The sequence below is a fragment of the Capricornis sumatraensis genome, chromosome 2 (genome assembly GCF_032405125.1).
Source record: "Capricornis sumatraensis isolate serow.1 chromosome 2, serow.2, whole genome shotgun sequence".
Taxonomy (NCBI): domain Eukaryota; kingdom Metazoa; phylum Chordata; class Mammalia; order Artiodactyla; family Bovidae; genus Capricornis; species Capricornis sumatraensis.
Window position 1 is genome coordinate 157,713,729 of NC_091070.1, and position 72,089 is coordinate 157,785,817.

At 36.7% G+C, this 72,089-nt stretch overlaps 2 protein-coding genes across 2 annotated transcripts in view; both read right to left on the reverse strand.

Moving 5' to 3' along the window:
* Positions 1 to 6,996: 6,996 nt before the first annotated feature.
* LOC138073066 (calcium-activated chloride channel regulator 1-like) lies at positions 6,997 to 36,030 on the reverse strand. The gene is given in 13 exon segments (XM_068964502.1): positions 6,997 to 7,337; positions 11,496 to 11,735; positions 12,437 to 12,604; positions 13,172 to 13,442; positions 13,572 to 13,796; positions 14,141 to 14,241; positions 16,797 to 16,976; positions 23,601 to 23,823; positions 24,900 to 25,112; positions 31,235 to 31,415; positions 34,676 to 34,784; positions 35,549 to 35,696; positions 35,893 to 36,030. Coding segments are annotated over 13 exon segments (2,538 nt in total).
* Positions 36,031 to 63,883: 27,853 nt separating this feature from the next.
* Positions 63,884 to 72,089, reverse strand: part of LOC138074375 (calcium-activated chloride channel regulator 1-like) — a 24,485-nt gene continuing 16,279 nt past the window's right edge. The window contains exons 9-14 of the mRNA XM_068966500.1: positions 71,702 to 71,802; positions 71,119 to 71,343; positions 70,722 to 70,992; positions 69,958 to 70,128; positions 68,950 to 69,186; positions 63,884 to 64,224 (exon numbers count right to left, since the gene is read on the reverse strand). Coding sequence (XP_068822601.1) covers positions 63,884 to 64,224; positions 68,950 to 69,186; positions 69,958 to 70,128; positions 70,722 to 70,992; positions 71,119 to 71,343; positions 71,702 to 71,802 — 1,346 coding nt within the window. The remainder of the gene's footprint in view (positions 64,225 to 68,949; positions 69,187 to 69,957; positions 70,129 to 70,721; positions 70,993 to 71,118; positions 71,344 to 71,701; positions 71,803 to 72,089) is intronic.

Consider the following 72,089-nt stretch of genomic DNA (forward strand, 5'->3'; position numbering starts at 1 on the left):
ATATGTTTTATCTAATGTCTTAATAATCCCTTTTCAGCCCTCTACTCCTATGTTGCCTCACCCCCTTCCCGCTCCCACTAATAACCACTGATTTGTTCTCTATGTCTGTGAGTTTACTTCTTTTTTGTTTTATTCACCAGTTTGTTGTATTTTTGAGATTCCACATATGAATATCATACAGTATTTGTTTTTGTTTGTCTGACTTATTTCATGTTAACATAATGCCCTCCAAGCCCATCCATGCTGCTGCAAATGGCAAAATTTCATAGTCTTTTATGGCTTTGTTTTATTCCATGGAGTGTATGTATGTATGTACCACCTCTTTCTTCATTCACCCGTTGATGAACACTTAGGTTGCTTTCATACTTTGGCAAATGTAAATAACACTGATGTGAACATCAGGATGCATATATCTTTTAAAATAAGTGTTTTTGTTTTTTTTGAATATATACCCAGGAGTAGAATTGCTATGTCATAACGATGGCTCTGTTTTTAGTTTTTTGGGAAACCTCCATGTTTTTTTCCACAGTGTCTGCTCCAATTTATTTTCCCACCAACAGTGTGTGAGTGTTCTCCTTTCTCCACATCCTTGCCAGCATTTATTTGTGGGTTTTTTTTTTTTTTTGATCATAGCCATGCTGATGAGTTTGGGGTGATGTCTTACTGTGGTTTTGATTTGCATTTTTGTGATTGATTAGCAATGTTGAGCATCTTTCCATGTATTTATTGGCCATCTGCATTTTCTCCTTGGAAAAATGTCTATTCAGTTCTTCTGCCTATTTTTTAATTGAATTGTTTGTTTTTTTTGTGTGTGTTGACTTGTGAGCTCTTTAAATCTGTTGACTATTAACCCCTTATCAGTCATATCATTTGCAAATATCTTCTTCCATTCAGTACATTTTTGTTGTTGTCTTTTTTGTTGTTTTGTCCATGGTTTCCTTTGCTGTGCAAAAGCTTTTGAATTTAATTAGGTCCCATTTGTCTATTTTTGCTTTTGCTTTCTTTTGCTTTAGGAGATGGATCCAAAAAAAATTGCTTCAATTAATGTCTAAGAGTGTTCTGCCTATGCTTTCATCTAAGAGTTTTATACTATCCAATTTTACATTTAGGTCTTTAATCCATTTTGAGTTTATTTTTGGACAGCTACTTGTACAAGAAGAAAATTAGAACATCTCTAACATACATATACAAAACAATATCCTTTGTTTTTGAAAGATAATTTTGCTGGACAGGGAATTCTGGGTTGGTGGTTTCTCTTTCAACACTTTTAAATGTATCACTCTACTCTCTTATTGCTTGCAGGGCTTCTGAAGAGAATTCTTATCCTGTTACTTTATAGGTAAGATGTTGTTTATTTCCAGCTTGTTTCAAGATTTTTTTGTCTTTATTTTCTTCAGTTTGAATATGATATGCCTGTTATTCAGTCGCTCAGTCATGTCTGACTCTTTGTGACCCCATGGACTGCAGCATACCAGGCTTCCCTGTCCTTCACCATCTCCTGGAGCTCAAACTCATGTCCATTCAGTTGGTGATGCCATCCAACTATCTCATTCTCTCTTGCCGCTGCCTTCTCCTGCCTTCAATCTTTCCCAGCATCAGGGTCTTTTCTGATGAGTCTAATGAGGCATAATGATATGCCTAGGTGTAGATTTTTTTGAATTTGTCACTCTTGGTGTTCACTGAGTTTCCTTAATATGTGGTTGATATTTGTCATTAATTTTGGATTGTCAAAATTAATTAAAATTGTCAGCCATTATTCATCATTTCTTTTCTTCTTTCTCTTGCTCCTCCCGTTGAACGTATGTTGCACTTTTTATATTTGTCACATAGTTGTTGGATATTCTATTCAATTTTTCCTCTTTGCTTTTCATTTTGGGTACTTTCTATTGACACATCTTCAAACTTACTGATTCTTTTATTGGCCATGTCCAGTCTATTGATCAGTCCATCAAAGGCATTCTTTATTTCTGTTATGGGGTTTTTGATTTTAGCATTTAATTTTGATTCTTTTTTAGGGTTTGCATGTCTCTGCTTACATCTTCTTGTGTGTTGTATACTTTTTGTATTAGAGCCCTAGGAGATTAATCATAGTTACTTTAAATTCTTGATCTGATGATTCTAAAGTTTCTGCTATATTTAAATCTGGGTCTAATGTTTTGTTTGTTTATTTTTGTTGATTTTAGACTGTGCTTTTTGCCTTTATCATGCCTTGTAATTTTTGGTTGAAAATCACAGATTATGTGTTGGGTGGAAGGAACTGAGGTAAATAGGCCTTTCATCTAAAGGTTTTGTGCTATCTGACTAGTGGGGTGTGCTTACTAAGGGTGTAGCTTTAGGTGTCAGAGACAAAAATTTCCTCTAGTGCCTAGTTTTCTCTTCTAGAATGTTTTGGACTTCCTGCAGCTCTTTACCTAGTTTTTAATTAGTGACTTTCCATAGCTGTTATGTTTGTGAGTAGATGGCACCCCACTCCAGCACTCTTGCCTGGGAAGTCCCATGGACGGAGGAGCCTGGTGGGCTGCAGTCCATGGGGTCGCTGGGAGTCAGACACGACTGAGTGACTTCACTTTCACTTTTCGCTTTCATGCATTGGAGAAGGAGATGGCAACCCACTCCAGTGTTCTTGCCTGGAGAATCCCGGGGATGGGGGAGCCTGGTGGGCTGCTGTCTGTGGGGTCGCACAGAGTCAGACACGACTGAAGCGACTTAGCAGCAGCAGCAGCAGTAACTCTTTCTTTATTGGTTTTGAGATTTCCAATTCTTTTATCTCTAACCTTCTGTTATTATACTGCAGCCTTATGAATGTGATGGTAAGGTGTAGGGAAGGGAAAACACTTTATAGTCTTATAATTAGGTTTCATTCTTGTAGTGTGCTTATTCTCTGAGCTGTGACCTTCACACATGTTTTATAGATTTTCTTCCTTTGATAAGACAGAAACAACGAAATGGCTCTGGAGTTTGGTACTTCTCTTTCTCTATGTGGTAGGGTAGTTGGGGTTGGATTTGGGTATTTTCTTCTCCCTGCATTGTGGTATATGGGAGATTGGTGTTAAATATTTCTCTTCCTGAAAGTTGCTTGCTGCTGCTGCTGCTGCTAAGTCGCTTCAGTCATGTTCGACTCTGTGCGACCCCATAGACGGCAGCCCACTAGGCTCCTCCATCCCTGTGATTCTCCAAGCAAGAACACTGGAGTGGGTTGCCGTTTCCTTCTCCAAAGCATGAAAGTAAAAAGTGAAAGTGAAGTCGGTCAGTCGTGTCTGACTCCATGGACTGCAGCCTACCAGGCTCCTCTGTCCACGGGATTTTCCAGGCAAGAGTACTGGAGTGGGGTGCCATTGCCTTCTCCTTGAAAGTTGCTTATGATCCTGTAAAACCTAAGCTGGATAGTTAGGTAACATTGTTTCCCTTGAGGACAGCTTTTTGTTAAGGAAAACAGAAATGCTCTGGGCAGTTTCAAAATGATTCAGTTTCCTTCTTTCCTTGCAAAAAGTCTGAAGGAATTTTTCTCCAGTTCTCTGTTTGAGAACATGGTGGGGCTCCTGGAGCAAAAATTCAACAAAGTGTAGAGGTTCCTCAAAGGCCCCTTAGAGTTTTAAACTCTTAAACTTAGCCACACTGGTCCTCTGTCAGATCATCATTTATAGTTTGTATTTTTACTGGTATTGGCTTCAGTGAAAAAAAGAAAGTGAAATCACTCAGTTGTGTCCGACTCTTTGCGATCCCATGGACTGTAGTCTGCCAGGCTCCTCCATCCATGGGATTTCCCAGGCAAGAATACTGGAGTGTGTTGCCATTTCCTTCTCCAGGGGATCTTCCTGACCCAGGGATCGAACCTGGATCTCCCACATTTCAGGCAGACTCTTTACTGTCTGAGCCAATCAGGGTCAAGTTTCAACTCCTGGGTTTCTGTTTTAACTGTGATTCTCTGTATTTGTCTGTCTTTCCAGGTTTAAAAATTTATTTATTTTTAATTGAAAGATAATTGCTTTACAATATTGTGTTGGTTTCTGCCGTGTATCAACATGAATCAGTCATAGGTATATTTGTATCCCTTCTCTTTTCAATCTCCCTCCCACCTCCCACCCCATCCCACTCCTCTGGATTCTCACAGAGCACCGGATTTGAGCTCCCTGTGTTATACAGCAAATTTCCACTGGCTATCTAATTTCACACATGGTAATGTGTATGTTTCAATGCTACTGTCTCAATTTGTTCCACCTTCTTCTTCCTCCACTGCGTCCACAAGTCTGTTCTCTATGTCTGCATCTGTATTGCTTCCCTGCAGATAGTTTCATCAGTACCGTCTTTCTGGATTCCATATACATGGAATATTTGTCTTTCTGACTTCACTCTGTATCATAGGCTCTAGGTTCATTCACCTTATTAGAACGGAGTCAAATGAAGTCCTTTTTATAGCTGAATAATATTCCATTGTGTATACGTGTCTTTTCAATTAATGGAATAGCAGATAGTGATTAATTCTTTGATGGACCTAAGAGCAATTGTTGATTTTAGTTATTCAGCTTTTTTCTTGGGAGGATGGTAGTAGACTGCTGCTCTTGATTTTTATAACTGATCTTGTGTCTGGTAACTTAACAGAATTCTATTAGTTTTAATTATTTGTTAATTCTATTGAATTTTCTGCGTCACCTGAAAGTAATTACAGTTTTGTATCTTTCTTCCCAATTGCATCTACTTTTTTTTTTTTTTTAGCTGCATCATAGGAATCTTGCTTTCCTCAGTGACTGTTAAAGGTCTGTAAATAATTTCTCAGTATAGTGGCCAAGTAGATAGAATAAATTATTATTTGACCATTTAGATCTTCACAATCAACAAAATTTTTTTATAATTTATAGACTCTCCAGTGATGTGTTTTCCTTGGAGTTTAGAGTTCTCCCTCTTTTGTGTCTAATTTCTCGTCCGTACTTGAAATTCAGCGTGCGTGTGCATGTGCTCAGTCGCTCATTCCTGTCTGACTCTTTGCAGCCCCATGCCCTGTATCCTCTGTCCCTGGAATTTTCCAGGCAAGAATACTGGATCAGGTTGCCATTTCCTGCTGCAGGGGATCTTCCTGAATGAGGACCACACCTGTGTCTGTTGTGTCTCCTGCGTTGGTAGGTGGATTTTTTACCACTGTGCCACCTGGGAAGCCTGGAGATTTAATGGCCCCTTTAAAAAATTTTTTAATGATCAGGTTGGACATTACCATTCATAGAATCAGGTTAATAAAGTTTTCAAAAGTTTTAATTTTAATGAAGAATAGTGGCTGAATGTATATTATCATATGTGAAATGGATCACTAGTCCGAGTTCAATGTATGAGACAGGATGCTCAGGGCTGGTGCACTGGGATGACCCTGAGGGATGGAATGGGAAAGGAGGTGGGAGGGGGTTTCAGGATGGGGAACAAATATACACCTATGGCTTATTCATGCCAATGTATGGCAAAAACTACAATATTGTAAAGTAATTAGCCTCAAATTAAATTAATTAAAAAAAAAGAATGGTAGTTGAATTATGCTTTTATATGTGTGTTGAAATAATAGAGTTTTCCTTTTAAATCTATCAATGTGATAAGTTACATTGATTTTCTAATATTAAACCATCTTTGGATTCTTAGGATAAATTCAACTTGGTCATATATGTTATTTTTTTTACATATTAATGTGGATTTGGTTTGTCAGTGTAATTTTTTCCTGACTTTTCCAGTGTATCAAATAGCTTCCTCCTTTCAGATATTCAAAGTTTTTGAAATATTCTTGTCTATAAACAAAGGATTTTCCTTTAATAAAACTGTTATTCTCTTTGTCTCTTTCTCCCTCAGGAAAAATATCATACTAGTGCTATAATAAACTATAATAAATAGTTTAATTTACTATTTATTAATAAACTATAGCACTATAATAAACTATATAATAAATAGTTTAATTTACTATTTACTAAAACTATAATAATAAACTAGTGCTATAATAAACTATAATAATAGTTTAATTTACATCTTATTAAATAGTTTATAAATTCTATTGACAGGATACAGTTAATTTTCTGAAATGCTGTGGGGAAATTAACAAGATGGTACCAGTCAGGCTTTCATTAATTTGTTTCACAAATATTTATTAAATGTATATTATGTGTCAAATACTATTCTAGATTCTGAGGATACAGCAGTCAAAACAAATCCCTGCCTTGATAAAGCATCTTGGTGATATCCTTAGGATTTAATAATAGCCTCAGAATATGAATGGGTCTTTAGTGATGTTCCACAATACATACAAAAGTAAATTATTCTTGTCTAATGGTTGTTTCATGCCTAGGATCAAATCTTTGATAGACCACTTTTAATCAATGATAGGAAACAAATTTTACCTCCTTACTGCTTTGGATCATAGCTCATTGAAAAATTATCTTATAGTCTTTTTTTATTATAGTTTTTGTTAATATGAAGTATTCTTTCATAATAAAAATGAAACCTAAATAATTCTATCATAAAATTATTTCTATTGTGGATTCATAAATATTTTTCAAATGGCTTAGAAAAACTTTGATTTTGTTAATATACCAAGTGAATTTATAGCACACTTTGAAAGTGTTTCTTAAAAAGCCAATAAGTAAGGTGTTCCCTAGTGGCCTAGAAGTTAGGATTTGGCACTCTCGCTGGTGTTACCTGGGTTCAGTTCCTATTCGGGGACGTGATATCCTGCAAGATGTATGGCATGGCCAAAAAAAGGAAAAAAAGAGCCAGTAAAAATATGCATTTTATTTTATGGTTAGTTAATAAATGGGTTTTTCTAAGATAGGAAATGGTATATTCATTTTGCTTTAAAGTAAAACTAATTAGAACTAATAAACTCAAGTATTTAGGAAATTTACAACTTTCACACGTTCACATGTATTTCAAAGAGCTTTATAATAGACAATGTGTATACAAATTAAATCCTAAATAAATGTTTGCCAACTATGTATAACATTGAATCTCAGTTCTGATGCAATCCCCAGTTTAAAATATAGATAAGATCATAGCTAATCCAAAAATTGCCAAACTGATTGCAGAAATCTTGGTACCGAGAGCAGGGTCACTGTCTTCTGGCATAGGAATAAACTTGATTGCTTGTGCAATGTTAGAAACCTCTGAGGTGAGATTGGCTTCATTGATGGCTTGGACTGCAATATAGAAGTTGGTGCCATTTTCTATTCTAAAAGGTTCTGGTTTAAATTCAAAATTTTCTACTGAGCCGGCCTCCTTAGGTTTTACACTAGAAGTATTCACTAAAGTTGCATTGTCAAAATCTTCTTGGAGATGCAGGAAACTCTTACTTATTCTTATAATGTAGCTGTTGGCTGGAAAACACATAGATATTTCATGTACGTTAGAATCACTACATGCGTTATTGCTACCACATTGTTTTACGTTTAAGGGTCCATCAGAAATGCACGCTGGGTTTTTTGTCTGGTTATTCCATCTTCTCTATTTTAAGAGCAAATATGTGAACAGTTTTTTATCTAGTTATCTAATCACAAAGAATTTAATTTAAAAATGGATCTCAATTTTTTAAGAAATAGAAATATGAAGAACTGAGTCTACTTTTGATTTAGAACAAGGAACACAATAATGTTTGAGTATAGTAAAGACTTTATGTCCGTGCTATTTTCCATTAAGCTGAGAGAGGGAGTTATAAGATGGATGAGCAAGAGAGCAGATAAGTAGAGTAGGAACCAGCGATATGGACAAAGAGCAAAGGCAGGCAAAGAGTCTGGAATGTGTACTAATTAAACATCTTTACGAGCCAGGCAGACTTTGACTAGTACCTTAGTTCTACTACTTTCTAGCTATAAGAAAGAAAAATTTATTTAATATTTCTTAGTTTTCTTAACTATAAAAAGAGAATCAATCATTCATTTCATCTAGCAAATATATATGAAGTGCTAGTGATGAAAATTATATATGAGAATGCATGAAAAGGGTTTAGCACAATGTCTGGGACTTAATAAATGTTTGAAATATTAGTTATTATTACTGTTACTTTATCAAGAAAGGAAAGAAAGATAATACAAATATTTCATTTCAAAATGCTTTTAGAAATCCATCAGAGCCATAGATAAAGAAATATATTTTAACATTATGAAATGCCATGAACAATAAAACATTGAATGTCTTCTTTTGAAGTGAAGACTTAATTTCATGAAATGTTGAAGATGTTTTAAGTATGTGGTGAATAACTTAAATTTAGGATTTTCTTTTTAATTCAGGACCTGTGCCTTAACATCTGAGTCTTTTAATAAATACATCTTATCGATCTGATCTATTCTGCTACTCTTCACATCCTCTCTGCATTTAATTTTGGTGGGTCTATCTAACTATCCATCCATCCCTTACTTTAATTCAAATATTTCATTGTGAAATTTTGTTTTCTTGACTTTGAGCATATTATTTGGTTCCTTTTCTCCCTGACATGGATCCCTGGAATGTGCCTCCCTCTCCCTATCTATGTAAATTGTACTTATTCTTCAAGGCCCAACGGGAGGTCCAGTTTCTCCTTGAAGTCTTGATCATGTGTTTCATCATTTGATGACTCTCTTCCATGAACTCTTACTGCATGGGAAGGAGCTTTCCAATTTTATGAAGGTTCAGTTTATCTTTTCAATGTGAATTACTTCTGGGCCCCGAAAGACACATGAGAAATGCTCAACATTACCAATCATCAGGAATGCAAATCAAAACTACCTTGCACCTGTCAGAATATGTATTAAAAAAAACAACAAAAAATAAGTGTTGGCCAAACTGTAGAGAAAAGGGAACCCTTTTGCACTGTTGGTGGGAATGTTAATTGCTGCACCACTATGGAAAACAGTACAGAAGTTACTAAAAACATTAAAAGTAGAATGATCATATGATCCAGCAATTCTGCTTCTGGGTATTTTTCTCAAGAAAACAAAAACATTAATTCAAAAAGATATATGCACTTATATGTTCATTGTAGCATTATTTGCAATAGCCAAGATATGGAGCAACCTAAGTGTCCATTGATAGCTGAATGGATATATATATATATAAAATACTAGAGTGGGTGGCCTATGCCTTCTCTAGGGGATCTTCCCAACCAAGGAATTGAACTGGGGTCTCCTGCATTGCAGGTGAATTCTCTACCAGCTGAGCTACTACAGAAACCCTATATATACATACACACAACAGAATGTTAATCAGCCATAAAAAGAATGAGAGCTTGTATTACATGACAACATGGATGGACCTAGAGGGTATTATGCTAAGTGAATTAAGTCAGATAGAAAAGACAAATACCATGTGATTTCATTTGTATGTGGAATCTAAAAAACAAAACAAATGAACAATATAACAAAATAGAAATAGACTCATCAATACAGAGGACAAACAAGTATTTTGCCAAATAGGGGGGTAGTGGGGGTAGTGAGTGAAGTCTGTAAGGGAGATTAAGAGGTACAAACTTCCAGTTACAACATAAATGAGTCATGGTGATGAAATGTATAGGATGGAGAATGTAGTCAGTAATACTGTGGTAACTTTGTATGGTGACAGATGGTAACAAGAGTTAAAGTCGTGATCATTTTGTACTGTACAGATACATCAAATCACTGTGTTATGTATTCAGAACTAAAATAGTGTTGTAGATCAATTGTACTTTAATAAAAATATTACTTTTTGACCAAAAATGTTTATTCAGTTGATGTCCAAAATGACAACATTAGAGGATCATAAAATATTAGAATTATATCTACTTGTTTTAGTAATTCTAGGTCATCTAGTCTGATTTACATATATGACAGATAAGGAAATTGGGTTCCAGTAAATTTAAGTTTTCCATTCAAAATTATATAGGCTATTCATTTATTTTTTGAGATACTGCTACTTCCTCCTTTTGTAATGCCTAAGGGTAAAATGTGATAGAACTACAATATCTTCCTGTTAGTTACAAGAGGGAGATCAGATCCCACCTATTGTAGGCATTTGAGGTAAAACACACTGAAGTTCTTTCTTTATTCAATGTGTGTATGAAATACTTTCTTCCTTCTTTTAGTTCCTGTAAGCAAATGGCAACCCACTCCAGTGTTCTTGCCTGGAGAATCCCAGGGACAGAGGAGCCTGGTAAGCTGCTGTTTTTGGGGTCGCACAGAGTCGGACACGACTGAAGCGACTTAGCAGTAGCAGCAGCAATAGCAGCAAGCAGCATAAGGGACATTTACTATGAATCCAGTCTTAATCTAAAGGCTTAATCTTAACTGAATTCAAGTTAGAACTAAACATATAGTCAGATAATTTCATTTATGGCTTTTTCAGTGAAAGTATGTATATATTTTTCACCATAGTTTTAAGGGTCATAATGTATTTCAGAACCTGTCATGGTAAGAGTCTTAGTACTGAAGTACAAAGAGCTCTTTGTAGGTATTTTATGTTTCCTTTGGCTTCAGAATGATTTTTTTTCATTGTGTAATAATAACTAAAAGAAATATAACTACATAGGAAATGAAAATTAGGAAGCATCATTTCTTTTGAGAGCATATAGTGAGGGGTGTATTATAATCCAAGTGAAGGAGCATTGAAAGTCACTTTTAAGCACTGGCAAGCTCTGAGTTAATTGTGTCTATTGATATGCATATTACTTTCATTTTACCACCTTAAAGGAAAAATAACAAGATTGGCTTTACCCCATGAGAATCTTCTAGTCTAGCACAATTCTGGAATATGATAGTCATTCAATATTTAATTTAGTTAAATTTAAAGCAAAGCTAAAACTGATTTAAGCTTTTTGGAATGAGGGCAGTTTATTATGAGGAACTTTGAATGAATGAGATATTTTGGCCTTGAAATTTAATTCAAACTCCATAGCCAAATCTCTGCTTGTGATCCTCTCTCTGGGACATCTTCACTTAAATTCATTAACTTCTTTCATTCTTCAAGACTTAGGTCAGGGATAGTCTTCCCTGAAAAGTTCTTTAATATACCTTTGCGATCTTAACCTTCAACTATTAATAGAAGTGGCTATCCAATGGTGTATCTCATTATATTCTATAAAATTATCTTTTATTTCCAGGAACTATCTTCTCTATTTAACTGTTGAGAGTAGGGTTTATTTCTTAAGAACCTAATAGTGTTTGAAAATTCAATAAAAGGTCAATGAATGAATGAAATTGTGTAAGTACAGAAATACATAGAAAAAATTTTCTCTGTTAGGAAATCAGTCTTCTCAAAGAATTTCAAAGATAGTTCATGTTGTGAGAGGCAGTTTGGTATAACAGAGTCTGATGAGAGTGAGTTAGACTTCTAATTTATTAAATACAGAAGTAATTTGGGCCAATCCATTATCTCTTGGGGCTTAAGTTTTCACATATGAAAACAGGTAACCGATAGTAGACAATCTCTACATGTTATTTACAAATAGGACATTAGAGAATTTTGAGGAAATGAAAGCCTGTGGGATTTCTTTTAGTAAATAATATTTTAAAATATAATATCACACTTACCTTTTCCTTTATCTAGGACATTGCCAGGGGCTGTCCATGAGAGTTGAATATGATCTTCTTTAAATTTTGCTTCAAGGTCTATAATTTTATTGGGCGGGAGCACAGAAGGGTGATTACCAGGAGGAGGAGCTCCTGATACAGTAAATGACCCTCCAGAGGTTAGTCTGCTAAAGTCTTCTATTTCGGCTTTTGCCAGGTCATCTTTGACTTCAGGTCTGGGTGGGTTCAGTATAATTTTACCTACCAAAAAAGCAATTTTGTAACTTTTCATATTGCCATATCTATTCTTGTAATCTCATTTGCAGCTATAGAGAGGTTAATATTGAGTGATAGTAGCAGCTATTAAAAAAGTAATAACTTTTAGTGAAAAAAAGCTTGTTTTATTGGTGTTATTTTAAAATTGATAAGGAGACATTATGGAATATTAGTACTATTGTTTAACCCATTTTTATTCTTGACTCTAAATTCTTTGAGGACAAGGATGGCCCCTTATTTATCTCTGTAGCTCTAGTATATAGCAAAATCTTGCCACAGTAAAATTTTTTTTCAGTGTAATTGAAATGAACTGAGGGAGATGTAAACTAGGTCCCTCATCATAAATATGGTTTTGAAACATAAAGTTGATTATATAACTCTATACTTAGGTTTTCCATGCTAAGTTGCTTCAGTCATGCCCAACTCTTTGCAACCTCATGGACTGTAGCCAGCCAGGCTTCTCTGTCCAGGGCGATTCTTCAGGCAAGAATACTGGAGTGGGTTGCCATTTCCTCCTCTGGGAGATCTTCCCAACTCAGGGATCGAGCTCATGTCTCTTACCTCTCCTGCATTGGCAGGTGGGTTCTTTACCGCTAGTGCCACCCCCATGGTACCTTTTAATTTGAATGCTTGTCACATATAATTTACCTAGATAAATGACATATTTCTATTTTAATGCCACTTACCATTTTCAATATAGCCTGGTACATACAGGGCTTTGTTGTGTGGTTGTCTTAAACTTAGCCTAGCCATGTTTCTTGCCTGGGCAAGTACTTTTAAACTGTATCTACCATTTCCACGGTAATCAGTAAAATATCTTGAATAGATGCCATCATTCTTGACAGTATCAGCACCTTGATATTGAAGTATAATATTAGATATACCACAAAGTAAAAATGACAACATCAACTGTTTATGAGCCCTAGTGATGGAAGCTATTTTGGGGGATAGTATAGCACAATTTTTTAAGTACATGAATCCAAGAATCAGGCCACTTGGGTTCAAAGTCTGGTTTGGCCACTTGCCAATCTTTGACTTTGGAAAAGTCTAATTCATAGCAAAACTTTCAATTAATATTAGTTATTATTTTTTCATAAGAGAATCCTATCAAAATAAGGAAAATGTAACTAAACTGGAGAAAGCAAATGTAAAACAGTGATACTAATGAAAATAGAAAAAAATTGTACTCTGTTATATGGGAAAAGTAAAATTATTCATAAAATTTAAAGAAGATAAATATGCTTATGTTCATGCCTAGACAACATAACTAAGTGAAAGGTTAAAAAATTTTAAAAGCATTACAATTAAATTTAATTCACTTAAAGTATGTTTCTTTGAATATATAGGAAATCCTGACTTCTAAGACATGTGACTGTAGTAGAATTTTAAGTTTAGTGGAAGTAGATGCAGATTGTTATTACCTGCACCATTGTCCCAGAGCTCCAATGTTACTTGATGTCCATCTTCGGTTTCTATAATGGCTATTACACTGATTCCCAGTACAGGCAAAAACCCTTGACTGACTTGTGCATAAACAATCACTGGGCTAGGGTAATGGGCTGTGTATTGACTCATGTGAGCAGCTGCAGTTACTGGGGGTGTAGTAGGACTTCTTGCTCGAGTAGTCACTGTCACTGTTAGCATTTGAGAACTGGCATGATTATTTAGAAGGCTGTAAGTCCAAGTTCCTGTCTGAAAATTAAAAAAAAAAAATCTATTTTAGAGCTTTTGTAATATCTTCCTACTCCTATATGAGATGTTGTCTTCATTTTTTTCCTTAAAATTGGTTGATAAAGCATGGAGAAAATAAAATATTCTTACCTCTGCAATACCAGGTATTCGAAGACGAGCAGAACCAATATTTAGCTTATCTTCTTTGAAATCTGAGGTTTTATATTTCTTTCCTTTTGGATCCTGGAGAAGAACTTCTGGCTTTTTTATTGTCCATGTGACAACAAAGAAAGTGTCATTTCCAATTGTACTATCCACAGGCACTGTACCATTTACCCATTTCTTTCCTGTAATTGCCAAGGCTTTGCTTTCCAACTGTTAACATAAATATAAACAACAAACACATGAGACTGATTTGTTATTACAGTTAATAAGGTTTCAAAGTTTAGTCAGTTCAGAGAAATTCTAAATATACTATTAAGATTTCAATTATAATAACAAAGAATTATGTTGAATGTTTATATTGATTAAACATAGAAGAATCAAAAGAAAAAGTGGCTATAAGTATTAGAAAAAGCAAATTCAGTAGGATGTTTTTCTTCTGGAACCTGAAATATTTTCAGACAGATGGGTTATTTATTAGAGAAAGAAGTTACTATTTAGGGTAATAAAAATTTGTTACAAGTGTGAAAAGGCAAAGAATTTTTTAAGATACTGACCTGAACAGTCTGCTGAGTGATACTGCCACTTCTAGATGAAATTCTACTGAACGCATTAGTAAGGCCATTTATGTCTTTATTGGCATAAAACCGATGTCCTCCTAAAATGGAATTTTATTTCTTTTATAATACTAATTTTATTTTATTTGAAAAAATTTTACTGAAATATATTTGATTAACAAAATGTTAGTTTCAGGTATGTAGCAAAGTGAATCAGTTATACAAATACATTTATCCATTCTTTTTTTAGATTCTTTTTCCATATAGGACATTACAGAATATTGAGTAGAGTTCTCTATGCTATACAGTAGGTCTTTATTATCTATTTTATATACAGTAGTGTTTATATGTCAATCCTAATCTCCCAATTTATCTCTCCCCAGCTCCTTTTGCCCCTGGTAACTATAAATTTGTTTTCTGCACCCGTGATTCTATTTCTATTTTGTAAATAAGTTCATTTGTACCATTTTTTTAAAAGATTCCACATATAAGTGATATCATAGATTTATCTTTCTCTGACTTACTTCACTCAGTTTGACAATCTCTAGGTCCATCCATGTTGCTGCAAATGGCAATATTTAGTTCTCTTTTATGGAGAAGGCAATAGCACCCCACTCCAGTACTCTTGCCTGGAAAATCCCATGGACAGAGGAGCCTGGAAGGCTGCAGTCCATGGGGTCGCTGAGGGTCGGACACGACTGAGCGACTTCACTTTCACTTTTTACTTTCACGCATTGGAGAAGGAAATGGCAACCCACTCCAGTGTTCTTGCCTGGAGAATCCCAGGGACGGGGGAGCCTGGTGGGCTGCCGTCTATGGGGTCGCACAGAGTCGGACACGACCGAAGCGACTTAGCAGCAGCAGCAGCAGTTCTCTTTTGTGGCTGAGTCATATTCCATATGATTCTAATTTTAAGTGGGAAAATCATATTTGATATTATACTCTTATCAATATACTATAAAATACATTTAAAAATTTCTTTTTAAACTTACAAAAGATGAATTTTCCAGACTTTAGGAACTTTTAGTATATCAGTATCCTAGATGTAATCCTGCAATAACTAAACCTTGCTCAAAATATCTTAGAATAAAGAAAAAAACTAGCCAAATAATATTATTTTAAAATCAATCATTAGATTTAAGTGCTTGCCACATTAGTAAAGCTTATCTAATCACCAAATAATAATATGAAAATTAAAGACAATTTAAAACTAGCTGCTTATTTTCCAGTTATATTAAGATATACCAAAACAATTAGAGAATAACAGTGTAGAATAAAGTAAAATTGATTAAAGAAAGTGAAAGTAAAGTGAAAGTGAAGTTGCTCAGTTGTGTCCAACTCTGTGACCCTGTGGACTGTAGCCCACCAGGCTCCTCCGTCCATGGGATTCTCCAGGCAAGAATACAGGAGTGGGTTGCCATTTCCTTCTCCACAGGATCTTCCTGACCCAGGGATCAAACCCAGGTCTCCCACATTGCAGGCAGACACTTTAACCTCTGAGCCACCAGGGAAGCCCCAAAATTGATTAAGTGCAGATACTAAATGATGCAAGAGTTGATGAAGAGGGAGATAACTTCGGTGTCAGGAGCTGGAAAAGAGTGGATTGCAGAGAACAAGATCTGGTATTCAGTTCTCTAACTATGCTGTGCTGTGCTTAGTTGCTAGTTGTGTCCGACTCTCTAGTTGTGTCCAACTCTTTGAGACCCACGGACTATAGCCTACCAGACTGTCTGTCCTTGGGGATTCTCCGGGCAAGAATACTAGAGTGGGTTGCCAGCTCCTCCTCCCTGGATCTTCCCAACCCAGGGATTGAATCTGGGTCTCCCACATTGTAAGTGGATTCTTAACCATCTGAATCACCAGGGAAGCCCAAGAATAGTGGAGTGGGTAGCCTATCCCTTCTCCAAGGGATCTTCCTGACCCAGGAATCAAACCCAAGTCTCCTGCATTACAGTGGATTGCGGATTCTTTTCCAGCTGAGCTGGTAAAGAATAAGACTTCCTTATGGCTCAGATGGTAAAGCGTTTGTCTACAATGCGGGAGACATGGGTTCGATTCCTAGGTCTGGAAGATTCCCTGGAGAAGGAAATGGCAACCCACTCCAGTACTCTTGCCTAGAAAATCCCATGGACAGAGGAGCCTGGTGTCCATGGGGTCGCAAAGAGTTGGACACGACGAGCAACTTCATTCACTTTACCAGCTGAGCCCCCAGGGGAGCCCTGTCTTACTATATTGCCTTGGGCAAATAATTTGTATTCTCTAGATTTTACATTTATTCCTCAATAAAATAGTGCTAGCTGAATCTCTACTGTAATATTGATCAGGTAAGATACTGAGTAAGAATTTTGGAACTGCAGTTGAGTAAGTCCAGTAACCATGAGAGCAAAGGTTCATCTTGGTGGTAAACGTGATGAGAAATGAATGAAGAGAACACATATGGACTAATGTTAGAAGAAGCTAGTATAGGTAGAAACAGAGAGAAGTGAAATGGGGTGAGGAAAGATATTCATTTGAAGGATGAAGAAAAGGAAAGGACAAAGATGAATCTTCGAGGACAGGAAAGTTTTGAGCAGTTTATAGTTTAAGGGGAAAGAGTCCCTGGAATGAGAGAAACTGAAAAGGTATTTTCTATTCAAACTCTATTCCAAAGGTTTACCTGTAATATCTGACAGTGTCTCCAGTTCTTTGGCAGCAGAAGGTCCCAGAGCAATGGTGTGAATGATCACACCACTTTGTTTTACCTCCTCAATGCCTAAGTGTATTTCATTATCTTCCCCATCAGTTAGTAGTATGATTTCAGAACCAGAAGTGCTCTGGTTACTCTGAATAATTGCCTAATGTTGAAAAACCAGACTATTGTTAGTAATTAGAGAATACCTTATCTAAATACATATAAACTAAGAATAAACCTTTTCTTTATCTTGGAAAAGTCTTCAGGCCTATACATCAGAGTAGGCAAAAGGAAACTTCGTGTTGTCATTCCAGGTTGAGCTAGCTTGGAAATGAGTGTAATGTACAATGGTCTTATAGGTTTCCAAAGGCAGAATGTTAACAGTGCTTTCACATATACTCAAGCTATCCAAGACAGAAAGAATATAACACTTAGAACACTAACACACAATAAATATTCAGTGAATGCTAACTATTATTATTATCTCAGGAGATACTTGGGGTGGAGCCCGATGACCCAGGCAGTTTTGGTAATTTGCAGACTAGACAACATTTGTAAAGCCATGACTGAGGGAGGTATGCAAAGTTAAATGATGTGACTTGTGTCTTTTTACGCATTTTAGTTGATAATTAAAGAATCTTAGGATTTCCTGGAAAAAACATTGACCTGTCATGAAGAAGGAGTCCATGAATTTATCAAATACTGTAATTTTGGGAGCATGGTATTTTCCTGATTTTTTACCAAGAGTAGTGGCTGACACAATTTACTCAGAGAAACTGAGAGTAAATTCTAGCTCTTCCATTTGATGAATTGAATAGCTAGTGTTTAGTCTCTGTAGTATATGTATATATAAAATATATATGACTATAAAATATTTATAATAAAGTTCTATAAAGAGTTCAGTGTAATGATTACTTTTTTGAACTTTGGAGTAAGAAAGGCCAGGTTTTGATCATGGTTTTGCCAATTACTGATTATATGATCTTGAGAAAGATATTTAATTACTCTGTACCTCAGTTTCTTTATGTGCAAAATAGGCATAATAATAGTGCCTGATTAAAAATTAATGGTAGCAATAAAGTAAGGTTATGAATGAAAAGCATTTAACATAGGCACTAATGTAGTATATGCTCAATAAATTTCAGATATTATTGTTATGATTCTCTAAAGTAAAAGCTTATATGATTTCATTACATGAGTAATTAAGAGATTTTTATTTGTTTGAATGTAATTTGATATAATCTCTTCAGCAATAGTCTGTGGTCAAAATGTCATGACACATATCAAAACATTAAGAAAAACTTATGAACTAATATGTGCAAATATTATAACACATTCCCAAGATATAATGCAGTCATATTTTAGAATTGAATAAACATATATAAGAATTATCATTTTTAATAGCAATCCTTCCTTGAGCACTTGCTTATCATTTTTATTGAATTACAGTTGATTTACAATGTTTTATTAGTTTCAAGTGTACAACATAGTAATTTACTATTCTATGAATTATACTGTAAAGTCATTACAAAATAATGGCTATATTTCTCTCTGCTGTACAACATATCCTGTTGTGTATTTATTTTATATGTAGTAATTTATATTTCTTAATACATACCCTTATCTTGCACCTTCCCCTATTCTCTCCCCATTGGTTACCACTAGATTGTTCTCTATATCTGTGAGCCTGTTTTGCTACATACATAATATTTGTATAATTTTTTTAGGTCCTGCATATAACTGATAATGGAATTTTTGTCTTTCTCTGCCTGACTTATTTTATTAAGCATGGTACCCTCTAGGTCCATCCACATTGTTGCAAATGGCAGAATCTCATTCTTCTTTTTATTGCTGAGTAATAGTCCACTGTATATATTTATATATACATACATACACACTAAATCTTCTTTATTCATTCCTCTCTTGATGGACACTTGGTTTGCTGCTATATCTAGGCTATTGTAAATGATGCTGCTATGAACATTAGGGGAGCACTTATTTATCTGACATATTTCTCAATTAAATGAGATAAGTACTATTGCTTTTTTTCCTTCAAAGGAAAAGAAGTACAAGAAGGCAAAGTAGTTGTCTGAAGAGGCTTTACAAAGAGCTGAGGAAAGAAGAGAAGTGAAAAGCAAAGGAGAAAGGAAAAGATACACTCAACTGAATGCAGAGTTCCAGAGAATAGCAAGGAGAGCCAAGAAGGCCTTCTTAAATTAACAATGTAAAGAAATAGAGGAAAACAATAGAATGGAAAAGACTAGAGATATCTTCAAGAAAATGGAGATATCAAGGGAACATTTCATGCAAGGATGGACACAGTAAAGAACAGAGTGCTAAGGCACTAACCAAAGCATAAGAGATTAAGAAGAGGTGGCTAGAATACACAGAGGAACTATACAAAAAGGATATTAATGGCACTGATAACCCTGATAGTGTGGTAACTCACCTAGAGATGGACATCCTGGAGTGTGAAGTCAAGTGGGCTTAGGAAGCATTACTATGAACAAAGCTAGTGGAGGTGATAGAAGTACAACTGAACTATTTCAAATCCTAAAAGATGATGCTGTTAAAATGTTGCACTCAGTACTTCAGCAAATTTGGAAAACTCAGCTGTAGCCACAGGACTGGAAAAGGTCAGTTTTCATTCCAATCCCAAAGAAAGGCAATGCCAAAGTATGTTTAGACTACTGAGTAATTGTGCTCATTTCACATACTAGTAAAGTTATGCCAAAATCCTTCAAGCTGGCTTCATTGGTATGTGAACTGAGAACTTTCAGATGTACAAACTGAATTTAGAAAAGGCAGAGGAATCAGAAGTCAAATTGGCAACATCTAGTGGATCATGAAAAAAACAAAAGAATTTTTAAAAATCTGCTTCATTGACTATGCTAATAGTCAGTGATTGACTGTGTGGATCACAACAACTGTAGAAAATTCTGAAAGAGATGGGAATACTAGACCACCTTACCTGCCTCCTGAGAAACCTGTATGTAGGTCAGGAAGCAACAGTTAGAACCTTACATGGAACAACTGACTGGTTTCAAATTGGGAAAGGAGTGTGACAAGGCTGCTTATTTAACTTATATACAGAGTACATTATGCTAAATGGTGGGCTGAATTAATCACAAGCTGGAATCAAGATTGCTGGGAGAAATATCAACAACCTCTGATAAGCAGGTGATACCACTCAAAATGGCAGAAAATGAAGAGGAACTAAAGAGCCTCTTGATGAGGGTGGAAGAAGAGAGGGGAAAAACTGGCTCAAAACTCAGCATTCAAAAAACTAAGGTCGTAGCATCTGATCCCATCACTTCATGGCAAATAGAAGGGGAAAAAGTGGAAACAGTGACAGATTTTATTTTCTTGAGCTCCAAAACCACTGCAGTGACTGCAGCCTTGAAATTAAAAAAAAAAAAGCTTACTCCTTAGCAAGAGACACAGATGTAAAGAACAAACTTTTGGACTATGTGGGAGAAGACAAGGGTGGGATGTTTTGAGAGAATAGCATTGAAACATGTATATTGCCATATGTAAAGCAGATGACTAGTGGAAGTTCAATTCATGAAGCAGGGCACTCAAAGCCAGTGCTCTGGGACAACCCAGAAGGATGGGATGGGGAGGGAGGTGGGAGGAGTGTTCAGCATGGGGGGAACTTGTGCACCTGTGGCTGATTCATATCGATGTAGGCAAAAACCACCACAATATTGTAAAGTAATTATCCTCCAATTTAAATAAATAAATTAATTAATAAAAAGATGCTTGCTTCTTGAAAGCTATGAAAAACCTAAACAGCATATTTAAAAGCAAAGACATCACTTTGCTGACAAAAGTCAGTCTAATCAAAGTTATAGTTTTTCCACTAGTCATGTACAGTTGTGAGAGCTGGACCATAAAAAAGGTTAAATGCTGAAGAATTGATGTTTCTGAATTGTGGTGCTGGAGAAGACTCCTGAGTGTCCCTTGGACTGCAAGGAGATCAAATTAGTCAATTCTTAAGGGAATCAACCCTGAATATTCATTGTAAGGACTGATGCTGAAGCGGAAGCTCCAGTACTTTGGCCCCCTAGTGTGAAGAGGCAACTCATTGGAAAAGACTTTGATGCTGGGAAAAATTGAAGGCAAAGAAGAAGGAGGTGGCAGAAGTTGAGATGGTTAGATAGCATCACTGACTCATGGACATGAATTTGAGCAAACTTTGGGAGATAATAGAGGACAGAGGAGCCTGGTGTGCTGCAGTCCATGTGGTCACAAAGAACTGGATACAACTTAGCGACTGAACAAGAACAACAAGTATTACTTCTCATATTCCATTAATTGAGGAAACTGAGATTTTTTTGAGTTGAGTAGCTCACCCAAGGTCATTTAGCTAGGGAATAACAGAATCACAGTCCCAGGTTTGTCTGGATTTGGAGCTTGTGTATTTTCTTAAACCTGTATGCTTTACAGAAAATAAACATCATGAGGAAAGCTAGGAGTTTGCATTAACTAGTGGCCCAGATGAGAGGAATAATCTTCATTTTTTAGCTGAGGCAGTGAGAGGATCAGAGAAGGGAAACCGTTTTCTGTTTTTTTTGACTGAAGGAATATAAATAGACTTAAACAGAGGCTATCTTAGATTGGAAGAGATTCAGATGAGTACTGGAGGCAGTTTAATATAGTGCTCAAAAGTTGTTCACAACTTCTGATTTCACAATTTTTATTTCAATAAACTTCTACCTATGTATTTTGAGTTTCATACTAAAGCAACTACCTCTATTTTTGTGATTTTCAATGTCAATTTAATTGGATGAACTGGGGTTTTCTTTATCCATAATATAAAAATATTAGTAATCTCCCTTTTCTAAAATACCTTTAACAGCATTATTTTATCCTCATAGAAATTTGGACTATGGAGTGATAAAGAAATGAGGACTTTCTCAATAAAATCATGATGATTATGTTTGCACAGAATTTTTCTTCCCTTTAACCACTCCTCAGTGCAACGCAGTACCTCAGGAGTATGAACAATAGGCGATAGAATGTCTTTAAAAATTATTTAAATGAGAGTTCAAGATGGCCGAATAGAAGGACGTGTGCTCATCTCCTCCTATGAGAACACCAAAATCTCAACTAGTTGTTGAACAGTCATCAACAGGAAGATGCTGGAATCCACCAAAAAAAGATACCCAACATCCCCCCTTGGCATAAGCCCTGTTGGAGGTCACCATTAACCCTAGAGCCTGTAGACCCCAAGGCTGGGTCGCCTCAGGCCAAACAACTAACAGAGGGGGAGCACAACCCTACGCATCAGCAGATAATTGGGTTGAAATTTATTGAGCAAGGCCCTCCCCACCAGTGCAAGACTCAGTTTTCCCCACTGCCAGTCCCTCCCATCAGGAAGCTTACACAAGCCTCTTAGCCTCCTCCATCAGAAAGCAAGACAAAAGAAGCAAGAAGAACCACAATCCCACAGCTAGAACAAAAGCCACATTACAGAAAGTTAATCAAGATAACAAAGCAGAAGGTTATATCCCAGATGAGGGGACTAGAAAAAACCCCAGAAAAACACTGAATGTTGTGGAGATAGGCGAATTCCCAGAAAAATAATTCAGAATAATGACAGTGAAGATGATCCAGGATCTCGGGAACAATGGTGCACATGCAAAAAATGTTTACCAAAGACCTAGAAGAACTAAAGAACAAACAGAGATGAATAATACATTAGAAGGAGTCACTAGTAGAATAACTGAGGCAGAAGAACGGATAAATGACCTGGAGGACAGGATGGTGGAAATCACTCCCATAGAACAGAATATAGAGAAAAGAATGAAAAAAAAAAAAAGATAGCCTAAGAGACCCCTGGGACAGCATTAAACGCACCAACATTCACATTTTAGGGGTCTCAGAAGTAGAAGAGAGAGAGGAAGGACCTGAGAAAATATTTGAAGAGATTATAACTGAAACTTCCCTAACATGGGAATGGAAATAGTCAACCAAGTCCAGAAACCACAGGGAGTCCCAGGCAGGATAAACCCAAGGAGGAACACACTGAGACACATAGTAATCAAACTGACAAAAATTAAAGGCAAAGTAGAATATTTAAAACAACAAGGAAAAATGACCAGTAACATACAAGAGTACTCCCATCAGGTTATCAGCTGATTTCTCAACAGTAACTGTATAAACCAGAAGGGAATGACATGATATATTTAAAGTGATGAAAGAATCTACATCCAAGAATATTGTACATAACAAGACTCTCATTCAGATTTGATGGAGAATCAAAAGCTTTCCAGATAAGCAAAAGCTGAGAATATTCAGTGCCACCAAACCAGCTGTACAACGAATGCTAAAGGAACTTGTAGGCAGGAAACAAGACAAGGAAAAGACCTACAAAAAATAAACCCAAAACAATTAAGAAAATGGTAATAGGACCATACATAACCATAATTACCTTAAATGTAAATGGATTAAATGCACCAACTAAAAGATATAGACTGGCTGGGCAGATAAAAACATGTGCATGTAGGTACTTCCACTTACCACATCACTCTGCTTGACCCCCCAAACAGTATGTAATTATTTTACATTGTTAGGTTAATCATGTCGCGATTATGGCCTGCAGTTGTAATTATCTTTTATTTTTTGTCTGGCTATTGATTGTGAAAACAGATAAACATCTTTTATTATTGAAAAAAATTACTTAAATGAGAGACCTCTATGCTCACGACCCTTGTAAGAGAGCTGGACAATGTTAAAAGTAATAATAAATGCAATGATACTTATAAAAGTATTTTTATTTTATCTGAAATCCTGCTTTGAGCCCCCTACAAATTGAAGTTCCACCATCAGCTTCTTGAGGCAGATTTGCAGTGATATTTTTGTAAACATTATCATCAGTTATTTTTGTTAGATGATTTCGGATTTCAGCAACACTGTCAAATGTAACCATCCCAACCAAGGATCCCTTTTCAATAATTTGAATCAAGAATAATTCTGCTGCTTGATTCATTCGAAAGAGACGATCTTCCTGTAAGAAAAGAAAGTGAAAATGAAGTCTCTCAGTCGTGTCCGACTCTTTGCGACCCCGGTAGACTGTAGCCTACCAGGCTCTTCCCTCCATGGGATTCTCCAGGCAAGAATACTGGAGTGGGTTGCCATTTCCTTCTCCAGGGGACCTTTCTGACCCAGGGATCGAACCTGGGTCTCCTGCATTGTGGGCAGATGCTTCAACCTCTGAGCCACCAGCGAAGCCCCTATTTGTTTTAATATCCCTAACAAATTCTTATAATTTAAACTAAGGGGATTTAATAATTCCAGTAATCACTGAATCAATTATTGTGGCATGTCTGAACAATCCCCGAGTTTCCTCCAATCTTGACAGACTGGTGAAAAGAAAGTTCATGGCCAGAGAGCATGGTAATAATTGATTACTGTATAGCATTTAACTTCATTATATTAAAAAGAAATATTAAAGAAAAACTTAAAAAGTCAGTCATGTCATACTTGGAAAAGCCTTGAAGATGTATTCTATCTTCTTTAACAATAAGGAAATAATTTAAAATGCACACAAAAATGTTTGTTGCAGTGTAATTTTTGAGAAGTTGAAAATCATCAAAATGTCCATTAATCGGGGGTTATTTAACTAAATTATAGTTTGTGCATATGATACAATCATTAAAATATGTTTCATGGAATCATTTTTTCCCCTGGGGAGTGTTTAAGGTATAGTATGTAAAAAATCATATTATGAAATATTGTGTAAGATAATCACATTTTTGAGGAGGAAATACAAATGCATAAACAGAAAAAAAGAATTATAATATGCTCAGTGGTGGAATCATAAGTGATTTTCATTTTTTCTTTTTGTTCAGTTATATTATTTCTTGTTTGTTAGAACTAAAAGTTAAAAGAATAAATGTCATCCATAATCCAATAACCTTAATATAACAATTACTTTAGTATATTATCTTCTAGTGCTTGTCCATACAAAGTCATCGATTAAAAATAAATTTTAGTTAGCTTAGTAAAACTAAACCTAAGATTAAATTATACTTCTGTTAGCTTAAATATCTAATTTAAAAGAGCTAAAAATAAAAATCTTACTGAAGACATGCTTCCAGATTTATCAAGTACCAAACAAACTACTCGCTGTTTGGACCTGAGCAATGAAAATGTAGGACGAGTCGGTGGGTTCATTTCTGTTATGGGAGATGTATTATGAAAGTCAGCAGAGTTCATGATTACATCCCATGTGCTTTTGCCATTGCACATTTTGTTTTGTAGGTTTGGAGCTTCCGTATTGTGTGTTTCAGTCACCTGGAAAAAAATCAATTGAAAGACAATTATACAGTAACTGATGCATTACCTCCCTTTCCAAATATACAGCTGGCTGTGTTATACATCCTTCACAGATTTTATCTCTGGATAATTAATAATCATTTCATAATCTAACATTCTCACATCTGTTTTGCATACTTTAGTGGAGAAAAAGCAAAGTAAAATCATATGCATTGGAAAATTATTTGGTAATTTTTTTAGGTATGGGTGTCTGACTCTTTGTGACCCCCATGGACTGTAGCCTGCCAGAGTCCTCTGCCCATGGAATTCTCCAGGCAAGAATACTCTAGTGGGTAGCCATTCCCTTCTCCAGGGAATCTTTCTGACTTAGAGATCAAACCCAGGTCTTCTGCACTGCAGGCAGATTCTTCACCATCTGAGTTTCCAGGGAAGTCCTTGGGGGATGATGGTGGCTAACATCATCTTAACTGCTTAAGTTAACTTCTTACTTTCCCATCTAGACCTTGGGGAATTAAAGCTTTGAAATAAGTTTAATGGAAAAAGGGGTAGGAGTTGTAGTAATTTCTAGCTGACCCCTAAAAGTAGGCTAAAGAAAACAGCCTTCTTTAATTGCCTAAGTATTTGCTATCTCTTTATAATTTATTGGAAAACTTGAAAACAAATATATAACATGTTACATTGTTACTCAAAATGTTATTGGCTCTGTGAACTCAGACATAAATAAAATAATACTCCTGAAAAAGTAATGACAATGTGGGAAGAAAAGAAATGTGATGCCTCCTTAGGAAGCATCACTATGAACAAAGCTAGTGGAGGTGATAGAATTGCAGTTGAGCTATTTCAAATCCTAAAAGATGATGCTGTGAAAGTGCTGCAAGCAATATGCCAGCAAATTTGGGAAACTCAGCAGTGGCCACAGGACTTGAAAAGGTCAGTTTTCATTCCAATCCCAAAGAAAGACAATGCCAAAGAATGCTCAAACTGGCGCACAGTTGCACTCATCTCACATGCTAGTAAAGGAATGCTCAAAATTCTCCAAGCCAGGTTTCAACAATATGTGAACCGTGAACTTCCAGATGTTCAAGCTGATTTTAGAAAAGGCAGAGGAACCAGAGATCAAATTGCCAACATCTGCAGAATCATCGAAAAAAGCAAGAGAGTTCCAGAAAATCATCTATTTCTGCTTTATTGACTATGTCAAAGCCTTTGACTGTGTGGATCACAATAAACTGTGGAAAATTCTGAAAGAGATGGGAATACCAGGCCACCTGACCTGCCTCCTGAGAAATTCGTATGTAGTTCAAGAAACAATAGTCAGAACCAGACATAGAACAGTGGACTCATTCAAATTTGGGAAAGGAGTATATCAAAGCTGTATATTGTCACCCTGCTTATTTAACTTATATGAGAAACGCTGGGCTGGAAGAAGCACAAGCTGAAATCAAGATTGCCGGGAGAAATATCAATAACCTGAGATATGCAGATGACACCACCCTTATGGCAGAAAGTAAGAAAGAACTAAAGAGCCTCTTGACGAAAATGAAAGAGGAGAGTGAAAAAGCTGGCTTAAAACTCAACATTGAAACAACTAAGATCATGGCATCTGTTCCCATCAGTTCATGGCAAATAGATGGGGAAACAGTGGAAACAGTGATAGACTTTATTTTGGGGGCTCCAAAATCACTGCAGATGGTGACTGCAGCTATGAAATTAAAAGACGCTAACTCCTTGGGCCAACCTAGACAGCATATTAAAAAGCAGAGACATTACTTTGCTGACAAAGGTCTGTCTAGTCAAAGCTATGGTTTTTCCAGTAGTCATGTATGGATGTGATAGTTGGACTATCAGAAAGCTGAGTGCTGAAGAATTGATGCTTTTGAACTGTGGTGTTGGAGAAGACTCTTTAGAATCTCTTGGACTGCAAAGAGATCCAACCTATCCATCCTATAGGAAATCAGTCCTGAATATTCATTGGAAGGACTGATGCTGAAGCTGAAACTTCAATACTTTGGCTGCCTGATGCAAAGAACTGACTCATTTGAAAAGACCCTGTTGCTGGGAAAGATTGAAGGTGGGAGGAGAAGGGGATGACAGAGGATGAGATGGTTGGATGGCATCACTGACTCGATGCACATGAGTTTGAGTAGACTCTGGGAGTTGGTGATGGACAGGAAGTCCTGGCGTGCTGCGGTTCATGGGGTTGCAAAGAGTCGGACACAACTGAGCCACTGAACTGAACTGAACTGGTGAGTCACATCCAGTAATTCTGCCAAATGATGTTCCATAACTATAGAACCTATTAAAATCCTCCAAGTTTTGAAAATTTAGCGAGTTGGAGAAACACTGGATAAACTAGTATAGCATTAGGAGAGAATTCATCTTACAGTAAAGCCTCAGCTTTTAAGTGTCATTTTGTTTTTTTGAATGTCCTCCTTATATAAATCTCTGGCTATAAGTTCAGGTTTAGAACTAAATCATTAAACCTGCATAACTTTTATTCAAGTTGTAAGAGTTTCTTTTCCTTCTCTTATGTTTCTGACCTATATTTCTCAGAAGGGGATATATTGGATGGAAGAAAAGTATAGTTTTCAGTCAAAGCAGTAATTTATAATCATCTTGATGGTATGAAATGCATGTGAAACATGACTCCTTTTACTACTGTCACTGCCTTTATTCGTGACCTTAAGGTCTCTTGTCTGCCTGTTTTCTTTTTTTTTTTTTGTCTGCCTGTTTTCATGTCCTTCCAACTGGTCTGCCTACCTCCACCATCTCACTCCCTTATGTTTTTCACAGCCAGTAGAATTGTCCTGAAGGAATTAGCTGGTTACATTACAAGCCTGAGGCTGAAAAAATAACAACCTAAACACCTTAGGTTTGTAGGTTCCAATTTTGTGTTTCAGTCTCATTCCATGATTCTTCCTTACCGTGTATATTTTGCTTATAGAACCCTGAACTTTCTCCTGTTCTTTAGAGTATGCCAGAAACTTTTATAAGGTTCTCTCTAATCCAAATGGATAAAGGGAACAGGAAGTCTGTGCAAATTATAAAAAGGTGCCCCTTTCTCAAGTTCTTTTTATTTCTATCCAGTAGTCATGTATGGATGTGAGAGTTGGACCATAAAGAAGGCTGAGTGCCAAAGAATTGATGCTTTTGAACTGTGGTGTTGAACACTCTTGAGAGTTACTTGGACAGCAAGGAGATCAAAATGGTCAATCCTAAAGGAAACCAACCCTGAATATTCATTGGAAGGACTGATGCTGATGCTGATGATGAAGCTCTAGTACTTTGGCCACCTGATGTGAAGAACTGACTCACTGAAAAAGACCCTGATGCTGGGAAAGATTGAAGGCAGGAGTAGAAGGGGGCAACAGCAGATGAGATGTTTGGATGGCATCACTGAGTCAATGAACATGAGTTTGAGCAAAATCTGGGAGGTGGTGAAGGACAGGGAAGCCTGGCATGCTGCAGTTCATGGGGTTTCAAAGAGTTGGGCACATCTTAGTGACTGAACAACAAAAATAAGTTGAAAATTGTTCTAATATTAAAATTTTAGTGACCATGCTGCAGATAATTTGGGCAGTGCTCAACTTGTACAGTCATCTGTGGCATCCGTGTTTTTTCCATCTTTGTTTTTGTAAACCTATTTCTTTGCCTAGAATACACTTCCTCTTCCTGCTTTAGCAAGTTCATACTAATTTTTTTTCCAAATCCCAACTCAAAGCTCATTTCTTTAGAATCTGTTTTCTGACCTCTAGTTGGAGACATTTTCTATACTCCCACAATACTTGGTTTCTGTTTCTTCCTACTTTGTATTATTTTTCTTATATCTACCAGCCTCACTAAATTGAGTTCCTCAAAAACAATTCTTTTTATTTGTATATTTTTTCTGCTCTTAATACAGTGCTGGACATGAAGTGGGACTAATGAAGTTTAAAGGAAGAAAATCATGGACTTGAATATTCATTATTTCAGAGCACATTTATTTCTCCTGGGTCTGAGCTTATGCCTTGGGGAACAGTCATACAATGTATTTAGTCTATGTGATAATAATTAGAAGGTATGTATTTAGTCTATGTTATAATAATTAGAAGGTAGTGTTATGCATAAGATATTATAGTTAAAGTACAGTATTTATCTCTGAACCATATCTTATATAAGTTGCCCTCCATATTTCAGCTACATGATTTTCCTTCTTCACTATTATTTATTTTCTGATAGGCAGCATCAGTTATCTCTTAATAGGCAAATGCTTTCAGAATTTATAGTTTGGTACAGACAGTATATGTTCCAATTATCTTGTGTCACATGATCTAATATCTATTTGGATGCTGAATTCTTTGGCTACCTTTGTGGATCTACTTGCAGCAGGTTAAAGTGAAATTTCTAGACTCATGCTTCAAATATTCCCAGGAGGGAGCTTTATTAGGCTGGAAAACAATTTTTACTTAAAAATCTCACTGGATTCATTTAGGAGTTTTAGAAGAAATTATCAAGTCTGTATTTTTACTCAAGTCTTTCATGATTAATGCCCTAGACTTCAAAGCAATTTTAGAGCTTATTGGAAATAATAGGCTTTTACAAACCTCTACCCATAAAGTCTGTGTTACTAGTAATTTGGTATATGAAAATTTGCTTCTATTAATTGTTAGTTTACTATCTAGAGATAGTATTCTTTATTTTGATTTGATGTTTTTGAAAACTTTCAAATGTTTCATATTTAAAAGTCTATTTTTAATGTTTGGAAACTTTCATTGAGTAACTATAATATGCTTACATTAATTAAGCTGAATTTTTCCAGGGAAAGAGACAATTTCCTATTATTCAAATATTTTATAAAGCTGGGCATACACACCGAGGAAACCAGAATTGAAAGAGACACATGTACCCCAATGTTCATCGCAGCACAGTTTATAATAGCCAGGACATGGAAACAACCTAGATGTCCATCAGCAGATGAATGGATAAGAAAGCTTTGGTACATGTACACAATGGAGTATTACTCAGCCGTTAAAAAGAATTCATTTGAATCAGTTCTGATGAGATGGATGAAACTGGAGCCGATTATACAGAGTGAAGTAAGCCAGAAAGAAAAACACCAATACAGTATACTAACACATATATATGGAATTTAGAAAGATAGCAATGACGACCCTGTATGCAAGACAGGAAAAAAGACACAGTGGTGTATAACGGACTTTTGGACTCAGAGGGAGAGGGAGAGGGTGGGATGATTTGGGAGAATGGCATTCTATCATGTATACTATCATGTAAGAATTGAATCGCCAGTCTATATCTGACGCAGGATACAGCATGCTTGGGGCTGGTGCATGGGGATGACCCACAGAGATGTTATGGGGAGGGAGGTGGGAGGGGGGTTCATGTTTGGGAACACATGTAAGAATTAAAGATTTTAAAATTAAAAAAATAAAATTAAATAAAAAATTAAAAATTTTAAGTTTACTTTGTACTCACCTTGTGCTAAGCACTGTAGTCATACTTTATTTATATTAGCTCTTATAAAACTAACAACAGTAATACTGTAAAGTATTTTTTAATTCCCATTTAAAAAACTAGAGAATTAAATTTCAGATTAAGCAGTTTTTTGTTGTTCTGTAGAGACAGAGCCATTTATGTTTTTACAATATCATTTTGCCAAGCATAGTGTGCTTTAGTGTGAAGGTAATGGAAAGCAGAGACTGTCAGTACTTTCTGAAGCTACAGAATGATTTGCTTTGGAAAAGTAGTATGAATAACACTTAGAAGAAATAATTAAAGTAAGGTTGTAGTTCTAGACACTACAGAAGTCAAAGGAGGGAAGGGATGCTATAAGAAATTCTGTGATACCAATGAGGAGGGTACAGTTTTACCTCTGAAGAAAAAAGACAGTTTAGTAATAAAGTGAAAGTGAATCTCTCAGTTGTGTCTGACTCTTTGTGACCCCATGGACTGAGTATGGGATAATTTCCAGATATATTCTGACAGGACTGGTGACCCAGGACTGGATAAAATGACTGTTAGTTAACTGTCTTAGTAATTTTCGTTACTTCTATTGGTATATATAATTTCACAGTAGAAAATTCATCTTCTTTAATTAATTTTTTCCAAAGGCTTCCTTTGTGAGACTAGAAAAAGGTACTTACAGAATGGAGACTTTGCATAAACATGATGGACTCTTTTGCAGTCTTGGATTTTTCTGGGATGAATGTACATTTTGCTTCGTACAGCCCTGTCTGTGAGTCACGTCTGCATGGCCTTGTTATACAGCTGCCTCCCTGGCACTTCTTGAAAACCACATTAGTACCAGTAATATGAGTTGAACATCTATGGTGAAAGAATTGGATTACATTTATATATGAAGGTCAGAGAAACTATGAATAGATATTAACATCCTAAAATCATTCCCTCAGTGATAATTGCTGTGGACCATTTACCAAACTCCATTTTGACAAAAGTAGGCACAGTGTCCTACCCCTATTCACCATCAACTTCAACAAGAACAATGATGTTAATTCATATGTATTAATATTCACTGTTCATTAAAGTGATCAACATATCTATTAGCTCCTTGTAACTTTGAGCTAAAGATGATAATTCCTCACAGGCATGTTGTGAACATTAATTGCGTTAAAAGATACAGAGGAGTGGCTTCCCAGTGGGGAGGGGAGAGTCAACATTATGTTTAAAACCCTCTTAGATTTCCTACTCATGGTACACATATACATATATACTTGCACACGTGTGTGTGTGTATATATATATATATATATAAAGAGCCTCTTGATGAAAGTGAAAGAAGAGAGTGAAAAAGTTGGCTTAAAGCTCAACATTCAGAAAACTAAGATCATGGCATCCAGTCCCATCACTTCATGGCAAGTAGATGGAGAAACAATGGAAATAGTGAGAGACTTTATTTCTTTGGGCTCCAAAATCACTGCAGATGCTGACTGCAGCCATGAAATTAAAAGACACTTATTCCTTGGAAGAAAAGCTATGACCAACCTAGAGAGCATATTAAAAAGCAGAGATATTACTTTGCTGACAAAAGTCCATCTAATCAAAACTATGGTTTTTCCAGTAGTCATGTATGGATATGAGAGTTGGACTACGAAGAAAGCTGAGCGCTGAAGAGTTGATGCTTTTTGAACTTTGGTTTTGGAGAAGACTCTTGAGAGTCCCTTGGACTTCAAGGAGATCAAACCAGTCAATCCTAAAGGAAATCAGTCCTGAATATTCATTGGAAGGACTGATGCTGAAGCTGAAACTCCTATACTTTGGCCACCTGATGTGAAGAACTGACTCATTTGAAAAGACCCGGATGCTGGGCAAGATTGAAGGTGGGAGGAGAAGGGGGCGACAGAGGATGAGTTGGTTGGATGGCATCACTGACTTGATGGACATGAGTTTGAGTAAGCTCTGGGAGTTGGTGATGGACAGGGAAGCCTGGCGTGCTGCAGTCCATGGGGTTGCGAAGAGTCGGACACAACTGATCTGAACTGATATTGCTGTATATGCTTTGCTGTGCTTAGTCATTCAGTCGTGTCTGACTGACTCTTTGCGACCCTGTTGCCTGTAGCTCGCCAGGCTCTTCTGTCCATGAGATTCACCAGGCAAGACTACTGGACTGGGTTGCCATGCCCTCCTTCAAGGGGTCTTGCCGACCCAGGAATTGAACCCAGTCTCCCTCATTGCAGGTGGATTCTTTACCATCTGAGGCACCAGGTAAGCCCAGGAATACTGGAGTGGGTAGCCTATCAGAAGGACCCCCTTCTCCAGGGGGTCTTTCTGATCCAGGAATCGAACCAGAGTCTCATGCATTGCAGGCAGTTACTTTACCAGCTGAGCTACCAGAGAAGCCCATAGTGCTATATAGATGTATACATATATACATAGATGTATATATCATACATAAAAAACCATGTGTGGTTTTTGTGTTTACGTTTTGCATTTTATTGAGCTAGACTGAAAGAGGAAATGAAAATAAACCCTGTATAGAAATGCTTGTGTGTTCACACCTTTTGGTCTTTATAAGTAAGAGAATTGTCAAATACCTGGCAGAGATTGAGGTGGAGTAGGGTATGGGTAGAAGATTCTAAAGAGTTCTTATTTATCTGAAGGATTTATCCCATTCTTTGTTAATATTAAACTTCATTCCATTAATCCATTTAAATGAATTTATTTGTATTTCAAGGATTAAAAGAAATGATTAGTCATATTTTCCCAGAAGGTTAGCTCTAAAGTAAATGTGAAAATTAAACTTACACTGCCTCTGACAAAGTGCCTGGCTCACAGTAGGAACTCAGTGTTATTTTCAATACTTGTTTTTATATATATCTTTATGACTGATAAGGAAACAGATTTGTTTTCATTAACTCTTAAAAAGTAGTTGTTTGATAGATTCTTTGTTTAGTTTTTACTTTATGCCATGAACAAGGCTAGGAGATTAAAAAAAAATCAGTCCTCAAGGATCTTAAAGTCTAGTGGAGAAAATAAAATGACACAGAAAATTATTGCCCACTGTGAGAGAAGCACCCTCAAGGATTAAATGGCAACCCACTCCAGTATTCTTGCCTAGAAAATTCCATGGACCGAGGAGCCTGGTGGACTGCAGTCCATGGGGTCACAAAGAGACACAAATGAATGCCTGAGCGCACATAGACACACGCACCCGCACACACACGCGCGCGCCAGTGAGAGCAGCCCGTGCATGTTGCCTTGGGAACAGCCTCAAGGATATCTAACCCCAAACGGAGGGAGAGGAAAGACACTTGGGGGAAGCATTTAAACTGAAACTTGAAGGATTGACAAGCATTATCTGAATACGGGAGGTGGTGCTGGGAGGGATTGCTGCATGAGAAGAGGAGAGAGTGTTTCCTGGGTTGAAACCCAAGTCTCTGTGAAAGATTCTAGCAGCTTAGTAGTCATAAAGCGATCAATGAAAAGGCATTTTTCTGCCACACCTCTTTTCTCTAACATGTTTTTTTTTATTCTAAAGCAGTTATAATTACACTGATTTCTGTTGTTCTTTAATACTCATTATTCCATGTATTTGATAGTTTTAATTTAAATAGCTCATCTATTCATAAATAAGAGCTACTTCTACCTATTCTTTAAAAAATCAAAATTTTCACTTATTTTTATGAAAAGGACTTCTTTTCTTTAAGCTCAAGATTAAATGAAAAATAAAATATACTTAACATGAGACTCTAACAGTTTAATTGATTTCAGTGAAACAGATTCACCTTAAAAAGCTTTGAACCACATGGAATAAAAGATTGGGTAGGAACTTGAGCTCTAATTCTCAGATATCTTAAAGTTTAGATTACAACTTTTTTCTTCCTCTTTCCTCTGGCAACATATTTTTAATACAACCCCATGAATATTGAAATTATTCCCAAATTTTGATTGATCGTGCTTCCAAAATGTAATACTCAGAAATTGTTAGATATATAATGGGGCAGGTTGAATATTGCAATTAACTGTGTGAGCACTCGACCACAAAGATAGTCTTTGTTTGCCTATTATAGAAAATTAAAAATTATAAGTGAAAACATTTGAAAACATATTTATTCAATAGAATGATACCTTCTTGCTTCAATAGTGTTCCTTCTGGAGATATAGAATGGCTGGTCCCCGTTATTCTCATCAAATATTCCCCATCGGAGGTGGGCCCACTCACGGACAAATACTCTGCCTATGAGAGAATATTGCAGTTTTAAAATTTATATTTACAACAGAAGTATCCCTGGTTTTTGAAAATTCATTATGCACCACTTCATTTTTATGAAAGACCCACCTTAGTACCTGTTTTCACTAACAGAAAGAAATTTGAATAGGATTTTGCTTTTATGAAAAAAGGCGAAAAGCAAAGATAGCATTAGGCATTTGTTTTGCAGCCAACTGTTTTACAGACAGCACACACCCAGAGCAGGAAGAGTGGCACCACCAAGCTCCTTCCTTAGCAACTGTGCTTGGTATCAAGCCTCATAGATTTGAAAAGTGTCTGTGAGCATCTGTGATTTATCTCAACATATTTTGTGTATCTGTTAACAAGATGTGTCCTAAGGTAATTGCTTCTTGTATATCATTCTGACTTATGAAATTTTCATAGGAATACTTCTTTTGAATAATGAGGGAAACTTGTATATAAATACAGTTTTCTTATATTTTAAGTCTCCCTTCCCCACATCATCAATCTGAGTCAAGGAAATCTAGAAATTGACAACTTTCATTAGAGCAAAGAAGTTAAATCAGTTAGTATCAGTAAATGGCTAACTTTATTATTAAATACACATACCAAAAGAAATGTAGTTAGGTTGAACATAACTAGTTACTTTCCAAACAAAAATATTAATTAATACTTATTTTTTCCTTTAAAAATTTAAAAAATACCATCAATCACAGTTATATTTGTTTCCAGTGGAAATAAAAACAGAAGTATGAAGTAGATATCCTTACCTCGGGACCCATAGATAGGCAAATTATTAGTCAGCAAGAAGTCTGGAGTAAAATGTATATATTGTCCTTTTTCTCCACATCTTCCATATTGAAGTGTATAGGGATCATCTCCATATTTTAGGTAAGGATTAGCAACTATGACATCTGCCTAAAAGGCAGAATAAACAAACCAAAACAGATCTCATGAGCAATAGAAACAAGGAAATTTTCATCTAAATTTAGAACATTAATATTACTAAATTAAATACTAAAGTAGTCATTAGTAATTACTCAAAATTATGAGCATTAATTTCTAAAAGTCACAGTAAGAATAAACAATTTAGGAGCTAGATAAAATACCCTACCTGGTCATATGATTCTTGTTTTGGCATTAAGTACTCAGATTTTGACTTCCACGTCATTGGAATTAAAATGCTTACATTCCTGAAATAAACTCTTCATTTGGTGGCATGAAACAGGTAAGTAGAAGCTTCATTTACCATTTCCTGACAAAATTAAAAGTACCTTGTAGTAGCAGTTTCACAATGAAATAAATGTGAAAGTGTGCAAACAAGCAAGAAGAAGCTGATCTAAGCCCATCTCCCCAAATATTTTGTCAGACTAACGGAAAAGTAGGTTACATTTTACCATGTCTATCTAGTTTGTAAACTCTCATTTTTATATACCTAGAAATCAGTTCTTTAATTTTTACCTGTCCAGATCTGCATTCAACATGATCTGGAGCAGGGAGTGAGGATGCTAGGTGAGATATAAAGGTGATTAAGACTGGGAGTCTGTTAGCAAGTTGCTTCTTGAATTGGACAGAGGTGCTTAAAACTGGGTTGGGAGTTTAAAGTTTGGTTGATTTTATGCTGTTGTTAATTGAAAAAACCATTTGCTAGATTTATTTTGAGTTATCGTCTCATATGGAATGTGTTCATAAAAAGCAAAGTTTTACCAGGCAATAATTTTCTAAGAATATGTAAGTCATTGGCTTCAAGTTCTAGTTTTGCTACTTAATGTATGACTGTGCAAATCACTTAACTTCTCTCAATTTATACAGCAAGGGTAATTAATAATCTATATTGTGTGGGCTTTCCAGGTAGTGCTGGTGATAACCTGTGTGCCAATGCAGGAGACATAAGGGACGTGGGTTTGATCCCTGGGTTGGGAACATCCCCTTGGAGGAGGTCATGGCAACTCACTCCAGTGTTCTTGCCTAGAGAATCCCGTGGACAGAAGAGCCTGGTGGGCTACAGTCCATGGGGTCACAAAAAGTCAGATATGACTGAAATGAGTGAGCATGCATGCATGCATTGTTGACCCCCTTAATGGGATATTGAGATACAAAGAAAATAGTATATATTAAGAGTACTATATATAGAGTATTGTACTGATTAACCCAAAGAAAATTAGGAAATAAGTCAACTTCAAAAATATAATATTTTCTTTATGATCAGATACCTAAGAATTTCAAAATTTTCAGAGCTAAACAAATGTGAAGACTGAAAAAATTGAAAAAAATGTATAAGATAATGAACCTCAAGGGCTTTAAATAAGGTTAGTTTTTTAAACATTATAAAAGTAACTTCATAAAGTTTCAAAATTATTCTCTAGAAGCTTGAAGATCTTTCTCTTAGCTTAATGAGTTGAAAATATTAGTAGTTTGGCCTTTTAATAATTCATTAAGGGGGTGGATAAAGCTATCAATATATGATACATAATACTTTGTTTAAAAAACAAAGCAAAGATGAATAAAGGAACTAGAGCAGAAGTGGCAGTGAATTATCAAAATCCTAATTCACTGCCACTCCTACTCTAATTCTTTTATTTATTTTTGTTTCATTTTCTAAACGAGACTTTTTCATCTGTTATTTCCTGGTGCTTTGCGTTTCAGTTCCTCATGCTTTCACAGAGCACTTTTCTGTAAACAGAACCCAGGACTGTAAAATACCTATTTGATGATGATGGAAGTCATATAAGCACACTGGTTGGAAACAGCTATGTGTCAAGAGGGAAGTGGGTTTCCCCCCCTACTTTCTGTGAAGACTACTTGGGTATTTCTGTTTTCAAATAGCACTGAATGCTTTAAATCCTTGTATAACTTGGACAGTTAATATGCTTCAATTACATTTCTTTTTTGGATTGAACACAAATCCGCCAATATTCTGTTAGCTTGAAATGGTTGTGTATATAGCATTGTGAGCTGGCTTTAGAGTCAGATGAATCTAAACCTGACCCTTGCCTTGGTCATTTAACAGTCATGTGATTCTTTTTAAAAAGTGAGGTAAAGGAACTTCCCTGGTGGTCCAGTGGTTAAGATCCACCTTCAATGCAAGGACACAAGTTAGATCCCTTGTCAGGTAACTAAGATCCCACATGCCACAGAACAACTAAGCCTGCACTCTGCAACTACTGAAGCTCGTGTGCTCTGCAGCCTGTGCCACAGCTGGAGAGTCTGTGTGCAGCAAGAAAAGATCCTGCATGCCACAACTGAGACCTGATGCAGCCAATTAAATAAACAGTTAAAAAAAATGAGGTGTAGTTGGTGCAAAGTATTTGGGCTTTCCTTGTGGCTCAGCTAGTAAAGAATCTGCCCGCAATACAGGAGACCTGGATTTGATCCCTGGGTTGGGAAGATCCCCTGGAGAAGGGAAGGGCTACCCACTCCAGTATTTGGGCCTGGAGAATTCCATGGACTGCATAGTCCATGGAGTCGCAAAGAGTCGGACACGACTAAGCCACTTTCACTTACTTGCTCACTTACTGGTATAAAATGTAAGTTTCAGGTGCACAACAAAATGATTCACAGTTTTTAAAGATTATATTATACTTATAAAATATTGGCTAGATTCCCTGTGTTGTACAATATACCCTTGTAGCTTATTTTATACATTTTGTAGTTTGTAACTCTTAGTCCCCTACCATTATCTTGCCTGGCCCTTCTTCCTTCTTTCCACCAGTGACCACTGGTTCTGTATATCAGTGAGTCTGTTTCTTTTTTGTTGTATTTGCTAGTTTGTTGTATTCTTTATGTTTTACTTATAAATGAAACCATACAGCATTTGGCTTATTTCACTTAGCATAACGCCCTGTTGGTCTGTCCGTGCTGTCACAAATGGCAAGATTTCATTTTTTTTTTTTAACAGCTGAGTAATAGTCCATTATATGTATACCACATCTTTATCTATTCATCTGTTCGTGGGCCTTTAAATTGCTCCTGTATCTTGGCTATTGTAAATGATGCAATAATGAACATAGGGATGCATATATCTTTTCTATTTCATGATTTTCCTTTCTTTGAATAAATACCCAGGACTGGAATTATTAGATCATGTGGTAGTTCTATTTTTTTTTTAAACTTTTGAGGAATCTCTACACTGTTTTGCATAGTGGCTAATCAGTGTTCTTCCTGCTCTTTAAAGAGTAAAGAAATGAGTAAAACACAGGCACTGCCTTTAAAGAACCTGCAAATTTGAGATTTGAGCTCAGGTCATCCACTTTCAGAATCTATGTTTTTTAAGTATATGTAACATACATAACTTCTCAAAGGATGAATCAGTGAGTATCAGCCTAGAAAATTATTTTGAAAGCAGTTTCTTTTTGTTTCTATTGCAGACTAGTGCTTGACAGTATGAGTGTAAAAAGAATGGGGACCACTATGATTATTTGCTATAAATCAATAGAACTTTTATCTTTTTTTCAATTTTAGGTTGAATAATGGAATTTTCAAAAGACTTTTGCCATGAAAACTTAGAATTAAGTACAAGTCTTTCAGAATTTATTCACTTTTTGATTAAGGACAAAAACCTTTCAATAAGCAATTCTTAAACTGTATTTGAAATGGAAATGGTCAACAGAGGTAAAAAATCATATTGTCATAAAAATTTCAAAAACTTAATCTCTAAGTTTCTTTTGATGATCTTTATTAAAACTTATTTCTTTATTCTTTCCCTGTTGCCTCTTCTCCTGAAAGATATTTGTCTGGATGCCTCACAGAAATGTTGAGATAATAGCAAACTATTTTTTATATATACTACCTTTCAAAGAATTACATAAAATGAATTAAAAGCAAATGCTATTCTTTGTAGTATGATATATGAAGAAAGAAATGTTAAGAGTTCTCCTATGGGTATGTTGCACCGATTCAGAGGTGTTTGAACCGCACCCACTCATGCTACTGTCCGATCGTTCTTAGATGTCACAGTTAATTCCTGTAGAGATTATACTAGATTTTACCGACTGTTACATAAACTTTAAACTGATGAATACAGTGAATTGTTAGCTTAGTCTCCTTGTAGATGCTGCCTTAAAATTTTATTGGCCCTTCGTTTTTCTTTGCTTGTTTTATACCATCACTTCTGGAATGTTTTTTTATTTGCTACCAACATTCATGCTCTGCGTTCATGACTATTCTCTTCATTATTTTATTTTACAAATCTGTTCATTTTTTCAACAAACGTAATGGACACTTGCCATGTATCAGGCACTCTGCTAGTGTATTAAGCTATAATCATTATCTTCTTCAAGGTGCTTCCAATCTACTTGGCATCCTTGACACTAGTACTTATCTTGATTGATTTTCTCTTGTTCTTCCTACATTGTTGAATATTATTTCAATTTAGAGACTCTGATCATTATGCAATTTACTACTGTGATTTTTGAACTTAACACTATCTCAGCCAAGTGTTAACTACTGCATTGCTGTAGAATACTCTATAAGTTTCTTCAGTGTCCACTTACCCTCTCCTCCTTGCTGATAGAATTTCAATTTTTTCCAGGTGTTTTCAACTTTAATGTGACTTGAATGAAGGCTATCCCTATCTCAAGCTCAAGGATAATTCTAGGTTGATCTGAGCCATGGTCTTCAAAGTGTGGTTTGCAGACCTCTAAAGGTCTCCAAGACTCTTTCAGAAGATCTAAAAGGCCAAAAACTATTTTGATGATTATACTAAGATGTTACAGTATTTGTGTTTTTTAAATTTAAATTTGTTGACAATTGATGACGATGATGCAAAAGTTGCAGAAGACAATACTGCTAAGACCTTAGCACAAATAAGGGAAACCACTTGGACAAAAGGTATAAGCTGAACTAGCCATATTTGTCATAAGTGCCATGTTTTACTTGAAAGAATTATTGACAAAATATGGTTATTTAGACATAGATATTTGGCAAATATTTTCCCAAAAATGTCATGTAAGTGAAGACAACTAACTATTTGTTGACAATGATAAAATTTGAGCTTTTAAAAATTAGAATTTGGAAATATTGTAAACTTGATAAAGACTTTTCTCATAAGGTTGGTAGTAGGTGGTATCAATTGATGTGAGTTTTTGCTATTGTGTAATGAAATGTGTCAACATTTAGAAGATTTGCATAACTCAGTGAATCAGTATTTTCCAAATCATCAATGCATGGTATTAAAAAATTACACAAGTGTAAATATCCATTCAAAATATAATATTCATAAAGAACTATTTAACAGAATATCAATTTACTTGATTTGTGATATTTTCTAAATCAGTAGATGTTTGAAAACTATTTCTAAAATTTCAATAAAATCAATATTACTTAATTTAAATACCAATTAATGAATATTTGATTTTAGTAGTATCTTTTCATTAAAATACTCAAGAAACCCTGTTAATAAACAGTAAACTATTTCTTAGAAGCTATAATTGGCTTGCATTTTAATCATTCATCCCTTAATACCCAGGAAAGAATTTTTTGTTGATGTTACGTTTGCTAAACAAACTTATGGGTAATGTGAGAAATAGTTTAAAAAATTTGAAAGAAGAGGTAAACCAAGGAAGGGATACAGTATTAGATTAACTCTTCTTAGTTATCTATCAGGAATCAATATTTGCTACTTCTCTGAAATAACTCATTTTGGTAGTTTGATATATGTTCACATACACACATAGATATATACACTAAAACATTATTGGCATAATGGGTTAGGAAGACAATTTATAGTATAGCAAAATAAACATTTTGAAAATTAAACATTTTGTAGTTTATTATGATTAAACTTCTTTGGAGAAAGAAATTAAGTAAAGTAGCAACTTGGGAGTGTTTTTTGAAGTAGTCTATAGACAGCCAGGAGACCAGAGTTTGAGGTTTGTATATGCTACTAATTTGCTTTGTACAAACTGTGTCAACTTGTATAACCTCTAGCTCCTCATTTATAACATAAATTTATATCTACCTTTAAGAATTCCCATGGTAATTAAATGAGAATGTAAGTACTGTTTGTATATACAAAGGAAAGTGAAAGTGAAAATTGCTCAGTTGTGTCCGACTCTTTGCGACCCCATGGGCTATACAGTCCATGGAATTCTCCAGGCTCGAATATTGGACTGGGTAGCCTTTCCCTTCTCCAGGGGATCTTCCCAACCCAGGGATCAAACCCAGGTCTCCCGCATTTAGGCAGATTCTTTACCAGCTGAGCTACAAGGGAAGCCTGTATATACAAAATACTATTTGAATGGAAAGCATTATTATTTAGAATATTAAATAGGGTGTTCAGTACCACAAGTCTATCCTGTACAATAAAGCTAAGAAGTCAGGCGTGGACCTTGGTGTATGAAGGGAACTCACCACTGGGAAGTCATATGACTTGAGTTATTTTTGAAATGTTACTGATACATTTATGCTGGAAGTAACACATTTTCTGTTATCTACTCCAGTAATACACACGCTAAACAGATCTTTTACCTAAAGCTAAGGTCCAAAGTCTCCAACCATAAAACATAATGTTCTTTGTGTAATACTAATTGTTCTGTATAGAGATAAACTCTGCAGGAGAAGTCTTTCTTGTGGTGGGCTTTAACTAGCTGAGCTAACTGGCTGGTCTCATGATCATGAGGTAGTTCTCTTGCCATTTTTTCTCCTCTGATAGTTTGGAAGTTATATGCTGTATTTCTATTTGTTTACTGTTTCCCCTAAAAATTTTAATATGAATATTTGTCTTAACAAAGTTCAAAGTTAATCAAATTATCTTTTCTTTTCAGATTAAACAAGGACCTTAGTAAACTTGAATTCCAATCCTTCTTTCTCATTTATATTATCCTTCTCATATGTCTTAATTCCACATATTTATTTATTAATTTAGTTTAAATGTATTTATTTAGGCTGTCTTTATTGCTGTGCAGGGACTTTCTCTGACTGTGGGGAGCACAGACTACTCTAGTCGCCGTCCTCAGACTTCTCACTGTGGTGGCTTCTCTTGTTGTTGAGCACAGGGTCCAGGGCATGTGAGCTTTGGTAGTTGCTGCTCATGGGCTCCAGAGCTCAAGCTCAGTAGCTGTGGCACACGGGCTTAGTTGTATTGCTTTGAGTACAAAAATTTAAAGTATTTCTTCCAATCCATGAGTATGGAATATTTTTCCGTTTATTTGTGTCTTCTTCAATTTCATCAATGTCTTATAGTTTTCAGTCTTCTGCTGTTTTATAGTAAGTCTTGAAATCAGACAATGCGAGTCCCCAACTTTGTTCTTCCTTTTCAGAGGAAAATTTTTTGTTATTCTAGTTTCTTTCAATTTCCAAGTTTTAGAATTTTCTTCTCACTTACTACCAAAAAACCTAGTGAGATCTTGTTAAACTTATAGATAAGTTTTGAGAAAATTATCATCTTAACAATATTGAGTCTTCTGGTACATAAATATTATTTATTGCTCAGTTTTATTTAGGTCATCTAACTTCTGGCAGAAAGTGAAGAGGAGCTAAAAGCCCTCTTGATGAAAGTGAAAGAGGAGAGCTAAAAAGTTGGCTCAAAGCTCAACATTCAGAAAACGAAGATCATGGCATCTGGTCCCATCACTTCATGGGAAATAGATGGGGAAACAGTGGAAACAGTGTCAGGCTTTATTTTTTTGGGCTCCAAAATCACTGCAGATGGTGACTGCAGCCATGAAATTAAAAGACACTTACTCCTTGGAAGAAAAGTTATGACCAACCTAGATAGTATATCCAAGAGCAGAGACATTACTTTGCCAACTAAGGCCTGTCTAGTCAAGGCTACGGTTTTTCCTGTGGTCATGTATGGATGTGAGAGTTGGACTGTGAAGAAGGCTGAGCGCAGAAGAATTGACGCTTTTGAAGTGTAGTGTTGGAGAAGACTCTTGAGAGTCCCTTGGACTGCAAGGAGATCCAACCAGTCCATTCTGAAGGAGATCAACCCTGGGATTCTTTGGAAGAAATGATGCTAAAGCTGAAGCTCCAGTACTTTGGCCACCTCATGCGAAGAGTTGACTCATTGGAAAAGACTGTGATGCTGGGAGGGATTGGGGGCAGGAGGAAAAGGGGACGACCGGGGATGAGATGGCTGGATGGCATCACGGACTCGATGGATGTGAGTCTGAGTGAACTCCGGGAGATGGTGATGGACAGGGAGGCCTGGCGTGCTGCGATTCATGGGGTTGCAGAGTCGGACACGACTGAGCAACTGAACTGAACTGAACTGAACTTCTCTCAGTATATCTTGTAGTTTTCAGTATACAAGTTTTTTGTTTTGTTTTTTTTACGATTATTGTCATATTATCTCTATACAGTGTCATGTCCAACGCTTTGTGACCCTTGGACTATAGCCAGCGAGGTTCCTCTGTCCATGGGATTCTCCAGTCAAGAATACTGGAGTGGGTGACCATTACTTCCTCCAGAGTATTATTATAAATGGCACTTAAAATTTTTTCAGATGTTTTGCTAGTGTATAGAAGTAAACAAGGAGAGACAAGAAGGCCTTCTTCAATGAACAATGCAAAGAAATAGAGGAAACCAACAGAAAGGGAAACACGAGATCTCTTCAAGAAAATTAGAGTTATCAAAGGAATATTTCAGGCAAAGATGTGCACAGTAAAGGACAGAAATAGTAAAGACCTAATAGGAGCAGAATAGATCAAGAAGAGATGGAAAGAATACACAGAAGAACTGTACAAAACAGATCTTAATGACCCAGATTACCATGATGGTGTGATCACTCACTTAGAGCCAGACATTCTGGAGTGTGAAGTCAAGTGGGCCTTAGGAAGCACTGCTGCCAATAAAGCTAGTGGAGAGGATGGAATTCCAGCAGAGCTATTTAAAATCCTAAAAGATGATGCTATTAAACTGCTGCATTCAATATGTCAGCAAATGTGGAAAACCCAGCAATGGCTGCAGGACTGGAAAAGGTCAGTCTTCATCCCAGTTCTCAAGAAGGGCAGTACTAAAAAATGCATTCATCTCCCATGATAGTAAGGTTATACTCAAAATTCTCCAAGCTAGGCTTCAGCAGTACATGAACCAAGAGCTTCCAGATGTTCAAGTTGGTTTTAGAAAATGAGAGGAACCAAAGATCAAATTGCCAGCCTTCACTGGATCACAGAGAAAGCAAAGGCATTCCAGAAAAAACTATCTACTTCTGCTTCATTGACTATGCTAAAGCCTTTGAGAGTGTGGATCACAACAAACTGTGGAAAACTCTTAAAAAGATGGGAACACCAGACCATCTTAACCTGTCTCTTGAGAAACCTGTGTGTGGGTCAAACAGCATCAGTTAGAACCTTATGTGGAACAACTGACTGGTTCAAAATTGAGAAAGGGGTATGACAAGGCTGTTTATTGTCACCCTGTTTATTTAACTTATATGCAGAGCACATCATGTGAAATGCCAGGCTGGATGAATTACAAGTTAGAATCAAGATCTGGGAGAAATATCAACAACCTCAGATATGCAGATGATACCATGCTAATGACAGAAAGCCAAGGGGAACTGAAGAGACTCTTGATGAGGCTGAAAGAAGAGAGTGAAAAAGCTGGCTTAAAACTCGGTATTAACAAAACTAAGATCATGACATCTGGTCCCATTACTTCATAGCAAATAGAAGGGGAAAAGGTGAAAGTAGTGACAGATTTCTTCTTCTTAGGCTCTAAAATCACTGCAGATGGTGATTGCAGCCATGGAATTAGAAGATGATTGCTCTTGGCAGAAAAACTATGACAAACCTAGGCAGTGTATTAAAAAGCAAAGACATCACTTTGACAACAAAGGGCCATATAGTCAAGGCTATGATCTTTACAGTAGCCCTCTATGAATGTGAGAGTTGGACCACAAAGAAGGCAGAATGCTGAAGAATTGATGCTTTCGAACTGTGGTGCTGGAGAAGACTCTTGAGAGTCTCCTGGACAGCAAAAATATCAAGCCAGTCAATCCTAAAGGAAAGCAGTCCTGAATACTCATGGGAAGGACTGATGCTGAAACTGAAGCTCCAATACTGTGACCACCTGATACAAAGAGCCAACTTGTTGGAAAAGACCCTGATGCTGGGAAAGACTGAAGGCAAAAGGAGAACGGGGTGGCAGAGGATAAGATGGTTAGATAGCATCACTGACTTAATGGGCAGGAATTTGGGCAAACTCTGGGAGGGACAGGGAAACCTGGCGTGTCAGTCCATGGTGTCTCAAAGAGTTTGATATGACTTGGCAACTGAACACACACAGAAGTAATGGATTTTTTAAAATAAATTGTTGTTGTATAATGCAACCTTGATAAAATCACATATTAGTTTTATAGCTTTTGCAGAAGAGGTTGGATTTTCCGCATTGATGATCATATCATTTGCAAACAAGGAGAGTTTTACTTATTTTCTAATCTTGATGAGTTTTATTTGTTTTCTCCTGTTATTATGCTAGACTCTCCAGAGGAACGTTGATTACAAGAGGGAAGGTTGACTTGAACTGCCAAATCAACATTACTATAAGTGTAAACCCATAGTGTTTCTATCAACCTTCTAGATGATTTTAATATTTAACTATGGAGTTATATTCGGAGAAGGCAATGGCACCCCACTCCAGTACTCTTGCCTGGAAAATCCCATGGATGGAGGAACCTGGTAGGCTGCAGTCCATGGGATCGCAAAGAGTCGGACACGACTGAGCGACTTCACTTTCACGCTTTGGAGAAGGAAATGGCAACCCACTCCAGTATTCTTGCCTGGAGAATCCCAGGGATGGAGGAACCTGGTGGGCTGCCGTATATGGAGTCGCACAGAGTCGGACACGACTGAAGCGACTTAGCAGCAGCATGGAGTTATATTAACAGACACCAAAATTTCATTGTTGTTGAGATCTTCAACTCATCTGCTTTCACTGTCTCCTCATTCACTTGATTTCAGTTCCTTGAACAAGCCAAGTTTATTACTGTATTAGCAATTGTAATAAGGTTAGGTGTAGGGGACCCCAGGATGAGCAGGAATCACACTTTGTTTCTTGCTTTTGTTTCTCTTATCATGTTAGTATCCATCTTTCAGACGGACTTTCTCTACAAGCCAGGAATTTCGGCTGCTGACAATTCAGACTCATATCTTTTCAACATCACCACCTGAGAAAAAAGAGCTTCTTGTCACGCACCTCAGCTTAAACAAGCAAGACAAGGGGCTCTGGTTATATTGGTTCAGGCTTTGTGCTCACCCTCTGAACCAATCTGTGTGGCCAGGGTGTCAAGTGTTCGTGACTGGCATATCCAGTGTTAGGGATATACCATGACAAGGGAGGAATGCTCCTAACTGATATGTTTAGGCTACATATTAGGGTAGTCAATGAGGTGAGGGGGGTCCATGGTGTTCCATAAGGAAAATTGAGCGATAACATCATGGCCAAGTGTTAAATCACTGGGAGGTCAGGCATTTCCTTGGTTGGTATCTTATACAGTTCTCAAGAGGTTCTTTTGTGAAATTTTAATACTTCTTGTTTTGAGGATAGGAACTAGAATAAGTGCAAAAGAAGAATACTGCTCAACACTCAGTCATGTCCATCCATGCCAGGTTTATCTTGTCAGCTTAATGCACCTTCCTTGGTTTAGTGTACTGACACTGCTGAACCTCTGCTCACAGTCTCTCCTTCAGCATCTATAATAGGTTTCCCCTACTTCTTGGAGGGCTAAGAACTTTGCTGTCACACAAGGAATATTTGAAATGTTAGATACCTGAGGATATGCACACAATACGCACTCAATAAATATTTGCCATATTTAATTGAACCTGAAGAAATGAATTTACTGATGGCAAGTAGATAATGTAGGAAGGGAAGAGGCACTCCAAGGTAAGCCACAGGAGAACTTTGCACAGGCGGTAAGCTTGAACACAGTGATCTAAAAATCATTTCAAGTAAATAGCTGCTTTACACCTGCATGAACCTATGACAGCAACAAGGTGAAGAGTTTATTAGCATTTCCTCTTCCCTGGGTCACATTCTGTTGTCAGCAATGTTGATGCTACCCTCTACTTGAGCTATAGTAAACAACCATTTACCACTCACATTTTAGGAATGTGAATGTTGTGACAACAAAACAGTCATTGACAGATATTATTCACTTGCTGAGTGAAGAAGGATAAAAACTACAGAGAAACAATAGAACCCAAATGACAGATGAGACTGAGGGATGGTCAGGACCTCATTGACATACCTGTGATCATGCTGTAGACAGGCTTCCCTAAATAATTTCTCAAAGCAAATGAATGCAAGCACATATGACCTCTGTATTCCCAGTGCCTAGTGCTGAGTTGGCAGACTTAAAAGCTGGTTGTAAGTTTCCCTGGTGCCTCAGATGGTAAAGAAACTGTTGCAGTGTGGGAGACCTGGGTTCTGTTCCTGGATTGGGAAGATCCCCTGGAGAAGGGAATAGCTACCCACTCCAGTATTCTTTCCTGGGGAATTTCATAGACAGAGGAGCCTGGTGGGCCACAGCCCATGGGATTGCAGAGTCAGACGTGACTGAGAGACTAACACATATTTTTGGTTATGAAGCCTTTCTTACCATCTAATTGTAATTAAATGACTAATTTGTCTTTCCTCCAGCACAAGATTATAAATTCTGTGAGGGCATGGATCACATTTCTCTTGTTTACCTTCGTTGCTCAGGATCCACTGCCCATAAGTAGATACTTAGCAAATATGTTGATGTGAAAATGAAATGATAGGAAATCAGGAGCTAATGGAAGAATGACTGAGCTTCTACCATGTGCCAGGCATTTTGATAGGTGCTTATACATTGCTATACGTACTTCATTTTCATTTCCCATGACTACTCTGAGAGATATAAATTAATATCATAATTTTACAGTTAAGAAAACTGGGAAGGACAGCTTATAGGGTTGATTAGCTATTGTTTGCTAGGTTCTATGCTAGACAATTTACATATATTATCTGTATTTAGATCTTCAAAATACCCTGGGGTGTTTTTCTCCATACCTTACAAGTTTACATAAAAAGAAAAAAACTGGCATGTGATTAGTAAAAATGATGATTACAAATTGAATACACATAAGTAAATCTTCACTGAATGAATTATGGATCATTAGTTCTTGTTAATTAATTTATTGATTCATGGATGTTTAAATAGTCCCTAAAACTCCTATGAAAAGCAGCATTGCCAGTAGCACTTATAGTAAACAAAAATAACTTCAAGATCATTTTTTTTGAAAAATCAAAATTTGTATTTGAAAATCTCTTCTAAAATTGACCTCAGTTTCCACTTACAGCTTGTATCACATATAAGTTATCTCTGAGATAATTTTTAAATAATCCAAGAAAATTCTTCATAAGAACTTTAAGTAATATACTCAAGTATTTTAAAAGGTTCATTTTTATATGTATCTTGCTGAAACTAATTTTACTTCCTTTTTAAATGAAAAATACAAGAATAATTGATTTTTAAACCTTATTCCTTATTTTACTAAATTGAATCCTGCCTCTTGTATTCCATGTTTTTCTGTAAATAAAGCTAGACTTTAAAAGACTAATTTTAATAGCATTGCAGGCAGACTCTTTACTCTTTGAGCCACCAGTCTCAAGAATCAATCCCAGATTCAGAGCAGAATTTTAAAATATTGGTCAGTTCAATTCAGTTCAGTTCAGTCACTCAGTTATGTCCGACTCTTTGTGACCCCACGGACTGCAGCATGCCAGGCCTCCCTGTCCATCACCAACTCCTGGAGTTTACTAAGACTCATGTCCATCTAGTCGGTGATGCTATCCAACCATCTCATTCTCTGTCGTCCCCTTCTCCTCCTGCCTTCAACCTTTCCCAGCATCAGGGTCTTTTCAAATGAGTCAATCCTTTGCATTAGGTGGCCAAAGTATTGGAGTTTCAGCTTCAGCATCAGTCCTTCCAATGAAAATTCAGGACTGATTTCCTTTAGGATAGACTGGTTGGATCTCGTTACAGTCCAAGGGACTCTCAAGAGTCTTCTCCAACACCACAGTTCAAAAGCATCAATTCTTCAGCGTTCAGCTTTCTTCACAGTCCGACTCTCACATCCATACATGACTACTGGAAAAACCATAGCTTTGACTAGACAGACCTTGTTGGCCAAGAAATATCTGTGCTTTTTAATATGCTACCTAGGTTGGTCATAACTTCTCTTCCAAGGAGAAAGCCTCTTTTAATTTCATGGCTACAATCACCATCTGCAGTGATTTTGGAGCCCAGAAAAATAAATTCTGACACTGTTTCCACTGTTTCCCCATCTATTTCCCATGAAGTGATGGGACCAGATGCCCTTTTCTTAGACAGCATATTAAAAAGCAGAGACATCACTTTGTCAATAAAGGTCCATCTAGTCAAGGCTATGGTTTTTCCAGTGGTCTAGTATGGATGTGGGAGTTGGACTATAAAGAAAGCTGAGTACAGAAGAATTGATGCTTTTGAACTGTGGTGTTGGAGAAGACTCTTGAGAGTCCCTTGGACTACAAGGAGATCCAACCAGTCCATCCTAAAGGAGATCAGTCCTGGGTGTTCATTGGAAGGACTGATGTTGAAGCTGAAACTCCAGTACTTTGGCCACCTGATGTGAACAGCTGACTCATTTGAAAAGACCCTGATGCTGGGAAGGATTGAGGGCAGGAGGAGAAAGGGACAACAGAGGATAAGATGGTTGGATGGCATTACCGACTCAATGGACATAGGTTTGGGAGGACTCTGAGAGTTGGTGATGGACAGGGAGGCCTGGTGTGCTGCGATTCATGGGGTCGCAAAGAGTCAGACACTACTGAGCGCCTGAACTGAACTGAATTATTCCTTTAATTTTCATTTTTATAACCTACTATTACCTTGCCAAGAAAAGACCCTATTTTAAAAGCAAACTTCACATATATTTTTTATACTTTTTGTGATTTTGTTTTGTTTTTTTAATATTGTATTTTTGAGAATCTAACCTCTACTCTAGATTTTTAATCTTTGCTTTTTGGTATTTGTTATCAATATTGTACCTTTAAGAATCCAATCTTCAGTACCCATTTTTACTTAGGAGTGTGATTACTGGCTTGATTACTCTCTCCCCCTTTTGACTCTCCTTTTTCTCCCCCAGATCACCTCTATCTCCTCTCTCCCCTTTTCTTCTGTACCCAACTCTGAATCTCTGTGTGTGTTGCAGGCTGTGGAGAACACTTAGGGAACTTATTACTGCCTAGATCTGTCTCTCTCCTTTTGATTCCCCCTTTTCTCCTCCACCTCTATCTCCTTCCTCCCTCTTTTCTTCTCCATGTAACTCTGTAAACCTCTCTGGGTGTCCCTCACTGTGGAGAATCTTTTTACCATTAACCTAGATGTTTTATCATTGGTGCTGTATGGATGGTAAACTACTGTAAGAATAAGACTGAAAACCAGAGGCAGGAGGCTTAAGCCCAAAACCTGAGAACACCAGAGAACTCCTGACTTCAGGGAACATTAATCGATAAGAGACCATCCAAAAGCCTCCATACCTACACTGGAATTAAGTATCACCCAAGAGCCAACGAGTTCTAGAGCAAGATATACCATGTCCATCTCCAGCAATGCAGGAACATAGCCCTGAGGTTCAATATTCAGGCTGCCCAAAGTCACACCAAACCCATAGACATTTCAAAACTCACTACTGGACACATCATTACACTCTAGAGAGAAGAAATTCAGCTCCACCCACCAGAACACTGACACAAGCTTCCCTACCCAGGAAACCTTGACAAGCCACTCATCCAATCCCACACACAGGGAGGAACCTCCACAATAAAGAGGAACCACAAACTGCCAGAATACAGAAAGGCCCCCCCAAACACAGTAATCTAAACAAGATGAAAAGGCAGAGAAATACTCAGTGGGTAAAGGAACATGATAAATGTCCACCAAACCAAACAAAAGAGGTGGAGATATTGAGTCTTCCTGAAAAAGGATTCAGAATAGTAATAGTAAAAATGATCCAAAATCTTGAAAACAAAATGGAGTTACAGAGAATTAGCCTGGAGACAATGATTGAGAAAATGCAAGAAATGTTTAACAAGGACCGAGAAGAAATAAAAAAGTCAATTAATAATGAATAATGCAATAATTGAGATCAAAAACACTGGAGGGAATCATCAGTAGAATAACAGAGGCAGAAGATAGGATAAGTGAGGTAGAAGATAGAATGGTAAAAATAAATGAAGCCAAGAGGAAAAAAGAAAAAAAAAATTAAAAGAAATGAGGACAACCTCAGGGACCTCTGTGAAAATGTTAAATGCCCCAATATTCGAATCATAGGAGTCCCAGAGGAAGACAAAAAGAAAGGCCATGAGAAAATACTTAGGAGATAATAGTTGAAAACTTCCCCAAAATGGGGAAGGAAATAGTCACCCAAGTCCAAGAAACCCAGAGAGTCCCAAACAGGATAAACCCAAGGCAAAACACCTCAAGACACATATTAATCAAATTAACAAAGATCGAACACAAAGAATAAATATTAAAAGCAGCAAGAGAAAAACAACAGATAACACACAAGGAGATTCCCATAAGGATAACAGCTGATCTTTCAATACAAACTCTTCAGGCCAGAAGGGAATGGCAGGACATACTTAAAGTGATGAAAGAGAAAAAACTACAACCTAGATTACTGTACCCAGCAAGGATCTCATTCAGATATGAAGGAGAAATCAAAAGCTTTACAGTCAAGCAAAAGCTGAGAGAATTCAGCCCCACCAAACCAGCTCTTCAGCAAACGCTAAAGGATCTTCTCTAGAAAGGAAACACAGAAAGGGTGTATAAACTCGAAACCAAAACAACAAAGTAAATGGCAATAATATCATACTTATCAATAATTACCTTAAATGTAAATGGGTTGAATGCCCCAATCAAAAGACAAGGACTGGCTGAATGGATACAAAAACAAGACCCCTATATATGCTGCTAGAAGAGACCCACCTCAAAACAAGGGACACATACAGACTGAAAGTGAAGGGCTGGAAGAAGATATTTCATGGAAATGGAGACAAAAAGAAAGCAGGAGTAGCAATATTCATATCAGATAAAATAGACTTTAAAGGCCATGAAAAGAGACGAAGAAGGACACTGCATAATGATCAAAGGATCAATCCAAGAAGAAAACATAACAATTATAAATATATATGCACCCAACACAGGAGCACCATAATATGTAAGGAAAATACTAACAAGTATGAAAGGGGAAATTAACAATAACACAATAATAGTGGGAACTTTAATATCCCACTCACACCTATGGATAGATCAACTAAACACAAAGTTAAGGAAACATAAACTTTAAATTATACAATGGACCAGTTCAGTTCAGTCACTCAGTCGTGTCTGACTCTTTTTTTTTTTTTTTTTCGTGTCTGATTCTTTGCGACCCCATGAACTACAGCACGCCAGGCCTCCCTCTCCATCACCAACTCCTGGACTTTACCCAAACTCATGTCCATTGAGTCAGCGATGCTATCTAACCATCTCATCCTCTGTCATCCCCTTCTCCTCCTGCCTTCAATCTTTCTTAACATCAGGGTCCTTTCAAATGAGTCAGCTCTTTGGACAGGTGGCCAAAGTATTGGAGTTTCAGCTTCAACATCAGTCCTTCCAATGAACACCCAGGACTAATTTCCTTTAAGATGGAAGGATCTTAAAGGTTGGATCTTTAAGAGATCTGGTTGGATCTCCTTGCAGTCCAAGGGACTTTCAAGAGTCTTCTCCAACACCACAGTTCAAAAGCATCAATTCTTCACTCAGCTTTCTTTCTAGTCCAATTCTCACATCCATACATGACTACTGGAAAAACCATAGCCTTGACTAGATGGACCTTCAATGACAAAGTAATGTCTTTGCTTTTTAATATGCTAAGTTGGTCATAACTTTCCTTCAAAGGAGTAAGAGTCTTTTAATTTCATAGCTGCAATCACCATCTGCAGTAATTTTGGAGCCAAGAAAAATAAAGTCAGCACTGTTTCCACTGTTTTCCCATCTATTTGCCATGAATTGATGGGACTGGATGCCATGATCTTAGTTTTCTGAATATTGAGCTTTAAGCCAATTTTTTCACTCTCCTCTTTCACTTTCATCAAGAGGCTCTTTAGTTCTTCACTTTCTGCCATAAGGGTGGTATCATCTGCCTTTCTGAGGTTATTGATATTTTTCCCAACAATCTTGCTTGTGCCTCATCCAGCCCGGCGTTTCTCATGATGTACTCTGCATATAAGTTAAATAAGCAGGGTGACAATATACTGCCTTGACGTACTCCTTTTCCTATTTGGAACGAGTCTGTTGTTCCATGTCCAGTTCCACCTGTTCCTTACTGACCTGCATACAGGTTTCTCAGGAGGCAGGTCAGGTGGTCTGGTATTCCCATCTCTTTCAGAATTTTCCACAGTTTATTGTGATCCACACAGTCAAAGGCTTTGGCATAGTCAATAAAGCAGAAATAGCTGTTTTTCTGGAACTCTCTTGCTTTTTCCATGATCCAGCAGGTGTCGGCAATTTGATCTCTGGTTCCTCTGCCTTTTCTAAAACCAGCTTGAACATCTGGAATTTCATGGTTCATGTATTGCTGAATGTTACAATGGACCAGTTAGACCTAATTGATATTTTCACCCCCAAACAATTAATTTCTGCTTTTTCTCAAGTGTACACAGAACTTTCTCCAGGATAGATCCCATCCTGGGCCATAAATCTAGCCTTGGTAGATTCAAAAAAATTGAAATCATTCCAAGCATCTTTTCTGACCACAATGCAGAGAGATTAGATGTCAACTACAGGACAAAAGCTGGTTTTAGAAATGGATCATTATAGTCAACAAAAGAGTCCAAAATGCAGTACTTGGATGCAATCTTAAAAACGACAACATGATCTCTGTTCGTTTCCAAGGCAAACCATTCAATATCACGGTAATCCAAGTCTATACCCCAACCAGTAACGTAGAAGAAACTGAAGTTGAACAGTTCTATGAATACCTACAAGACGTTCTAGAACTAACACCCCCAAAAGATGTCCTTTTCATTATAGGGGACTGGATGGAAAAGTAAGAAGTCATAAAAGACCTGGTTAACAGGCAAATTTGACTTGGAGTACAGAATGAAGCAGGGCAAAGGCTAATAGAGTTCTGTCAAGAGAGCACGCTGGTAATAGCAAACACCCTCTTCCAACAACACAAGACTCTACACATGGACATCACCAGATGGTCAACACTGAAATCAGATAGATTATATCCTTTGCAGCCAAAGATGGAGAAACTCTGTACAGTCAGCAAAAACAGGACTGGGAGCTGACTGTGGCTCAGATCATGATCTCCTTAGTGACAAATTCAGACTAAAATTGAAGAAAGTGGAGAAAACCACTAGACCATTCAGGTATGACATAAATCCCTTATGAGTATATAGTGGAAGTACAAAATAGATTTAAGGGATTAGATCTGATAGAGTGCCTGATGAACTATGGATGGAGGTTCGTGACATTGTACAGGAGACAGGAATCAAGAAAGTCCTGAAGGAAAAGAAATTCTAAAAAGCAAAATGGCTATCAGAGGAGGCCTTACAGATAGCTGTGAAAAGAAGAGAAGTGAAAAGCAAAGGAGAAAAGGAAAGATATAAGCATCTGAATGTAGAGTTCCAAAGAATAGCAAGGAGAGATAAGAAAGCTTTCCTCGGTGAATAATGCAAAGAAAGAGAGGAAAACAATAAAATGGGAAAGACTAGAGATCTCTTCAAGAAGAATAGAGATACCAAGGAAATATTTCATACAAAGATGGGCTCAATAAAGGACAGAAATTGTAGGGACCTAACAGAAGCAGAAGATATTAAGAAGAGGTGGCAAGAATACACAGAAGAACTGTACAAAAAAGATCTTCACCATCCAGATAATCACGATGGTGTGATCACTCACCTAGAGCCAGACATCCTGGAATGTGAAGTCAAATGGTCCTTAGGAAGCATCACTATGAATAGAGCTAATGGAGGTGATGGAATTCCAGTTGAGCTATTTCAATTCCTGAAAGATGATGCTGTGTAAGTGCTGCACTCAATATGCCAGCAAATTTAGAAAACTCAGCAGTGGCCACAGGACTGGAAAAGGTCAGTTTTCATTCCAATCCCAAAGAAAGGCAATGCCAAAGTATGCTCAAACTACCACACAATTGCACTCATCTCACACGCTAGTAAAGTAATGCTTGAAATTCTCCAAGCCAGGCTTCAGCAATACGTCAACCATGAACTTCCAGATGTTCAAGTTGGTTTTAGAAAAGGCAGAGGAACTAGATATCAAATTGCCAACATTGGATGGATCATTGATTCATTGTGCCTGATTCCAGCACAAGCTGGAATCAAGATTGCTGGGAGAAATGACAATAACTTCAGATATGCAGATGATACCACCCTATGGGAGAAAGTGAAGAATAGCTAAAGAGCCTCTTGATGAAAATGGAAAAGGAGAGTGAAAACATTGACTTAAAACTCAATGTTCAGAAAACTAAGATCATGGCATCTGGTCCCATTACTTCATGTCAAATAGATGGGGAAACAGTGGAAAGAGTGGCTGCCTTTATTTTTCTGGGCTCCAAAATCACTGCAGATGGTGATTGCAGCCATGAAATTAAAAGACGCTTACTCCTTGGAAGGAAAATTATGACCAACCTAGACAGCATATTGAAAAGCAGAGACAGTACTTTCTCAACAAAGGTCCGTCTAGTCAAGGCTATGGTTTTTGCAGTGGTCTAGTATGGATGTGAGAGTTGGACTATAAAAAAAAGCTGAGTGCAGAAGAATTGATGCTTTTGGACTGTGGTGTTGGAGAAGACTCTTGAGAGTCCCTTGGACTGAGGGAAATCAAACCAGTCCATCCTAAAGGAAATCAGTCCTGAATTTTCATTGTAAGGACCATTGTTGAAGCTGAAACTCCAATACTTTGGCCACCTGATGCAAAGAGGTGACTCATTTGAAAAGACCTTGATGCTGGGAAAGATTGTGGGCAGGAGGAGAAGGGGACAACAGAGGATGAAATGGTTGGATGGCATCACCGACTCAATGGACATGGGTTTGGGTGGACTCCGGGAGTTGGTGATGGACCGGGAGGCTTGGTGTGGGTAGTTCATTGGGTGCAAAGACTTAGACACGACTGAGTGAATGAACTGAACGTGAAATGACTATTAAAAATTCCATCATATGTTGGCTAAATAATACGCTTCTGAATAACCAACAAATCACAGAAGAAATCAGAAAAGAAACCAAAATGCATCAGTTCAGCTCACTTCAGTCGCTCAGTCGTGTCTGACTCTTTGCGACTCCATGAATCACAGCACGCCAGGCTTCCCTGTCCATCACCAACTCCCAGAGTTCACCCAAACTTATGTGCATTGAGTCAGTGATGCCATCCAGGCATCTCATCCTCTGTCATCCCCTTCTCCTCTTGCCCCCAATCCCTCCCAGCATCAGGGTCTTTTCCAATGAGTCAACTCTTCTCATGAGGTGGCCAAAGTATTGGAGTTTCAGCCTCAGCATCAGTCCTTCCAATGAACACCCAGGACCAGTCTCCTTTTGAATGGACAGATTGGATCTCCTTGCAGTCCAAGGGACTCACAAAAGTCTTCTCCAGCATCACGGTTCAAAAGCATCAATTCTTTGGTGCTCAGCCTTCTTCACAGTCCAACTCTCACATCCACACATGACCACTGGAAAAACCATAGCCTTGACTAGATGGACCTTTGTTAGCAAAGTAATATCTCTGCTTTTTAATATGCTATCTAGGTTGGTCATAATCTTCCTTCCAAGGAGTAAGCGTCTTTTAATTTCATGGCTGCAATCACCATCTACAGTGATTTTGGAGCCCCACAAAATAAAGTCTGACAGTGCTTCCACTGTTTCCCCATCTATTTGCCATGAAGTGATGGGACCAGATGCCATAATCTTAGTTTTCTGAATGTTGAGCTTTAAGCCAAACTTTTCACTCTCTTTTTTCACTTTCATCAAGAGGCTTTTTAGTTCCTCTTCACTTTCTGCCATAAGGGTGGTGTCATCTGCATACCTGAGGTTATTGATATCTCTCCAGGCAATCTTGATTCCAGCTTGTGCTTCTTCCAGCTCATCTTTTCTCATGATGTGCTCTGCATATAAATTAAACAAGCAGAGTGATAATATAAACCTTGATGTACTCCTTTTCCTATTTGGAACCAGTCTGTTTTTCCATGTCCAGTTCTAACTGTTGCTTCCTGACTTGCATATAGGTTTCTCAAGAGGCAGGTCAGATGGTCTGTTATTCCCATCTCTTTCAGAATTTTCCGACACTGAAATCAGATTGATTATATTATATTGACTGATGAAACTGGAGCCTATTATACAGAGTGAAGTAAGAAAGAAAAATGCCAATACAGTATACTAACACATATATATGGAATTTAGAAAGATGGTAACGATAACCCAATATGTGGGACAGTGAAAGAGACACAGATGTATAGAATGGTCTTTTGGACTTTGTAGGAGAAAGAGAGGGTGGGATCATCTGTGAGAATAGCATTGAAACTTGTAAATTATCATACATGAAATAGATCACCAGTCCAGGTTTGATGCATGATACAGGGTGCTCAGGGCTGGTGCACTGGGATGATCCAGAGGAATGGGATGGGGAGGGAGGAGGGAGGGGGATTCAAGATGGGGAACACATGTAAACCCATGGCTGATTCATGTCAATGTACAGCAAAACCCACTACAATATTGTAAAGTAATTAGCCTCCAATTAAAATAAATAAATTTTTAAAAGGTGAGAAAAATTAAACTAATTGTTGCTTATTATTATATAGTTATTTCTATTTTATTACTTATTACTTATTGTTTTATTTTTTATTTATTGTTCGTCTAAGACAGGGTCCTCACAATTCCACATAAGGACATTCTTTGCTCTTCCACAATTGTCACCATTGCCTACTTCCATGTTTCAATTTGCTTTGAAGGCAACATGGAGAAGATTGAGCTACATTTCCCAGAAACCACAAGACTTTGGTTTGAGTTGGTCAAATAAATACATGTTAAAATTTGGAAGGCAGCAGTAAAACAACAGCCATAACTGTCTGAAGGGAGAGGTGACAGGAGACAGTAAGAAGGAAAACAAATGGAAATGGACGGGCACCCTTACTCTTCCCTACTCCATGTCCAACTCTTCTTCCTGAGTGCTGGCTTTGCTCACCTATCATGATCCCTGACCCGCAACAAGACACTTAGTGAAGAACTCACACAGGTGAATTCCAGGGATAAATTCAACTTGGTCAGAGTATGTTATTATTTTTTACATATTCCTCTGGTTTTGGTATGTTACTGTATTATGATTTTTTCCCGACTTTTCCAAATGTATCGTATAGCTTCCTCCTTTCAGACATTCAAAGAGTTTTTGAAATATCCTGTCTGTAAACAAAGGATTTTCCTCTAATATAACTGATGTTCTCTCTGTCTCTTTCTCCTTCAGAAATGAAAGTCACACTAGTGCTATATTAAAGCTTAATTTACATTTTATTAAGTAGTTTATAGATTCTATTGACACGATAGTTTCCTGAAATGCTGTGTTGATTGAGATCACTATTATTAAGTGGTTAGCTTTCATTGTATCAAATTCTTACAATATCATGTGTGCATAATAGCTTATGGATTTTTTTGATGTAATTTGTCAAATTTGAATACCTTTGATGTTATGGAAATGTTTATTAATTTGTTTCACAAACATTTATTACATATCTATAATCTATCAACTACTATTCTAGATGCTGAGGATGTAGCAGTCAAAACAAATCCCTGCCTTGATGGAGCATCTTGCTCATATCCTTCAGATATAAGTATGGTCTCAAAATATAAATGGGTCTTTAGTGACGTTCTACAATCCATACAGAAGAAAATTATTCTCGTTGTCTAGTAGTCATTCTATGCCTAGAGTCAAGGCTTTGATAGATGACTTTTAATCAATGATAAAAAACAAATTTGACCTCTTTACTGCTTGGACCATATTTCATTGAAAAATTATTACTATAAGTCTTTTTTGATTACAGTTTGTATTAATATGAAGTATTCATTTATAATAAGAATGAAATGTAAATAATTCTACCATAAAATTATTTCTGTTTTGGGCTCATAAATATTTTTCAAATGGCTTGAATAAACTTTGATTTTGTTAATATACTGAATGAATTTGTAGCACACTTTGAAAATACTTCTTAAAAAGTTCCTCCAATAACTAGGGAGTTCCCTAGCGGCCTAATAGTTAGGGTTTGGCACTTTCACCGGCATGGCCTGGCTTCAGTTCCTGTTGGGGAACTAAGATCCTGCTAGCCATATGCCATGGCAAAAAAAAAAAAAAAAAAAAAGCCAGCAAGTAGAAATAAGCATTTTATTTTATGATGGGTTAATAAATGGATTTTTAAAATATAAGGAATGGTATGTTCATTTTGCCTTAATAATTAGAACTAATAAACTGAAGAACTTAGGAAATTTATGACTTTCATACATTCACTTGTACATTTCAAAGAGTTATATATTACACAATGAGTATAGCAAATGTCCCTTTATGGATCATTGCCTTGTTGGGGTGAAGGGGCTTGTATAACTCAATGATGAAGCATTCTGACAAAATGTAGTGCACTGAAGGTGGGGATGGCAAACCACTCGAGTATTCTTGCTATGAGAACCCATGAGCAGTATGAAAAGGATATAACACCAAAGAAGAGCCCCCTAGGTTGGAGTGAGTGAATGAGTGAGTGAAAGTCGCTCAGTTGTGTCTGACTCTTTGCGACCCCATGGACTGTCCGTGGAATTCTCCAGGCCACAATACTGGAGTGGATAGCCTTTCCCTTCTCCAGGGGATCTTCCCAATCTAGGGATCAAACCCAGGTCTCCCACATTGCAGGCAGATTCTTAGCCTGCTGAGCCACAAGAGAAGACCAAAAATACTGGAGTGAGTAGCTTATTCCTTCTTCAGAGGATCTTCCCAACCCAGGAATCGAACTGGGCTCTCCTGCATTGCAGATGGATTCTTTGCCAACTGAGCTATCAGGGTTGGAAGAACATATACTACTGGGGAAGAACACAGTGCAATTATGAATAGCTGCAGAAAGAATGAAGTAGCTGAGTCAAGCAGAAACAATATTCAGCTGTGGAGGTGTCTGGTAGTGAAAGAAAAGTCTGATGCTGTGAAGAACAGTATTGCATAGGAACCTGGAATATTAGGTCCATGAATCAAGGTAAGTTGGATGTAGTCAAACAGGAGATGGCAAGAGTGAGCACTGACATATTAGGAATCAGCGAACTACAATGGATGGAAATGGGTGAATTTAATTCAGATGACTGTTATATCTACTACTATGGGAAAGAATCCCTTAGAAGAAATGGAGTGGACCTCATAGTCAACAAAAGAGTATGAAATGCAGTACTTGGATGCAATCTCAAAAATAATAGAATGATTTCAGTTTGTTTCCAGGGCAGACCATTCAGTGTCATAGTAATCCAAGTCTGTGCCCCAGCCACTGATGCAGAAGCAGCTGAAATTGATTGGTTCTGTGAAGACCTACAACACCTTCTAGAACTAACAACAAAAAGATGTCCTTTTCATCATCAGGAATTGTAATGCAAAAGTAGGAAGTCAAGAAATACCTGGAGGAATAGGCAAGTTTGTCCTTGAGTACAAAATGAAGCTGGGCAAAGGCTAATAGAGTTTTGTCAAGAGAACACACTGGGCATAGCAACACATAGTAACACATAGCACACACACCCTCTTCCAACAACACGAGAGATGACTCTATACATGGACATCACTAGATGACCCATACCAAAATCAGATTAATTATATTCTTTGCAGCTGAAGATAGAGAAGCTCTATACAGTCAGCAAAAACAAGACCATGAGCTGTCTGTGGCTCAGATCATGAGCTCCTTACTGCAAAATTCAGGCTTAAATTGAAGAAAGTAGGGAAAACCACTATGCCATTCATGTATGACCTAAATCAAATCCCTTATACAAGTGGAGGTGATGAATAGAATCAAGGGATTAGATCTGATAGAGTACCTGAAAAATTATGGAGGGAGGTTCATTGTAACATTGTACAGGAGGTAGTGACCAAAATCATCCTCAAGAAAAAGATATGGAAGAAGGCAAAGTGGTTGTCTGAGGAGGCCTTAAAAATAGCTGAGGAAAGAACAGAAGCAGAAGGCAAAGGAGAAAGGGAAAGATATACCCAGCTGAATGCAGAGTTCAAGAGAATAGTGAGAGTTAAGAAGCCCTTCTTCAATGAACAATGCAAATAAATAGAGAAAAACTATAGAATAGGAAAGACTAGAGATCTCTTCAAGAAATTTGGAGAATACCAAGGGAACATTTCATGTAAGAATGGGCACGATAAAGGACAGAAACAGTAAGGACCTAACAGAGGCAGAAGAGATTAAGAAGAGGTGACAGGAATACACAGAAGACCCATACAAAAAAGATCTGAATGACCTGGATGACCATGATAGTGTGGTCACTCACCTAGAGCCAGACACCTTGGAGTGTGACGTCAAGTGGTCCTTAGCAAGCATTACTACGAACTAAGCTAGTGGAGGTGATGCAATTCCAGCTGAGCTATTTAAAATCCTAAGAGATGATGCTGTTAAAGTCCTGCACTCAGTATGCCAGCAAATTTGGAAAACTCGGCAGTGGTCACAGGACTGAACAAGAGCAGTTTTCATTCCAACCCCCAAGAAGGGCAATGCCAAAGGATGTTCAAACTACTGTACAATTGTGCTCATTTTATATGCTAATAAGATTATGCTCAAAATCCTTCAAGCTAGGCTTCAGCAGGGTATGAACCGTGAACTTCCAGATGTTCAAGCTAGATTTAGAAAAGGCAGAGGAACAAGAGATCAGATTGCCCACATTGCTGGAACATAGAGAAAGCAAGGGAATTCCAGAAAAGTATCTATTTTTGCTTCATTGACTATGCTAAAGGCTTTGACTGTGTGGATCGCAACAAACTGTGGCATATTCTTAAAGAGATGGGAATTCCAGAGTACGTTACCTGTGTCCTGAGAAACCTGTATATTGGTCAAGAAGCAACAGTTAGAACTGAACATGGAACAACTGACTGTTTCAAAATTGGAAAAGAAGTACAACAAGGCTGTATACCATCACTCTGCTTATTTAACTTCTTTGCAGAGTACATCATGTGAAATGCCAGGCTGTATGACACAAGCTGGAATCAAGATTTTGGGGAGACATATCAACAACCTCAGATATGTAGATGATACCACTCTGATGGCAGAAAATGAAGAGGAACTCAAGAGCCCCTTGATGCAGGTGAAGGAGGAAGGTGAGCTTGAAACTGGCTTGAAACGAAACTCAACATTCAAAAAACTAAGATCATGGCATCTGGTTCCATCACTTTGTGACAAATAGATGGGAAAGTGAAACAGTGGCAGATTTTCTTTCTTGGACTCCAAAATCACTGCCTTTTGTGACTGCAGTCATGAAATTAACAGAACCTTTCTCCCTGGAAGGAAAGCTATGATAAACCTAGACAGTGTATTGAAAAGCAGAGACATCACTTTGCCAGTAAAGATCCATTTAGTCAAAGCTATGGTTTTTCCAGTAGTCATGCACAGATGTGAGCATTGGGCTATAAAGAAGGCTGAATACCAAAGTACTGATTCTTTCAAACTGTGGTGCTGGAGAAGACACTAGAGTGTCCCTTGGACTCTAAGATCAAACCAGTCAATCCTAAAGAAAAATCAACCCTGGATATTCATTTGAAGAACTGTTGCTGAAAACTCCAATATTTTGGCCACCTGATGCCAAGAGCTGATTCATTGAAAAAGATCCCAATGCTGGGAAAGATTGAAGGTAAAAGGAGAAGAGGACAGCAGAGGATGAGACAGTTAGATAGCATTACTGACTCAAATGAACATGAATTTGAGCAAGCTCTGGGAGTTGGTGATGGACAGGGAAACCTGGCATGCTGCAGTCCTGGGGTCGCAAAGAGTTGGACACAATGTAGCAACTGAACAACAAGAAAATAGCAAATTAAATCCTAAATAAATGTGTACCAACTATGTATAACATTGGTTATCAGTGCTGACACAATTCCTAGTTTAAAATGTAGAGAAAATCATTGGTAATCCAAAAATTGCCAAACTGATTGCAGAAATCTTAGTACCCAGAGCATGGACACTGTCTTCTGGTAGAGGAATAAACTTGATTGCTTGTACAATGTGAGAAACCTCTGAGATGAGATTGGCTTCATTGATGGCTTGGACTGCAATATAGAATTTGGTGCCATTTTCTACTCTAAAATGTTCTGGCTTAAATTCAAAATTTTCTTTTGAGCCGGCCTCCTTAGGTATTAGATTAGAAGTATTCACTAAAGTCACATTGTCAAAATCTTCTTGGAGATCCATGAAACTCTTACTTATTCTTATAACGTAGCTGTTGGCTGGAAAATAAATAGATATTTCATGTATGTTAGGATCACTAGAATGCCTTATTGCTATCACATCAGTTTATATTTAGGGGTCCATCAGGAATGCACACTGGTTTTTTTTTGTCTGGTTATTCCATTTTCTTTAAGAACACATATATGAACAGTTTTATATCTAGTTATCTAATCACAAAGAATTTAATTCAGAATTGTATATTACTAAAAATGGAATTTAGATTTAAAAATAGAAATATGAAGAACTGAGTCTACTTTTGATTTAGAACAAGGAACACAATAATGTTTGAGTATAGTAATGACATTCAGTAACATTCAATACCCTTTGTCCGTATTATTTTTCATTAAGCTGAGAAAGGGAGTACTAGGATGTATGAGTAGGAAAGCAGATAAGTAGAGTGGGAGCCAGGGATAAAGACAAAGAGCAAAGGAAGGCAGAGAATTTAGAATGTGTACTAAAAATTAAACATGTTTAGGAGCTAGGCAGACTTTAATTTGCACCTTAGTTCTACTTTCTAGCTGTAACAAAGAAAAATCTAATTAATCTTTCCTACCTTAGTTTTCTTATTTGTAAAAAAGAGAATCAGTCATTCAATTCAACAAATATTTATGGAATTTTGTATATGAACATTATATAATATAATGTATAATAATACACGAAAAGTGTTTAGCACAATGTCTGGAACTTAATAAATGTTTGAAATATTAGCTATTATTATCATTATTTTATCAAGAAAGGAAAGAAAGATGCTGACAAATGTTTCATTCAAAATGCTTTAGAAATCTACAGCAGCCATAGATAAAGAAATATATTTTAACATGAAATGCCCTGAACAATAAAACATAAAATATCTTTTTTTTGCAGTGATGACTTTATTTTTTCATGAAATACTGAATATGTTCTAAGTATGTGGTGAGTAGCTTAAATTTATTGTTTTCTTTTAAATTCAGGCCCTATGCCTAACATTTGGGTCTTCTAATAAATAGGTCCTGTCAATCTGATCTAGTGCACTCCTCTTCACATCCTCTCTGCATTTAATTTCTGTGGATCTATCCATCTAACTATCCATCCATCCCTTAGTTTAATTTAAATATTTCATTGTGATACTTTGCTTTCTTGACTTTGATCATATTATTTGATTCCTTTTCTCCCTGACATGAATCCCTGGAATGCCTCCCTCTCCCCATCTATGCAAATTGTACTTATTCTTCAAGGCCCACCCAACAGGAAGTCCAGTTTCTCAATGAAGTCTTGGTCATGTATTTCATCCCTTGGTAACTCTCTTCCCTGAACTCTATTGCATGGAATTTAGTTTTCCAGTTTTATAGAGGTTCTGTTTATCTTTCCAAATTGAATGTACTATTCTTTAGGACAAAAATATGTTTTATACTCCTTTTTTATGAACTAGAGTATCTGGTACTGTGTTTGGCATGTATTTGACCTCCTTAATTACTTTTAGGCCCCAACAGACGTGAAAAGGTGCTCAGTGTTAGCAATCATCAGGGAAATGCAGATTAAAACTACCTCACACCTATCAGAACATACATTATCAAAAAGACAACAAAAAATAAGTGTGGTGAGAATGTGGAGAAAAAGGGAACCCTCTCATCCTATTGGTGGGAATGTAAATTGGTGCAGCCACTATAGAAAACAGTATGGATGTTATTAAAATAAAAAATAGAGCAACTATACAATTCAGCAATTCTGCTTCTGAATATTTTTCTGAATCAAACAAAAACACTAATTCAGAAAGATATATGCACTTCTATGTTCATTGCAGCATTATTCACAGTAGCCAAGATATAGAACAACCTAAGTATCCACTGATAGGTGAATGGATAAAGACGATGTGGTGTGTGTACAAACAAACCTGTAATGGAATATTACTCACTCATAAAAAGAATGAAATCTTGTGTTTTGTGACAACATGAATGGACCTAGAGGGTATTATGTTAGGTGAATTAAGTCAGACAGCTAAGATGAATACCATATTATGTCACTTATACGTGGCATCTAAAAAACAAAACAAATGAACAAATATAACAAAATAGAAATAGACTCATAGATGCAGAGAACAAACAAGCATTTGCTAAATGGGAGGTGAGTAGGGGGAATGAGTGAAACAGGTGAGGGAGATTAAAAGGTACAAACTTCCAGTTACAAAATAAATGAATCATGGGGATGAAATGTATGGAATAGAGAGTATAGTCAATAGTACTATAGTAACTTTGCATGGTAACAGATGGTAACTAGACTTAAAGTGGTGATCATTTTGTATTGTATATATATATCAAATCACTATATTATATACCAGGAACTAATATAGTGTTGTAGGTCAATTATACTTTAATAAAAATACTACTTTTTGGCCAAAAACAGTTATTCACTTGATGCCCAAAATGACAAAATTAGTGGATCATAAAATATTAAAATTATATCTACATGTTTTAGTATTTCTAGGTCATCTAGTCTGATTTGCATATATGACTAGTATGGAAATTGGGTCCCAGTAAACTTAAGTTTATCACAGATCCCTGGTGGCTCAGATGATAAAGCATCTACCTACAGTGCGGGAGACCTGGGTTCGATCCCTGGTCAGGAAGATCCTCTGGAGAAGGAAATGGAAACCCACTCCAATACTCTTGCCTGGAAAATCCCATGGATGGAGGAGCCTGGTAGGCTACAGTCCGTGGGGTCACAAAGAGTCGGACACACTGAGCGACTTCACTTTCCCTTTCAAGCTTAAGTTTTTCATTTAAAATTATATAGATAATTATTTATTTTTTGATACTGCTAATACTTCCTTTTGTAATGACTAGGGGTAAAATCTGATAGAACTACATCTTCCTATTTGTTACCAGGAGAGAGGGAGATCAGATTCCACCTGTTTTAGGTATTTGAGGTTAAACATAGTAAAGTTCTTTCCCAATGTATGTATGAAATAATTTCTTCCATCTTTTAGTTTCTATAATCAGTATAAGGGACATTTATTGTGAATCCAGTCGTGATCTAAAGACTTGGTCTTAACTGAATTCAATTTTAGAATTAAACATTTAGTCAGATAATTTCATTTATGGATTTCTAAGTGGCAGTATTTTTTATTTTCACCATATTTTTAATGATCAAGTGTATTTCAGAAGCTGTCATTATAAGAGTCTCAGTATTGAAGTATAAAGAGCTCTTCATAGGTGTTTTATATTTCTTTTGACTTTAGAATGATTTTTCTAATTGTATGATAATGACAAAGAGAAATATAGCTACATAGGAAATGAAAGATTAAGAAGCATTGTTTCTTTTGAGAGAGCCTATAGTAAGGGATGTATTATAACACAAGGGAAAGAGCATTTAAAGTTACTTTTCAGCACTAAAAGCCTCTGAGATATTGTCTGTTGATATGCATATTGCTTTCATTTTACCACCTTAAAGGGAAAATAACAAGATTGGCTTTACCCTATGAGAATCTGCTAGTCTAGCACAACACTGGAATATGGTAGGCATTCAATAAACACTAATTTAATTCAGTTAAATTTAAAGCAAAGCTAAAAGTGATTTAAACTTTTAAGAATGTGGGCAATTTATTATGAGGAAGTTACAGTAGTTATGTATAGATGTGAGAGTTGGATTATAAAGAAAGCTGAGCACCAAAAAATTGATGCTTTTGAACTGTGGTGTTGGAGAAGACTCTTGAGAGTCTCTTGGACTGTAAGGAGATCAAACCAGTCAATCCTAAAGGAAATCAGTCCTGAATATTCATTGGAAGGACTGATGCTGAAGCTGAAACTCCAATATTTTGGCCACCTGATGTGAAGAACTGACTCATTGGAAAAGATCCTGATGCTGGGAAAGATTGAAGGTGGGAGGAGAAGGGGACAACAGAGGATGAGATGGTTGGATGGCATCACGGACTCGATGGACATGAGTTTGAATAAGCTCTGGGAGTTGGTGATGGACAGGGAGGCCTGGTGTGCTGCAGTCCATCAGTGTCACAAACAGTCAGACATACTGAGTGATTGAACTGAACTTGAATGAATAAGATAATTTTGCATTGAACTTTAATTCAAACTTCATAGCTAAATCTCTGCATATTATCCTCTCTCTCTCTGGGACATCTTCACTTAACTTTCCCGACTTCTCTCATTCTTTAAGACTTAGGTCAGTAATAGTCTTCCCTGAAAAGCCCTTTAAGATATACCTTGTGATCTTAACTCTCAACTAGAAGTGGCTATCCAGTGGTGTATCTTATCATATTCTGTAAACTTATCTTTTTATTTGTAGAAAGTGTCTTTTCCACCTAACTAACTGTTGACAATAGGGATTATTTCTTACGAACCTAACAACATTTGAAAATATAAAAAAAGGTCAATGAATGAATGAAATTGTTCAAGCACAGATATACTTAGAGAAAATTTTCCCTGTTAGGGAGAAAGAAATGCAACAGAAAGATGTTAAGTCAGTCTTCTAAAAGTAATTTCTAAGATGGTTCATATTTTGAGAGGCAGTTTGGCACAATACAATCTGATGAGAGTGAGTTTAATTACTAATTTATTAAATATAGAAGTACTTTGGGGCAGTTCATTATCTCTTCAGGCTTACGTTTTCACACACATAAATAGGTGACCCATAGTAGACCATCTATGCATGTTATTTATAAATAGGACATTAGAAAATATTTAGCAAATAAAAGCCAGTGTAGGTAATATTTTTAAATGTAAAATCAAACTTACCTTTTCCTTTATCTAGGACATTGCCAGGGGCTGTCCATGAAAGTTGAATATAATCTTCTTTGAATTTAGCCTCAAGATCTGTAATTTTATTGGGTGGGAGCACAGAAGGGTGATTACCAGGAGGAGCTCCTGATACAGTAAATGACTCTCCATAGGTTAGTCTGCTAAAGTCTTCTATTTCGGCTTTTGCCAGGTCATCTCTGACTTCAGGTCTGGGTGGGTTCAGTATAATTTTACCTACCGAAAAAAGCAATTTTGTAACTTTTCATATTTTGTGATATCTTTTCTTATAATCTTATTTGCAGCTGTAGATAGTTAATGTTGATTGATAGCAGCCATTGAAAAGTAACAGCTTTTAGTGAAAAAAAAGCTTGTTTAAAATTGGTGAGGAGACATTATGAAGTATTAGTCCTGTTATTTAACTTATCTGTCTTCTTGATTCTAAATTTTCCAAGGACAAAGATGGTGCCTTATTTATTTTTGTAGCTCCAACATCTAGCAAAGTGCTTGCCACAGTAAATTTTTTTCAATATAAATGAAATGAACTCAGGGAAATGTAAAGAAAGCACGTTGTAAGTATCTGCTAAGTCACTTCAGTCGTGTCCGACTCTGTGTGACCCCATAGACAGAAGTCCACCAGGCTCCCCCGTCCCCGGGATTCTCCAGGCAAGAACACTGGAGTGGGTTGCCATTTCCTTCTCCAATGCATGAAAGTGAAAAGTGAAAGGGAAGTCGCTCAGTCGTGTCCTACTCTTAGCGACCCCATGGACTGCAGCCTACCAGGCTCCTCTGTCCATGGGATTTTCCAGGCAAGAGTACTGGAGTGGGGTGCCATTGCCTTCTCCTGTTGTAAGTATAGTCCTATGCTAGTTCCCTTATCATAAATATGGTTTTGAAACAAAAGTGCTTATATAACTATATAGGTTTTCCACAGTACTTTTTATTTTGAATGCTTACCACATTAATTTGCCTAAATAAATGACACATTTCTATTTTAATGCCACTTACCATTTTCAACGTAGCCTGGAACATACAGAGCTTTGTTTTGTGGTTGTCTTAAATTTAGCCTAGCCGTGTTGTCTCTTGCCTGTGCATGTACTTTTAAACTGTATCTACCGTTTCCATAGTAATCTGTAAAATATCTTGAGTAGATGCCATCATTCTTGACAGTATCAGCACCTTAATATTGAAATGTTATATTAGACATACAACAAAGTAAAATATGACAATATCAGCTGTTCATGAGCACTAGTGATGGAAGCTCTTTTGTGAGATAGTATAGCACAATTTTCTAAAATATGTGAACCCCAGAATCAGACTACTTGAATTTGAAGCTTGGGTTGACAACTTATCAAATCTTGACTTTGAAAAAGTCTAATTCATAGTAAGCATTCAGTTAATATTAGCTATTATTATTTCATAAGAGAATCCTAACAAAAAAGGAAAATATAACTAAACTGAAAAAAGATATGCAAAACACTGACACTAACGAAAATAAAAAATTATTGTGCTCTTGGAAAAAATAAAATTTTTTTTTCATTTTACATGGAAAAAATAAAATTACTTATAAAATTCAAAGAAGATAAATGTACTCATGTCTATACCTAGACAAGATAGCTAAGTAAAAAGTTAAAAAGCTTTAAAAACGTTAAAATTAAATTTAATTCACTTAAAATATGTTTCATTAGCATATATAGGAAATAATGACTTCTGAGGCACGTGACTATAGTAGGAGTTTAAGTTCAGTGGAAGTAGATGCAGATTGTTATTACCTGCACCATTGTCCCAGAGCTCCAATGTTACTTGACGTCCATCTTCGGTTTCTATAATGGCTATTACACTGATTCCCAGTACAGGCAAAAACCCTTGACTGACTTGTGCATAAACAATCACTGGGCTAGGGTAATGGGCTGTATGTTGACTCATGTGAGCTGTTGCGGTTACTGGGGGTGTAGTAGGACTTCTTGCTCGAGTGGTCACTGTCACTGTTAGCATTTGAGAACTGGCATGATTATTTAGAAGGCTGTAAGTCCAAGTACCTGTCTAAAAATTAAAAAAAAAAATTTGAGAGCTTTTGTAATATTTTCCTCCTCCCATGTGAGATGCTATTTTCATTTTTTTCCTTAAAATTGGTTGATAAAGCATGGAGAAAATAAAAAATATTCTTACCTCTGCAATACCAGGTATTCGCAGACGAGCAGACCGAATATTTAACTTATCTTCTTTGAAATCTGAGGTTTTATATTTCTTTCCTTTTGGATCTTGGAGAACAATTTCTGGTTTTTTTATTGTCCATGTGACAACAAAGAAAGTGTCATTTCCAATTGTACTGTCTACGGGCACTGTGCCATTTACTCTTTTCCTTCCTGTAATGTTCAAGGCTTTGCTCTCCAACTGTTACATAAATATAAACAACAATCACATGAAACTGATTTGTTATTCCAGTTATACATTTCAAAGTTTAGTCAGTTCGGAGTAATTCTAAATATATTTTTAAGATTTTAATTAAAATAACTAAGAATTATTTTGAAGAATTTTGCAAATAAAATGCATTTATATTGATAAAAATAAAAGAATCAAAAGAAAAAATGTCTGTAAATACTACATAAAGCAAATTCAATAAAGATGTTTTCTGGACACCCCAAATGTTTTCAGGCAGAGAAGTTATTTATTAGAGAAAGAAATTACTATTTAGGATGATAAAAATTTGTTACAAGTGTGAAAAGGCAAAGAATTTTTTAAAGATACCGACCTGAATAGCCTGCTGAGTGATGCTCCCACTTCTAGATGAAATTCTACTGAAAGCATTAGTAAGGCCATTTATGTCTTTATTGGCAAAAAAACGATATCCTCCTAAAATGGAATTTTGTTTACTTTTATAATCTAATTTTATTTTATTTTAAAAAATTTATTGGAGTATAGTTAATTCACAGTGTGTTAGTTCAGGTATATGCAAAATAAATCAGTTATACAAATGCATATATCCATTCTTTTTTAGATTCTTTTTTCCATATAGATCATTGCAGAATATTGAGTAGAGAGTTCTCTGTGCTATACAGTAGGTACATACACACACACACAACCACACACACACACACACACATATGGTAGTATTTATATATCAATCCCGATCTCCCAGT